The sequence below is a fragment of the Rhinopithecus roxellana genome, chromosome 20 (genome assembly GCF_007565055.1).
Source record: "Rhinopithecus roxellana isolate Shanxi Qingling chromosome 20, ASM756505v1, whole genome shotgun sequence".
NCBI classification, from domain to species: Eukaryota; Metazoa; Chordata; class Mammalia; order Primates; family Cercopithecidae; genus Rhinopithecus; species Rhinopithecus roxellana.
Window position 1 is genome coordinate 26,575,662 of NC_044568.1, and position 72,089 is coordinate 26,647,750.

At 45.5% G+C, this 72,089-nt stretch overlaps 1 long non-coding RNA gene across 1 annotated transcript; it reads right to left on the reverse strand.

The window, feature by feature from the left end:
* Positions 1 to 7,288: 7,288 nt before the first annotated feature.
* Positions 7,289 to 24,233, reverse strand: LOC104655351. Its single transcript, XR_746964.1, has 3 exons — positions 24,096 to 24,233; positions 19,532 to 19,588; positions 7,289 to 7,528 (listed from the first exon to the last, which is right to left on the reverse strand). It is a non-coding gene; the product is annotated as an uncharacterized LOC104655351 (long non-coding RNA).
* Positions 24,234 to 72,089: the final 47,856 nt, after the last annotated feature.

A 72,089-nucleotide genomic window follows, 5' to 3' on the forward strand; every position in this document is an offset into this window, starting at 1 on the left:
ACTTAATGACTGAAATAGAAAATGAGACCTTGATGAAATGAAATGTCAGTCTGGCCCCATTGTTCTCCCCAGTGGATGCCAACTGGCAGATTCTTGAACTTCCTCCCCAGAGAAGGTTTGGAGGAGCTGAGGCTGTTGAGACAGGGGAAGGTGTGTGGAGCTCAGGGGTGAAGTGTCATCTTTGACCCATGCACAGGCGTGGACCAGGCCTTATGGCTCCAGATGAGACCTCTGGTGTCTCCGCATCCCTGTTAGCAGTGGCTTCCTTGGAAGGTGGACCTCGCCCCATTTACTGCCATGGTTTGCTGTCAGGACTAGAAAGCTGGGCTGAAAAGGGTTCAGTCTTCCCGGACAGAGGTCATCAAGAGAATTATAGTTTCTTTTTTTTTTTTTTCTTTTTTTGAGATGGAGTCTCGCTCTGTCTCCCAGGCTGGAGAGCAGTGGGCAATCTCGGCTCACTGCAAGCTCCGCCTCCCCGGTTCAAGTGATTCTACTACTTCAGCCTCCTGAGTAGCTGGGACTACAGGCGCCCACCACCACACCCAGCTAATTTTTGTATTTTTAGTAGAGACGGAGTGTTGCCATGTTGGCCAGGCTGGTCTCGAATTTCTGACCTCAGATAATCCGCCTGCTTCAGCCACCCAAAGTGCTGGAATTACAGGCATGAGCCACTGCACCTGGCTGGGAATTCTAGTTTCTTACATCTGAAGAGCTCTTTAGAATCTGTGAAATATTTTTACAGCTGGGTCCCAGGTAACCTCACAGCATTCTTGGGAGGTAAGTAGGACTGGTTTCTTAGCTCCTTTGAGATAGGTGAGTAAATCGAGGAACAGGGTAGCAAAGTGACTCGGCCCTCACCAGATTGAGGACTCCAAGCCAGGTCTCTTCACTTGTGGTCTGGTGCACCTTCCCAGCCCACAGTGCACCAGGCTGGGCCCATCCAGGGACTCCAGCCTCAGTCCCTGGGGAAAGGAAAATGGGCCTGTCTCTCTTTACAATGGGCTTGTGCAACAGAGAAAGTCCTGGTCCTGATGTTTTGCAAGAAGTGGGTATGGCTCATTTGGTTTCTTGCCTGTCTCTACCACTAGAAAGTGAGAAGGTGAGTGGGAGAAGGGACATTGGTCTGTTTTGTTTACTGTGTTTCCCTAGTGCCTGAAAGAGTGCCTGGAACATATAGTATGTGCTCAATAAATATTTGATAAATGAATTAGTGGACGAACAAATGAATGAAGCAACCTATCTCAGGACTGAGTCTCCCCCACATCCAGAAACCACCTAATGGTCCTTCTCTGGATCCTCAAGACCCTTCTAGCTCTTTTCTGTCTGAGAGGTTCTATGCACAGGGACCAAGGATCCCTGCTTAGAGAGCAGAGTCGGCACCTGTCAGCATAGCCTGTCCTAGAAGGGGAACGCTCTGCTGCGGCCCATCCCATCTCGTACTTCCCAGATATTCTATTCTTCAACACTCACCAAAAATCAGCACAATATTGGTTTGTCTATTTTTTGGAATCAAATCAGTCAATGCAATTATTCTGCAAACATTATTGAAGCAGTACCTCTGTGGCAGGCCCTGCACTAGGCTCTGCAGGAGCTGCCGGGGACAGGCTGGGCCCCGTGTGCCAGGCCCCCTTGTGCAGGAGCTCTGAGGGCACAGAGGGAGACAGCCATGACCACTGCCAGCCTAGTCCCTTTACCCAGAGCTCCAGTTGTCTGTGTTGCATAACACTGTACCTTCAGTTTATTGGAGTAAAACAAAAATGACCATTTATTATCATTATCTTTCATGGCTCTGAGGTTGACTGGTGCAATTAGGTGGTTCTTGTCTGGGACCCTCATTTAATTATAGACAGGCAGTGGCTGGAGTCACCTTGAAGGCCTCTTAACTCTCACATCTGGTGGTTTAAGTTGGCTGTTGGCTAGAACCCATGAGGCTCTCCATGTGTCCTGTGCCTCCTCACAGCACGGTCGGTGGGTTTCAAGAATAATTATTTCAAGAGAGCCAGGTGGGAGCTGTATCACCTCGTGAGACCTAGGAAGTCACTTAAAGTCACCACTGCCCTGCTCTATTGGTTGAGGCAATCACAAAGACCCACTCAGGCACAAAGGGGAGGCACAGAGATTTCGTTTGATGGAGGAGTGGCAAGGCCTCACTGTAAAAAGAATCTGCAGGATGGAACAAAGTGTGTGGCCATTTAGGCCAATCCAGTCTGCCATTCCCAGAGGCCCTGGGGTGGAGGAGGAAACTTCATTCCTTTATTTTGTTTCTTTCTTCCTTCCTTTCCTTCCTTCCTTCTTATCTTCATTTCTTCTCTCCTTCCTTTCCTTCTTCCCTTCTCTCTCCCCTCCTTCCCTCCTTCCGTCCCGCCGCTCTTCCCTTCTTCCGCCCGCCGGCCGCTCTGTTTCCCCTCCTCTCCCTCCTACCCTTCTTATTCCCTCCTTTCTCCCCCATCCCTCCCTCCTTCGCTCCTTCCTCCCCTCCCTCTCTCCTTCCTTCCCTCCTTCACTCCTTCTTTCTTTTCTGCCTTTCCTCCTTTTTCCCTTCCTCCCTCCTTCCCTTCTTTCTTCTTTTTTTCCTTGCCCTTTCTCCCTCCTTTCTTCTTTCCTTACTCCTTCCTTCCTTTCTTCTTGCCTTCCTTCTCTCCTTCCTACCTCCCTCCTCACCGCCTATCCCTGCCCATGCTAAGGCCAGGCTGGGTGGAGAAGGGCTCTTGTTCACCCAGTTTCTTGAGATAGCTGCCAGGTCCATGTGGCTGCCAGGTCAGCTCTCAAGGCAGGAAACATGGAGACCTTGTCTCCTCAGCTGTCAAATCAGAGTAAGAGGAAGAGCACAGGCCTTGCCTTCCTGATGCGATTGTTGTCATGAGTGTAGGGGCCAGAAATGGCAAAATATTTAGAGTCTGGCAACCTGGGTGTGAATCCCCGCTCTTCCCATCCTAACTCTGTGCCTTCAGGACAAGAGCAACTCTAATACTGAGTATTTGTCAGGCCCGAGTCCCAGTGAAAGTTCTTCATGCGTATTTTCCTGCTTAAACCTTATGACAACCCAGCAGGTGGATATCATGGTGCCCTTTTTGTAGATTAAGAAACAGAGGCTCAGAGAGGCTGAAACACTTATCTCAGGTAACACAGCTAAGGGGCAGAGCCAGGCCCATCTTACCTGAAGTTTGAGCTGTGTTCTTCCCCCTCCCCACCGACCTACCCACGTGGACACGGGGCTTCCTCATCGAGGACTACCGGGCTTATTCACACCCACTGTCCAGGCTCGTTCTGAGAGAGATGGAGGGAAGTCACACCAGAAGAGGTCACAACAAATGTCAGCCAGGACAGCCCAGCTCTGTGCAGAGCAGAACCAAGGCCCCAGCGCCTTCAGAGCAGCCCATTTCCTGGTGTTCCTGCTGCTTGCCTCTCCCTTCCCCACCTTTCCCCTGTAGCCTCAGTTCCTTGGTCCTCTGGGCTTTCCAAAGCAGCAGGGCTGGCAGGCTCCTCACTGCCTCCAGGGGGAGAAATGGCCTGGAAAGGGCAACAGTATGAATGGCCATACTGAGACAATCATATTTGCCAAGCCCCTGACCCCCCAAAGTCCTCACCTTGGTCAGCTCTCAGGTCAGTGTCCTCTGCCAGTACTTCTAACCTGGCTCCCCCCTTCTTCACTGCTTGGCCTACTCCTGACACACTGACCTTCCTCTTTGCCAATCTTCAAACGTTTCAAGTTCTTCTCCTCTCAGGGATTTTATACTTAAACTTCTTTCTGCTCCACCCCACGCCCCCCAGCCATCCTTCACTTGGCTCTCTCTGCTTTTATATCACCTCCTCCGTGCAGCCCTCCCTGATCACCCTGCCTACAGTAGCCACTCTTATGCCAGCTGCTTCAATCTCTTTACCTTGCTTTACTTTCCTTCATGGCTCTTATTTTTATTCCCATCTAAAAGTGTATTTTTATTGTGTTTATGTCTTTCTCCTCCGACTGGAACTCTCGGGGCAGGGATAGTGTCTATTTTGTTCACTTCTGTATGTGCAGCATCAACAACACTGCCAGAACATGGTAGGACCCCCCCCCCCAAATATTGCTGAATATATAAGTGAATAAAAGAATGAAAATCTCCCTCTAGAAACTGACCGGGGCTGCATAAAGGAGTCAAGGACCACCGCAGTCAACGGGAGGAGAGGGCTCTCCAGGAAGTCACACAGTGGCAGGGGCAGGAGCAGGTAAGGAGTTGGTGGTGGGGGCAGTTCAGCAGCCCTGCCTGAGGACCCCCACAGAGCTGGAAGACCACCGGAGACTTCATCTATCTCTGATGCCGGAGTCATTCCTTGACCGTGGAAGACTCGTAGGAGTTAAGTAAGGAATTGGGAGTCACATCCCAGTTCTGCAACTTGCTAGCTTTGTGCCAGTGAGACAATGAATTAACTACTCCCAGTCTCAGTTTCTCCTTCTGTAAGATGGTGTGGAACACAAGGCAGTTTTTGTGAGGATCAAACAGCAGGTGCATGTCAAACTCTTAGACTCGGTGGATGTGCCTGTCACAGAGGCCAGGCTCATAGTCACTGCCTTAGTCCTCTAGGAAGCAGGATCTGAAACTCAAAGTCTCATCTTTACCTGAGGGGATGGCATTTGCTTATCAGAATATGTTTTTCTTTCCTTTCATATTTTACAAGAGTTTGTTTGTTTCAGGGGGAAAGCACAAGAGCTACCTCAGAATACCTGGGCAGGGACTCAACTCTGCTGCGTGGCCCTGGCCCCATCATTTTGCCTCTCCAAGTCTTGCCTTCCTCATTGCACTGAGATGAACAATGGTGCACCATCCCCTACACACACCACATTAAATTGCATATTAGCCCTTTATACTTAAAATTCTGCTTCTTTCACTAGATCTTAATTTTATATTTATTTCTACAAAATAAAAATTCACTTTTTGTAAATATTTCATGTATATGTCTATATATATTTTATAAATCATTATATCTACTTCTGGAATGTCAGATATTTACATATAGAGGGGCAGCAGGGTGTGAGGGTGAAGAGAGGGGACTATGGAATTAGAAGGTGTAAGCTCAGATCACTTCTAGACTTCTGGCATCAACAACAGTGCCAGAACATGGTAGTTACCCCAAAGAACCCCAAAATATTGCTGAATGTGAATGAATAAATGAATGAATGAATGAAAATGAATGAATGAAGTGGCTCTACTGTTTACTAGAGGTGACCTTTGACAGTTGTGTTACCTTCTGTCTACGTCAGGTTTCATCATCTGAAAATGAGAAGGTATGAGGACCTACCTTGTAGATTTGTTTTGAAGAGTAACTGACAAAAACCACATGAAGTTATGAATTGGGCTTCATATCAGCATTATTTGTAACAGCCAAAAGGTGGAAACAGCCCTAATGTCCATGAGTGAACAAAATGTGGAATATATGCACAACAGAATATTCTTCAGTATTCAGAAAGAAGGAAATTCTGACGTGTATTATTACATGGATAAATTTTGAAGACGTTACGCTAAATTAAATACACCGGTCATGAAAGGATAGGTATTGCAGTATTCCACTTATATGAGGTCTCTAGAGAAGTCAAATTCATAGAGACAGAAAGGAGGATGGGAGTTGCCAGGGGCTAGGAGGAAGGGGAATGAAAAGCTGTTGTTTAAAAGGTAAGGAGCTTCAGTTTTCAAGGTGAAAAAAGTTCTTTGGATGGATGATGGTGATGGTTGCACAACAGTACTAATGCACTTAATGCCACCTAACTGTACACTTAAAAGAGTTAAAATGGTAACTTTTATGCTATGTATATATATATGCACATAAAAACATACAAATAAAATATAAAACCTGTATAACATACTCACTTACTGTGGTGCCTGGCATAATAAATGCTAGGTTTAAAACTAAGTAAATGAAATAAGATACCTTTTGCAAGAATGAGTGATGTCAAAGAGTTTTATAACCTGTAATGTGCCATCAAAACACATCATGTTCCCATGATGCTTTACCTGCAAGGTGAATTCTAGTGGCAGTGGACTGCACCCAATGCGACAGTCAGTCACTTCTGGAAAGGCTTCCTTTCCCACCACTTCCCTGCACATCAGCTTCTTGGCCTCTCTGCTGATGGGCAGTGGATGCCCCTAGAAACTGATGCAGACAGGTGTTTGGGCATCTCACTGTTGACGGGAAACCAGAAGCAAATCACTCTCTAATTTGTTGGCCAACGAGTCCAGATCTTCATGATTCATGACTTGTTGGATGTTGTGTTTCAAAGCAAAGCTCAGCAGTGTGTGGTTTTGGTAGTGTGGGAGAGAGGGCTTGTCTGAGTGTGGGGAACGTAGGGAATGCAGCCCACCACCCAGTCCTCGGAAGACTCGCCAGTGTTACTGCTGATCCCAGTACTGAAGGCAGGTTTGCATTTCAAGTCCTGTGTCCACTCAGGAGGGAAAGTGGTCTGGGCTCTCTGGCCAACTTAAGGGAGACCAGAAGTTCTCTTATATTTAGAAGCTTCTACCCCTACTTGCCTCAAAAGAATGCTGCCACATCCACACTGGCACAGGGCTACTCAGGCTCAGGGAGTATCCCTGGGGTTTAATAACTTCCTTCTTTTCCTCTTAGGCACAGCCTAGGTCCAGGAGGCAGGAGACCTGGGTCTTGCCCTGCCACCTGCCATCAGCATCCCAGGAAACTTGCAGAGACACATCTAACTTCCCTGCACCTCAATCTCTGGTACTGGAAAACTGGGACTCATTGTTCAGATGCGAGGTGGGTTGAGGAAAGGAGAAGGTGCTGGTAATGAAGAGGGCCTTGGAATGAGAGTCGGGGTCACACTGGCTACAACTTCTCCCATTCTCTGCTTGAAGCTCCTTTATGATTGGAGAGGCTGGCAAGTGAGGGAGGCAAGACCATCAGCTCTGGAGTCCGATGGCCCAGATTTCAGATCCTAGTTCTACAACTTACTGACCTGTTTCAGTTTCCCCATCTGCAAAAGAGATTAAAAAACAAAACAAAACAAAACAAAACAAAACAAAAAACAACCATGCCTACCTTGTGTCATTACCATGAGGATTAGCTAAGTTGATTGTTGTTAAGCAATCAGCACAGTTCCTGGCACATAGTAAACCACAGGCAAGTGCCTGGTTTCCTTGTCCCTGTTGCATTTGACAGAGGACTTGCCTTAGTAGCGAGCTCTCTCTCCCCTGATCTGTGTGGCTCTGGGATGTGGTCTAATAGAAACAGATCTAAAGGTCTGGTGAGGATTGGGTGGAAAAGAAATTGTGAAACAATGATCAACACAGAAACTGCCCTGGAGATTTTCTAAAAGGTTCTCGCATTCCTTTAATTAACTTCCATGAGGGGAAGACAGAAATCAAATTAATAAGTCAGGAGAGAATGCTGACATTTAGGGAAAGAAATGAGCTTTGATGTCAAACAATCTTCAGATCAGATAGACTCTCGCTGTGTGGCTTTAGGAAAGTTGTTTAACCTCTCTGAATCTCAGTTTCTGTATCTAAAAAGTGTGCATAGTAATCCTTTCCATTCAGGGTTCCTGTGAGAATTAAAAGAGATGACGTAAGTGAATATCTAGCTCAGCCCTGCTGTCTTAAACACACCTACAAAATTTTGCAGCTCTCCCTATCAAGAGGTGGAGTTTATTTTCCCATCACTGAATATGGGTTGACCTTGTGAGTGGCGTTGATCAGAAGAATGCAGTGGAGGTGACCTTAAGGGACAATGCAGCTTTCACCGGGGCCGTCCTGAAGCACTGCCCAGAGACCTCAGATCAGGAAACTGGTCTAGCCTTCTGGAAGACAAGAGGCCCCAGGGAGGAGCACCAGGGTATCCAGTCAAGTGTCCCAGCACAGCTGCTAGACATGTGCCTGAGGTCATCTTGGGACCTTCCAGCTGAGACAAGCAGAAAATCACACAGCCAGCTTACAAAATTGTAAAGCAATTCTGGTTGGTTGAAGTCATCCAGTTTTGTGGGGAGGTTGTGTTATATAGCAAAGGCTACTTGAAACAGCCCTCAGTATAGACTGGTTGAATTGAATAACCGTAGAGGTGAAAATCCCTCGAAAAATACAGCACATGCTTTTAAGCACAAGCTGCTATTATTATTCATACGGACTAGTTATAATAAGAATACAATAAGAGATAACAATGTAACAATCATGGTTGTCTGATGACTTCTTATTTCCTGTCCCCTGGGAGAAGACCTACAGTCAGTTGGAACAGGTTTTGACAGGCTCAAATAAGCAGCAAACTTCTTTGCACACAAACATTTTAAATCTCTCTGTCTTTTCCTGTCTGTAATAGCTCTGCATCGCCTCACTGGGCCACCTGGGATGGTGCCACAACTCCTATTAATATTGCCATACGTGGCAGCATTGCACTCGAGTCCCACGCTCTCAGCTGCCTGTGTGTGGCACAGAGCCTATTTTTAGTGTTTTACATCTATAATTATGTATGTTTCACTGCCTCTCAAATGCATATTTGCTCTGGGGAGAGGTTGTGCTTATGTAATCTCAGCTATTTTTGATAGGACAAAATGTGTTATACCAACCTGCTAAGTCTCATTCAACCAGAGCAAACAGTCCAACAGTCTCTTCCTCACTCAAACTCCCATGTAAGCAGGGGTGATATTTGAGACATTTTGAGTACTGGTAAAACATTGTCACTGACAAATCAGAATAGAACCAGCCATTACATCACATTGGTGTTTATAGCTCTGTTTTTAAGGGCCAATTCAGACTACAAATCTATTCATGATTTTTACAAATTAACATTCCCTGCAAGGAAACCAATCAACTGGGAAGGGGAGCTCAGTGTGATGCTGGTGTTATCCGGATGACATCAGCCTTGCTGGCTGCCTGGATCAGTTTCCCAAGGTGTCATGTCCTTGGCCAAGAAGTTTTTCCAATACAGTTTTCTAGCTCGGAAGGAAGAAGAACTGGCAAAGTCAAGACCAGCTTGGTGGGCCTCAGTGATGGAGATCTGGGGCCCAGGCCTAGCAGATGAAGCAGGTAACCTGGGGAGGCCCCCACTGTGGACATGCTACAGAGATCCAGACACGGAGATGGGTGAGGGTCAAAGCAGCTGAGCAGCTGACAGTGGGAAGCAAGCAGATAAGGGCAGGATCCCAGGCCTTTTACTCATTCACTTACTCATTCAGTGGATATTGATGAAAGTGTCTACTGGGAGCCAGATACTGCCCTAGTTGCCAGGGAAACAGATAAAAACTTCTAGCTTACTTACAAGATATCTGTTTTTCTCTATGTATTAAAATGTTTAAGTAGAAAACTTAGAAAATACAGAAAAGAATAAAGAGGAAACCCCATCTTCTGGATTGTCATCTCTTGAAGACCATCCTTGTTAAGGTCTGGCTCATCTCCTTATTTGTACATGGTATATGTTTTTTAAACTCAGAATTGGGATTGTATCATATAAACTATTTTTCACTCAGTATTATATTTCCAGAAGCTTCTTACACCTCTAATAGTTTTTGTGAATATGACTTTCAGTGGCTGCAGAGAATTTTATTTTGGGGACTTGCTATAAATTATATAATGGCCCTCAATTCTCATCAATGTTGCCTCCAAATAAAAAATATTATATTTCCCCTAAAATTGTCATTTATGGCCGGCCTTGGTGGCTCATGCCTGTGATCCTAGCACTTTGGGAGACTGAGGTGGGCAGATCACCTGAGGTCAGGAGTTTGAGACCAGCCTGGCCAACATGGCGAAATCATCTCTACTAAAAATACAAAAGCCCAGCGTGATGGCACATGCCTGTAATCCCATCTACTCAGGAGGCTGAGGCAGGAGAATAGCTTGAACCCCGTGAGGTGGAAGTTGCAGTGAGCCGAGATCATACCACTGCACTCCAGCCTGGGCAACAGAGTAAGACTCCATCTTAAAAAAAAAAAAATTGACATTTATATGCCACAAAAACATGCCACCTAGTACCTTCATGAAAAATGACAATAGAGTGGTGGTCTCTTCTATTTGAGAAGTGTATCAGAACACAAGTGAGTGAAAGTTATAGTACTATATCAAATAACCTTAACTTGCTCTAGTTTGTACAAAAATTTTTAAACTTCCATATTTTTCATACATTATTTTCACTATTATAACTAGCAAAATGGTAATAATTGTCATTGGCAAGAGTACAGAGAAATGAACACTTATACATTTCTATTGAGAGTTCAAATTTCACTGTGTTGAAAGGTTTTTAAATGCTCAGACCCAGCATTCACCTAAGAATTTATGTTAATGAATTAATGTTATAGATGTGTACAAAGATTTATGAAAAACAGTATTTATATCAGCATTATTTTTGTGCTTAATACATAGTAACTTCTAAAAATGGAAGCTATAATTACCAGTACTAGCATCACCAATTCCTTTTCCAGCCCCATCTGGCTTTTAGAATAAGAATATTATAATTAATACATTTTTACATTGGGTTTCATCTCTTTCCAGAATTATTTTTTGACACTTGCATTGTTTTATAATCACGTTAACTGCAATTATTAAGAAATTAACTTGAAATTTTTGGTTCTCTGTTAAGCAATGTTTCTTTTATGTTGCTTTTCCTCATATCTGAATTATTTATTTTGCTTCATTTTTCAGCCACCTGGAGCGTTTCTTTGATGAATTTTGTTTTCAAGAAGTAACAGTCACAACTTATGTTGTTTATGAATCTGTCCGCATAAGATTATCTGCACACTTTCGGAGGGCTGTGACTGGGATTGCAGACACCACGCCAGGAGTGGAAGCACAAAAAAGATTACAAATATGTAAGAACGGCACCTTGGCTGCATATGGTCTTAGTTCTCAATCTCAATCCTCTGAAAATTTGTGGATTTTGATAACATTTTATCTTAGAATTTGCTAAGAAATATGACCTAGTGCAATTTCTTTCTTTCTTCTTTTGGAGGTAATTTGGGTACTTCTATCCCCCACCCCAGAGGACTAAATGATTATAGGATTTTAAATTTTGTTATCCTTGAAATGCAAACATTTTAGCCATGTATGCATCAAAGAACTTTTAGAGGGGATAGCAGATCTTTTCTTAGAAGGCCATACAGCTTTCTAAGTAGGTCATAGGGTCTGTAGTGGCCAGCATGCAATTCTGCTGTTGTAGCAGGAAAGCCGCCAGAAACAATGTATAAATGAGCAGGCATGGCTATGTTCCAATAAAACTTTATTTGCAAAAGCAGGTGAACAGCCTGCCGGGGCAGTTTGCCTCTAGATTCTACAGACACAAGTCTTGCTTCAACTCAGGGGAATTTTCTGTCACATCTTGAGTTATTTTTTCTCTTTCATTTGCTCTGTTGCCACCATTTAAAAATCTTACATAGAGAGTTGATCTGTAGCTTCCTTTGTAGCTTCCTCTCCCCTTTTTCTTTCTCTCTTTTCTTATTTTCTCCATTTCTTGTCTTCTTTTCACTGATTCCGGGAGGATTCTTTGAGCTCACTTCTAAATTCACAGATTCTGTTTTCTGTTCTATTCAATCTGCTCTGTATTGCCCTAACGACACTAGAAAATTTCCATGATTATGCTTTTCACTGGGAAACTGTCTTTCTGGATTTCAGGGATTTCCATTAAAAGAAACAATATTTCTAATCTTATGGGAAATACCAAAATTAGAGATCACTTTCACCCTTGTTTGTTGGTATAGTTTTACATCATGAGAGGGTATTTGTTTTGATTTCTCAAAATAAGCTCTGTTTTTTAAATCACAGAAACTTTTCCTACCTCTATTACATTTACTTTTATTGTACGTATTTGCAGAGGGAAAACCGTTGATCCACTGTTACAACTTGAGAATGATTCTGTTAGAAACTGATTTAAATATGTTACTCACAGAAGGGAAAAGGATTTGTTGGTCTATTCTGTAGGTATTTTTCTGGTTTGGAGGTTCAGTTGACTATGATGAACAGAAAGTGGGTAAGTGGGAAGGTGCAGCAGGAAGATGCACCATTTCCTGGCAGTTTCTTTTCACCCTGTGCAGGCACTGGGGCAGCAGCACCCACAGTCATCTGCAGGGCTGAGATTTGCTCACTCCACTGCTAGGGACCCTCTCCTGCTGGTCCTCATCTAGCCTTCCCAGTGAGGGCTCCATTTACTCTCCTACTGAGGCAGGAGACAGAACTCGACTCTGGAGGTGGGGCTTGGACACCAGACCTAATTGAGGACCAGCTAAAACAGGTGTGGGGCAGAAGCCCTTCCCCATAAGATGCACCCATCAGTGTGCCATGTCCGTTTTCCAGTGCCATGGCAACGCCCAGAAGTTACCCCCTGCCCTTTCCATGGCAACATTCGACAACCCAGAAGTTACCTCCCTCATTCTAGACATTTCTGCATGGACCACCCCTTATTTTGCATGTAATTAAAATTGGGTATAACTACGAGTACAGTGGCACTTCTAGGCTGCTACTCCGGGCACACAGCTTATAGGGCAGGCCTGGTCTGTCTTCTGCTGTTCACTGCTGCTTCAATAGAAGTGGCTGTTTAACACCACTGTCTTGCCCTTGAATTCTTTCCTGGGGGAGGCCAAGAACCTCCTGGGCTAAGCCTCAACCCGGGGGCTTGGCTGTCCTGCATCAATATGGCAGGAAGATTTATTATTGTCCCGAGCATGTACTTCTCTGCCATGACTGAACTACCAGCCCTAAATAGGGGGAGCAAATCCTTGCTTTCATTGAGTCTCCTTAGCAATAGCTGTTTTTCCCTTCCCACACAATTTATACCACGTAAAGCCTGGTGTGAGTGGTGCTCTTGGCTGTTTCCTATAAGGGATAGTGGAACAATTCCTCAAGTCCTTTAATCTGCTCCATACCAATGACCCTGTGGTCCACCATAGTAAATAACATGAACCCAAGATTGAGGGGCTTTTGCAACTCCTAGGGAATCCCCTCCACTTCTGCAGGGGCCCTTCCCGTGCCTGCATTAGACAGTAGCCTTCCTTCAACTGCTTTCCTTCTCCACCACATCCTTTAAAGAAAAGTACTCAAGTTTCTAGGTTATCCATGGCTTAGTTTCTCGTGCTGATAGAGATTTTCTTTCTTTCTTTTCATTTTTTTGTTTTTTAGTTTGGCCATAATAAGGTTTGGAGAGGCAAGGGAAGTAAACAGATAAACTTGAATCGCTCTCTGAAAATGGAAGCCACAGTTTCTTCTTGATTCCTTCTGACAACTTGAATTAACAGACTTGGAAACTTTTCTCTTGCGTCTTGCAGTAACTCATTTCAGTCAGGAGGCACTTGTGGTCCTCCTTGTTTGGAACAGTTCTGTCTTCTCATATGCCTGTGATTTTTCTTTGTTTGCTTCTATCCGTTAACCCATCGCTAGGAGTTCTGTCAGAGATGGTTTGGGTCCCTGTGTGAACAATTCAGGCCAGGATGGTGGGAGAATGGAATGGATTAAACTGGATGGAGTTGAGTTTGGCTGATTTGAAGATCTAGAAGCTGAAGGAAGAAGAGGGAGCTAGAATAGGCCAGGGTAAGGAGATCAGCCTGGAGGGGAGTGGTGGCAGGAAGTTTGGACTCCCTGCTCAAGGTTCCTTTTCTGTGTTTGGTATTTGCATTGGGAGTCTTTCTATCGTGAGCGCAAAGTCCAACTTAGAGGGAGTTAATTGAGGAAGGGAAACCGAGGCGTAGTTCTGGTTTCAAGTAGAGCTTAATTTAAAGTAAAAACAACATCCTTGAGAATCCAGTTTCTGTCACCTCCTTGTGCTTCCTGCTATGTTAGATTGATTCTACGGTTCACTGTAGTGGCCCCTAAAACTTCTGGGTGATAAAGCGGCTACAACAGCCCCAGCCTTACCCCTCCTCCTCCCCACCAGCTCAATTCCAACAGCATAGAGCTTGGATCTTTCCCTTGGTTTCCACTAAACATTTTTTAAAATTAATAACAGCTTTATCGAGATGTAATTTACATACCATACAATTCACCCACTTAAAGTAAAATTCAGTGGTTTTAGTATATTCACAGACTTATACAACCATCAACACAATCACTTTTAAAAAATTTTCGTCACCTCAAAAAGAAACCCCATTCCCATTAGTAGTCACTCCCCATCCCTCTTTCCCCCAGCCCTAGGTAACCACGAATCCACTCTCTGTCTCTATGGATTTGCCTGTTCTAGACATTTCATACAATAGGTGGTCTTTTGCATTGGGCTTCTTTTACTTTGTGTGATGTTTGAGAGGTTCACCTGTGTTGCAGCATGTGCCTGAATCTTATTTCTTTTCATGGCTGAATAATACTCCATTGTATGGATGCGTCACATTTTGTTTATGCATTCATTGGTTGAAAGATACTTGGTTTGTTTCCACCTTTTGTCTATTACAGTGCTACTGGAAACATTTGTGTGCATTATGTGAACATTTGGTTTCATTTCTCTAGGATATGTACTGAGGAGTGGAATTGCTGGGTGATATAGTTCACCTTTTGAGGAACTGGCTGTTTTCCAAAGCAGCTACACTATTTTACACTCACACCAGCAGTGTCTAAGCGTTCAATTTCTCCACTTCCTTGCCAGTCTTGTTCAGATCTCTCTATCTGGTGACAGCCATGTGCTTATGTTGTGAAGTCATATCTTATTGTGGACTCCCACTAAACTTTTGAGATTGGACCACCCTGAGTGCTGAGACCATTCCTGAATCAATCACTGTGTCAAGGTCCATTTTGTGCTGGATTGGCCAGACCTGGGTCAAGAACCTCATCCTGGAGATCCTTCCAGACCATGTGGACTCAGAATGAAGAGAAGGGTTGACTCCAAGTTCAAAATCAGAGTCATTGCTAGAGTAAGAGGAGCTGGAATGCTGGTAAGATGAGAATTCATGTCTACTAAAGCTCGGCTGCCAGTAGTCTGCTAGGGCTGCACCCTGACCCAGGCCTGGCTGTAAGTTGGCTTCAGGATTTAGTTCCAAGGAATTGCTGGTCTGGGTTTCCCCTTCACTGTGCCCCTGACACCATGGCCACTTATCTGTGGCACTGACCAGTTCTAGAGGCTTTAGCCTACTCTCACCTCCAGTTCTCACTGCAACAGGGCTGTTGGTGAGGATCTGCAAAGACAGTTTTGAAATTTCTATCAAACAGACCACTCCTTCCCATTCTAGAAATCATGAATTCTTCAATCTGGCCCATCTGCCGTGTATCTAACAGATGTTCCTCAGACCTCCTGGCCTATAAATACCACCCTTCGCTAATACCCAGTATGAATAAGTTTTTTCTTATTTTTATTTTTATTTTTATTTTTATATACAGTTGGTCATTTTCTGGGGAATCTGGGAGATAGATTGGTATGTGTTTATGTTGTTGTCTTTCTGCACTAGATAAGTAACTCCAGCGTGCTTCCTGGAAACAGCTTATGACTCAAGCTATCTATTTCAAGACTGGGTTAAAAATGATCCTACTTCTACTAAAAATACAAAAATTAGCCAGGCATGGTGGTGTGCTCTTGTAGTCCCAGCTACTCAGGAGGCTGAGGCAGAAAAATCACCTGGGTGACAGAGGGACTCTCTGTCAAAAAAAAAAAAAAAAAAAAAAAAAGATGATGCTACTTCAAAACACATCATGTCTCACTGGACACTCTCCACAAGGTCAATAATATAATAGAAGTCAGCTGTCACCTACTGAAGGTTTACTACATGGTGGGCACTGCGGAAAACACTTTCACGTATTACCTCATTTAATCATGAAATCCCCATGTTATTCTCACATTATAGGTAAGGAAACTGAAGCTCAGAGAGGTTAAGTGACCTGTCAAAAGTCACACAGTAAACCCTGAGAATTCACATGTAGTGCTAAGAATTTTTAAGTGACCCTGCCTACAACTGTGATCTTCCCATCACTTTATCTATCCAGACCCTCCTCCGATCCTGCAGAGCTTCCTTGTGAATATGAGAAACCCATCCTCCGCTCCTGGTTTGGCCATCATCAGGGTCTGCCTGGCCTCTGGAGTAATCTGCTCTCTGGCTCCCTGACCCCAGTCTTGCTTCCTCCCATCCATTCTTTGCCCTCCAGCCAGCATGAACTTTCTCCAGTGCAGCACTGATTGTATCACTGCCTGATTCAAAAGGCTTCAAAGCCAAGAGTTGGAAACTCCTCAGTGCAGGGCATGGCCAGGCTCCTGTGATACCGTCTCTCTTGCTGCCTCCACACCCTGTGCTCTGCTGCTCATGTGAACCATTTGCAAGTCCATCAACGCACCATGCTGCTTCTCACTTCTGTCTTTGCAACACTTGTCATTTTGTCTTCTTACCTCTGTCCCCACCCCTTACCCCTCACCAGTTTCTCTTCTCTGTGCTCTTCATCCTTCAAGGCCAAATCTATGTAGCAGCCAGTAGAAGAAGACACTTCTTCAAGACCACCACCACAGACATAGCCACCAGTCCTTTAGGCAGGGACGCAAAGGCCTCGTAGCTTCGAATCACACCAGCCTACCTGGTTGGCCTGCTTACTAGGTTGTCCTCAGTGTCAGAATAGGAAGACTGCTGTGGTCATCTGGTCAACCTGAAACCCTTTTCTTAACAGAGTTCAAAGCTTAATCCATATTCCATATGGCCCAGCTCATGTTCCCTGGACCATTTCAACAACTCAGGCATAAGGAGCCTTGGCCAGTTTTTCCATCTGCAAATTGAAAGGGAATGTTTCCCCCAGATAATCTCCAAGGCCCCTTTCTACTCTAAATTTCAAGATTGCAAGTACTATCTTATCTCAGAGTCTACACTCAGCTAAACATGGTCTCACATTTCCCCGTCTCTCTCTGTCTCCTTGCCCCTTGTTCCTTGGTTACTTTGGGGGTACAGCCTGCTCCTGGAAAGTCGTCTGGGCTGTAAGGAGTGGGTACTGCACTTCCATTATTCATGAGTCCCAGGGATGGCAGTCCTGCAGACTGAGGATTTGAGCCGCGGGTCCCCAGCAGGCTGCATGTCCTACTTGAGCAGGAATAAAAGGCCAGGTTGGATGCCTGCAGAAAGGGTAAACAAACCCATACATTTTCTACAACAAAAAAAGAAAGAAAGAACGAAAAGAAATATTGATTATGTGGCATTGAAGTGCCTGGGGCTTTAACAGACATTCAAAATTGGACGCATTGCTCAAGATCAATAGTAGGTTTTATGCTTCTGACCTAAAAAGTACCAGCTCTATGTAATTTAAACACTGACAGCCATGAGAATATCTCCTAGCATCTGGCCTGCTTTCCTCAGGTACCCCGGACACATCTGCTGGCTTCTCTGCAGCCATTTTACTTTTATTTATTTTTTTTTTACTGGAAGATGACAGTAGATAAATAAAAGGATTCTTTCCAGAAATGTGGGATCAACTGCTTCTGATATCATTGCCTGAAATGGTAACCTCAGACAGCAGTGTTGCATGGCTGAAGACAGGAAGGTCAGCTTATAGACAGGAGGCAGGGAACAGGGGTGGGTTTCTGAGGTTGGAAATGAAGGACAGGAGAGATGAGTGCTTCCTGGCCAACCTCCCAGGCCTGGTGCTGTGCTAGGTGCACACAGGTTCTCCCCTTGTCTTTGTGCCAGCCCACGGGATGGGAGGTGCCCGGTTTACAGAGGAAAAAGCACAATAGCTTTCTTGATTGAGTGGGGATTTGGCTGCAGCTAATGGGGGCGGGGGGCGCAGATGATTTCTAGGGGGACAATTGGGTCTAAGAATTTTTATACGTGCATATGCATGTGTATGCAGACACACAGTCACACATACTTCTTGTTGGCTGGGGGACAAACAGAAGCAGAAGAGGACTGTCACTGTTGTGGCAATGGGCTCTGATGGCCTGAGATTCCATCCTGGCTCCATGGATCATCAGCTGTGACCTGAGACCAGTTACTTAGCTTGCCTTTCTCTCAGTTTCTTCATATGTAAAATGGGAGTGATAATCATAATTAATCATAATAATATCTACAGATTAGAGTTCTTGGGAAGATTAAAAGGGTCACTACAGGTAAAGTTCAGCACGGAACAAGCACACGATAAATGTTAGCGAACTTTAGTAAGCAGCAGGCAGGCAGGTTTGGCAGAGAATGTGGCTGTTTCAGGTTGCCAGGATGCAGGTTGAGATGTTGATTTCAACAGTGAGTCCAGTTCAGCAGGGGTCGAGGTGGGCCAACACCCACCCAACATCCCAGGCACATGCACACAGCTAAAGCATGGCACCAGCCTTTCAGGAGGTAGGTTCCTACCTGTGGCTCCAGCTGCCCTCACAATATCTCAGGCAGTGCCCTCGGGTCCTCACTGGAGGGGGCACCTTAACTGGGTGAGCCTGCAGCTTTTCTGGGTGCCTGATTCTCTTAACCCCACCCAGAGACGATCTGTGCCCCTTCTGTGCTGGCTTTGTTTAGGGGCACAGAGTGCATTTGTTGGGCAGAGGTGTAGAAAGGTTTTTTTCCCCCCTTAATTTTGTGGCAGGATAAGACAGTTAATCTGTTTTGACATGCTATCTAAATGGCCCTCAGATCAGTATACGGAAGAAGCCATCCATAAGTCATGTCTTTTATACACATGTACTGGTGTGTACAACAGGGAGAGTTATATTGGCTGTGAGAGGCAGACTAATAATGGCCGTTATTATGGCGAATTCAGGGTCGCCACATTCACTCCACATATCAAATCCTCTTTCAATGAGGCCAGCTCCATCAGCTGTCAGATTCTATTAAATATATCCCTCAGACCCACTGACCAGCTGACAGGAGAGAAACTCAAAACCACACACCCCCCATTAGCATCATAAAATGTGAAGTCAGCTGGAAGGGATGATAACAGAACTGAAAACAGAAGAGATGAAAATCTGCAATGCCCTTGTGTCCTCCTAAACAGAAACCCCAAGAGGTACAAACACACCCATAAAATACCAAGGTAAAAACAACGGCAACAACAACAACAAAAACATGACAAAGATCATCCTGTTGTATGCTTCATAACACAGAATGGTTCTTTTACCTTTTGTTAATGTGAGATTTGCATAAATGTTTCATGAGGTTAATACAATGCATAAACCAAAACGTTTATTAGGCAACATCTGTGCTGTTTTCCCAGATAATGCAATGTTTCTTCCGAGTCAATGAAATATAACCCATCATAAGGTTTGGTTGTTAAAATACTTGTGCAAAGGCTGTGATCGTATTTTACGCTTTTGCAGATGCTCTGGTTCTACCAGAGAATTTCTTAATCAGACAAGAGCTCAAGATGGCTGGCACCTTAAAAGAAGGTGTAGAGGTTCCCTTGGAGACAGAGCAAGAGAGGAGAAGAAAGATTTCTGTGAGCTGACTAGATTTGCTTCTCTATTTCTTCAATCTAACTTTCTAAATTTGGATTTGTTTGCAGAGATATTCACTTAATACTTGAAGGAAAAAACAATTAGATCTGTACTTAGAATCTACCAAGAAGCAGAGAGTGGGTCAAAATGCCCAATGGCTTTGTGCAGCTACAATCCTATCATGATATTGGTTCCATATGGGACTCTTTAAAGCAAAAAACACAAAAAGTTATGAGACCAATAATTTTTAATGAAACTTGGCTTAGCTCACAAGCAAGTCCAGCAGATGAAACAGCAGCCCAAGCTGGAAACATGATTTTTCTTCTTCCTGGCGGGGATGAAAGAAAGCATCGTTTCAATTAAGAAAGAACCTAATGGAGATATGTTTTGTATTATCGATTTTATGCAAGTAGACATTTAGACATTCTCTCTCCACATCTTTAAGGGAGTCCCTCTCTTTCTCTGATGGCTGTGTGAGATCATTTTAAATGTGGGAGCTTTCCTGACCCTACTTTTTGGGTTGGACTTTTGATGGAAAATTTTAGTAAAAAATTGTTGAAACCTCTTGTCTCCATCAATTTGGGGCAGATTTCGGAGGTAGAGAAAGTTACCAGAAAACGAGGATGGCGGTCTATCTATCTGTCTATTATCTATCTATCTATCTATCTATCTATCTATCTATCTATCTATCTTTCTATTATCTCTCTATCTCACTGTAGCATGCAATTTCCCAGTAGTGACATTTTGGCTAGATAATTCTTTGTTGTAGGGGGCTGCCCTGTGAATGGTATGATGTTCAGCAGTTTCCCTTGCCTCTACCCACTAGATGCCAGTAGCATCCTTCCCCCAGTTTGTGACAACCCCAAAAGTCTCCAGTTATTGCCAAATGTCACCTGGAGGGTAACACTGCCCACCAGTTGAGTGTTTTAGTATTTTTCATGAAATGCTTGGACATTTGTTTACTGCCACATCTGGGTGTCTTCTGTAGGACTATTTGCTTAAGGACAAGCGTGACTTTTTATTTAGGTAACATCTGAGTCTGCCCGTATCTAATGGTCTAGCTGTGTCTGGGTTGGAAAAACTCCATATGTTAGAACACAGAGGAAGAACACGGGTTGTAAATGGTGGCCCGTGCTGCCCATGCAACTGTGGAATGAAATGAGCTACAGAAGGATCCTCTTGCCCAGGTTCCTGCCTTCAAATGAAACAACTAGGCTCAAAGAGAGTGGGTTCAGCCATCACAAGTGTCCAACTGGGGTGGGGGATCTTCCCAGCACCTCCACCTTGTCTCTGCCTTGCACATCACTCCATTTTATATTTCCCGGAGCTCTTACTGCTATTTGAAATGATCTTGCTTATTTATGTGTATACATTTGCCTCTATTTTCAATTGACTGTCTCCCCTACTAGAATGCAAACTCCATGAGAATAAGGACTTTGCTTGCTTCAAGTGGCAATGTAGCCCTTTATCCAAACTTGGAGGCTTTGGTATCAGACCCAACATCTGCTGCTTATTAGTTACCCTGGTTTTGGGCAGCCATTTAGCTTCACTAAGCTATATTTTCCTTCTCTGTAAAATAATAATATTAATAACAAGATTGGCTCCTATGTGATGGAATTAAATGAGATCATACTTAACATGTAATACGTGCTCCACAAGTATAAGCTCTTACTGCTCAGCCACCATGATTATACCTAACACAGTGGTGCCTGGCATGGAAAGAAACACAGTCAATGTTAGTGAAGTAAACAAATGAATGAATGAATGAACAAATTCTCTTTTGTCTGTCTCTAGTTTTATTTTATTTTTTTAAGACAGAGTCTCGCTCTTGTCACCCAGACTGGAGTGCAGTGGCCGGATCTTGGCTCACCACAACCTCTGCCTCCCAGGTTCAAGCGATTCTCCTGCCTCAGCCTCCCCAGTAGGTGGGATTACAGGCACCCACCACCACGCCTGGCTTTTTTTTTTCTTTTTTTTTGTATTGTTAGTAGAGACAGGGTTTCATCATGTTGGCCAGGCTGGTCTCAAACTCCTGAACTCGGGTGATCCACCTGCCTCAGCCTCCTAAAGTTCTAGGATTACAGGTGTGAGCCACCACGCCCAGCCTCTAATTTTAAATTTCTCTTGTCACAGATGATAATTTGCTATCAAATCCCCTTTTCTATTTTCACTGGAACTGGAATGCCATGGTCTAATAGAATGTTTGTTTCTAAGCAAGTAATTATAGCAATCATATATAAATAAAATATATAGGGAGCAATATATACCCAATTTTTTTCTTGGTAACATCCCAATTGGTGGTATGTCTTCTCTTAGGAAGTATCATTCTCTGCAAAGGACTTCATTATTTTCTGAAATTCAATTTCATGCTGAGCCAGACAGTCTTCTTTTTCTCATGGGTTTGTGGGGAATCTGTCAATATCCCAAACTAGGGGAAAGTTGGTGAGGGACAGTTGCAAGTGGAGTCCTTGGGTGAGAGGCAGTGCAGCTCTGGAAGGGAGAGGAGTGCTCGGGTGAGAGGCAGTGCAGTTCTGGAACAGAGAAGAGTGCGTGGGTGAGAGGCAGTGCAGTTCTGGAACGGAGAGGAGTGCTCAGGTGAGAGGCAATGTAGCTCTGGAAGGGTGAGGAATGCTTGGGTGAGAGGCAGTGCAGCTCTGGAAGGGAGACACTGTGCTTGGGTGAGAGGCAGTGCAGCTCTGGAAGGGAGAGGAGTGCTTGGGTGAGAGGCAGTGCAGCTCTGGAAGGGAGATGCAGTGTTTTGGGTGCATGTGACATCGCTCAGTCTCCTCCTGCATCCAAGTGGCAAATCACCATGTGTGAGAAATATTCTCAATCAGAGAAGAAAAAGAGATGTAATTATGTCATTTATAATGAATTCTGAAGGAAACAAAGAATTTAAGAAGGAAAACTCTGGAGACGACCAGAGATCCGAAGCCTTTCGGATCATCTGAGCTGCCCTGGAGAAGACGCATAGCTGATCAAACATTCGTGCTGATCATAGGAGGCCGTCCCAGCCCCTGAGAATGCTCTGGAGGAAGCAGAAAAACTCAGGAGCCCCAGCAAACACAGTCCAGCTTTTATTAAAGAAATTATACGCTCCTCTCGGCTTCCACTCACATCGATAATATCAACTTTTGGACAAACGCATCTCTCTGGGGAACAGGTTCTGAGACTGGCTCTTAATCTTCTTTCTTTGAAGTATCCAAGGGCTTAAAGGCATGTGTCAATATCTGGGGTCTCTGGCCTTTGTAGGAGGGGGTTTGAAAGGGTCCTGCTGTGGAGGAGAGTGAGACCACCAGCATCCACATCCCCCTTTCCAGGCTGACTGTTTCCATCCGGCCAGCCTTCAGCCTCCAGACCACCACCTGCCCACACTGCAGTGAGAACTCCCCGAGGATCCTGGTGTCTCATAAAGAGGTGGTCATCATGCACCTCTTGTTTTAACACGGGCCATTCTCAGGGGGTTCCACTTTCAAGAACAAAATATTTCTAAAAGAATTTGATTATGGCACTTAGTATATCATATGATATGGAATACCATTAACTAACTCTTTTGAAATTTATGATGAGAATTGAGTTTACAAATATCTTTGTATATTGTCGTCTTGGCCAGCATTTCCCAAGTGTGCTGCTAAAGTAACAGCCAACACCTAGTTCCTGTGTGTTCTCTCACAGGCCCTGTGCTAAGCACACGCTTCATCAGACGCACTCTTCACACCAGCCCCAGGAGATAAGTATTTTTATGCTCATTTTATTGAATCCAGATCCCATATTTTAACCTAAGTTTTTGTGGTCAAGTGAGTTTGTAAAAGTCAGAGTTAACCAAGAATAATGGATTTTGTTACTATAAGAATTCTCAGCTTTTTAATATGTTTATATTCATTAGAAATCTCCAAGAGGGAGAATAAGATATGTAAACAATCCAGATCCCATATTTTAACCTAAGTTTTTGTGGTCAAGTGAGTTTGTAAAAGTCAGAGTTAACCAAGAATAATGGATTTTGTTACTATAAGAATTCTCAGCTTTTTAATATGTTTATATCCATTAGAAATCTCCAAGAGGGAGAATAAGATATGTAAACTTTTCCAAACAAACTTTACCATGGAACACTTTTTTCCCCTAGTGTTATTTCCAAGGGTGAGTTTTCTGCAGGAACCTTGCTAGGGAGGGTTATGTTCCTAAAGAGACACAGACTCTACTTTCTGGATTAGTCACAAGGCTACAAAGTGGATCATTGAATGACTTTTTTAATGAATTCTTATGTTTCTACAAACTACTTTCAAAATTGCAATATCAGAATTGAAAACTTGATATAGAGCGAGGGTTATACCATGCTGGATATCAAAAGTCATGGGAATACTTTGGCAGAATTTTCACTGCTTATAAAAACTCTCACCAAGCTCCTTCATTTTACCCTCTAGGCGATTTCCTAACTTACAAGATTTTTGCCAGGACTGGAAGAGATTCTTTTAGCAGAACCTCTACAACTTACCTGAGAGCAGGGGCTAAACAGTCCATAGACTAAATCTGGCCCGCTGCCTGCTTTGTAAATAAAGTTTTATCGGAAAACATCCATACACATTCCTTTACATACCGTCTAAGCTGCTTTCCCACTATAAGGGCAGAGTTGAGTACTGTAACAGAGACTGTACAGACCACAGAGCCTAAAATACTTACTATGTGGCCTTTTTCAGAAAAAGTTTGTCAATTCTTGCCTTAGAGCAACATATTTACAATGATTATAGAGCCTGGCTACAAAGCAAAACTTCTTCAGTAGAAGCCACTGCCTAATATACCAGAAATTCAATTTGAGGCAAGCTATTGCCATGGTTTACCCATTCTTTAAGTTCAGAGATCCTATGTAAAGCATGTTTTCTGCAGAAAGAAAAAGGAAAGAGACTCCAGCATCGATTGAGCTGTGATTAGGTATCTGGAATGGTGCATATACTGTCCCATTTGTAACAATTTAGATAAGCAGATGGTGACCTCATTTTATGCAGAAGAATATTAATTCAATGAGATGAAGTCATTTGATCAAGGCTATACAGTAAAGAATTTGCATCTCAAACTCTGACTCAAAGATGGGTGCTGATTCTATAGAATGGTTAAGAGTGAAAGATCTGGAATTACCTGGCCAAGATTCCAATTCTAGCTCTGTCACAAACTAGCTTTGTGACTTGTGCAAGTGACATAACTGTGTGCCTCAATTTCCTCACCTGTGAAATGGGAAGGAGAAATACTATTTTACTAGGGTTTTGAGAACTAAATGAGTTAACTCGTGATAGCTGGTATATTAACACTGAGCACGTATTCGTTGTTAATGTTAAATGGGGAAAGCCATCAAAGGATGGAGGATGACATCTAAACTTCTGGCTTGAACAAATTCTGAGTTGGGATGGTATATTCACCTTATCAAATATTTAAGTGAACCTCTTGAGAGCAGGGAGTATTTTCTTGTGTCTTCCGTACAGCCCCTGTCCCCTCAAGTGCCTTGGACAACATATTCCACTGATGCTTACTAGTTAGTTGAAGGTGGAATTTGGGAAAGGGGACTATCAGGAAAGTTAAATTTTCTTCTAATTTTTAATTTTTATAAATTTAGGGGGTAAAAGTGCAGTTTTCTTACACACATATATTGCATAGTGAAGTCTGGACTTTCAGTGTGCCCATCACCTGAATAGTGAACGTTGTACCCAATGGGTAATTTTTCAACTTTCACCCCCTTCACACAGTGTCCCACCTTTTAGAGTCTCCAGCATCTGTTATTCCACTCTGTGTGTCTGTGTGTACCCATTGCTTCGCTCCCACTTAAAAGTGAGAACATGTGGCATTTGACTTTCTGTTTCTGAGTTATTGCACTTCAGCTAATGTTCTCCAGTTCCATCTATGCTGTTGCAAAAGACATGATTCCACTCCTTTTTATGGCTGAATAGTATTCCTATATATATATATATTCTATATATATATCCTACATATATATCTTATATTATATATATGTCACATAGGAAAGTGGAATCTTGAGCTCCTAAAACTGTTGGCAGAATGAGCTAATGTGGGGAGCTTGGTTAGCACTAGTGACTGATTTTTGCTTCAGCTTCAGAGGACTGTGCCTTTGTCTAATATTTCAGTGATCCACCATCCCAAACTTAGTGCCTTAAAACAACAATCATTTATCATCTCTCCAAGTTTCTGTGAGTTGATTGAACACTGTGGGGTGGTTCTTCTGTTCCAGGTGTTGCTGATTAGAGCTGGAATCATCTGGGGACTCAGTTCTGCTGGAGAAATCAAGAGGGCTGTTTGACATGGTTGCAGTTGATACTGGCTGTGGGCTTGGAGTCCATTCAAGGCTGTTGAGCAGAGCACCTTGATTTACCCCCATGTGGCCTCTCCTTTGACTTGGACATCTCACAGTGTAACCACTGGGTTCCAAGGGAAGAAAGTTTAACTGTCTTTCTTAAAGTCTGCACTTGGAAGTCCCAAGACAATTTTTGTGCCCAAATTCAAGGAGAGAGGAAATGGACTGCCTTTGGATGACAAAGAATTAGTGGTCATCTTTAAGCCACCATAATCAAACTCCTAGACCCGTGTCTGACCTTGCCCTGGAGCTGGTCAGCTGCAGCCAGCATCTTCCTCGCAGATAAGTCACTCCCATTATTCTGTTTGTGAGGTTACCCAGGTCTTAACTTTCAGTGGGCATCTCAGTGTATGACCACTGCAGTCTGTTCATAAGGCCTGAAGGAAGGTATTATCACGCTCCCTCATTGCCCTTTCATTGAGCTTCCTAAAGCAGTTTCAACCCTGCCCACACCTCTGCCTCCTCAGATCTTCATCCTCTACACATAAATAACTCTCACTTGCCCTTTCTATCTCAATTTAGGAGCCACCTCCTCCAGGAAGCACTCCCCTATCTCAGTGTTCTCAATGCATCATGATTTAAACCTCCCTTACTTGGCTCTGCCCATCCAGTCATTGCATTTCTCCTTCAAGTTATCACAGGCTGCTCACTTCTTGCTCATCTCCATTAGACAAAAGGGTTCACAAAGGGTGGGATCATGCTTAATTCTCCATTGCGTTCTCAGAGCCTCACGTGGTGCCTGGGATCCAGTTGGTGCTTAATAAATGAAATCTCCCCACTATTTCCTACTCTCCTACTCCCAGAATCCCAGGCTAAAGATTGACAATTGGAAGAGGGGAAGCCAAGGAGAAGTTAGTAGGGAAGGCCTGAGAGCCCAGGGGGAAGGGAACTGAGAGACGCTAAGAGCACAGTGCAGGTAGGGGACCATTTTGCTGGGCCAAGAATTCTGGTATCATTCACTCAAAGTCAGGCACTTGTGTCCCAATGGTTTCCTGAGCTATGGTAAAGACTTAAACCCCAGTAAATGCTTTATTCACATCCAAGAACACATTACACCTTGGTGTGGCTCAAAGACCCTGCCTACAATGGAGAAGGGGGCATGCTGAGAAGGTCACATCTTTGGGCTCCCCCTGAAAATATTCTTCCAAAGCAAACACATGTGAGTTTATAAAGGCAGGTTCATAAAAGAGAAATCAGAGGGGAAGTTGTGGATCTAATAATGCCCCAATCCCTTATACTTTCCCACAGGCATCTGGGGCCTGACCCCCCAGTCAGATTGAGCCACCCACCCAGATGATAGCTGGCCTCTAAGCTGAGGGGCCTGGGGAGGCTTCAGTGACCCCTCTGCTGTAAATGTTGCCTCGGCTGGCCTATAACTCTGGGGCTGTGGAGGTGAGTTTTTATTCATAATAAGTAGCACCTGGCTGAGCAGGGGCCTCTCCCACCCCCAACATTCCAGGTCATACAGACAGAGCCCAGGCTGTGGTCTTCTGGGGACAGGTTTCAAAGCAGCTCCACTATAGCCCTCCCCTGGGTACTAAACAAAACTGCTCCTCTGTTCACCCTTTTTCCTGCCTAAGAGCCATGTCCCACATCCCAGCTCACAGCATCGACCTCTTCCTTACTTATTCTGCACAAAATGCAATTGTATATTTCCTGCACCCTTTGCTTCTGGTATCCCAGAGCAGAGAAAAGGATCTGAACTAAAACTGTAGGGGCAGAAAAAACAAAATCAGCTATCATCCTTAGCTTCCCCGGGCACGGCATTCACATGCCAACATTTGTCACACGCAAATGAACGTGCTGTTCTCAACATGATAAATTTCACATCAGTCCTGCTGACTTGGGTTTACTAATTGCCAGATAGCATTTTCTTTGTTAAGCTTCACTGTGATCATCACACTTTTTGTTGAACTGACAGTAGAAATATTCCACAGCCAACAACCCAAATGTAGCCCAATGCACGAGGACCCTGATCTTTCATGATGGGGGTACATGCAGGTACAAGTGTCATTGTTCAGGCCTCCAAGCCTCCAGTCTCTGAAACTGATGTCTGTGCAGGGCTTCCTGGGGCTGCCATAATGCACAACTTCAGGAAGATGCCATTCACACCGTGCTCCTGTGCCCAATGTCCCTGGAAGTGAGTGGAGTACAACTTGTTCATGCTACACAGTGGCCCTGGAAAACTCCATTCTGAATCTGGGGATGTGTCTGGGCAAAATGCAGGGAAACTAGTGAAGTTGTTTACTAAAGGCAATTGGAGCAGGGCCCAGGGAGAGAGCACCCATATTCAGAAAGCTGTTCTACGTTGTGCTTTTTAAATTCTGAACTGCCTGCCTCCCTCCCCAAGGCCCTTTGATGGAGGTATCATTAGTTTTACTGGTCAAGTCCAGCTGTCAAATGATACCCAGAGAAAGAGAGGCAGCCTGGATACTAAGGGATGATTAGAATACAACTGGGGTTTGGGGAGAGTAAGGGGAAACCCTGTGGAACTTGGGGGTCCGTTCCCTGTGAGGGCAGTGACAGAGTGAGCCACAGGGAGGTCTCCTCACCTAATCTGCATGCTCCCTTCCAGCAATGAGATGCAGCCTTCTTATCAGCTGAAGAATTCAGCCAGCCGGTCAGGGTCGCATACCACACAGTGACTGGGCTTGGCTCGGCTGTCTAGCCAAGAACAGGCTGGTCTTTGTTCCTGTGTGACTGGGGGTGCTACTTAGGGATGGAGAATCTAGGGTGGGTGCAATTATGAGATTTTTTTAAGGTATAGAAATTGTATCTCCCATCTTGGACCATGGGAAAATAAACTGAAGGAGTATGATGTTGAAAGAGGAGAAAGTGGGGTCATTTTCATTGCTGGAAATTCCTCTTCCCAAAAGTGAACCCTGAGTTCACCTGCCTTCCTATTGTTGCAAGAGCCACCACTGGGGTCAAAACAGTGCACTTAACTTTCAAATCTGGTTCACCTTCTCCTGAAGTCATATCCCCTAAGGACTCATAATTCCAAAGTCTTAAAGTTTAAAGAATTCTTATAGGTCATCCATTCATCCAGCCATCAATCCATCCATCTATTCATCCATCCATCCATCCATCCAAGCATCTACCCACCCACTCATTCACCCATCCATCCACCACCCCTTTTACCCACCCATCTACCCATCCATCTGTCCACCTATCTATACATCCACTCATCCATACAACCACCTATCTACCCATCAATCCATCCACCCACCCATTCATCCATCTAACCATCCATCCATCCATCCATCCGTCCATCCATCCATCCACCCATCCATCCATCCAACAACCATTTATTGAGAACATACTATGTGCCACCCAGTGGTGAACAAGAGAAACAATGATGCTGCTGTCATAGAGCTGACATGCTACTGGGGGAAATGGACAGTAAATAAGTAACCAAACAAATAAGCAAAACAAGTATCAGATCATGGTAGATACCCAAAGACAGAAAACCAACGAGACATGAGAAAATTAGTGGAGAGGCCTAGTGTGATGAGGAAAGGCCTCTCCAGAGAGGCAACATTTAAGCTGAAAGCTAAAGGACAAGAATAAGCCAACCATACAAAATAAAAATGAAAACAAAACAAAACAAACAAATGAACAAAAAATGGGAGAAGAACATTCCAGGCAGAGAGAACAGCAAGTGTTAGTTAAGAGGATTCTCTCAAGTGGTCACAAGCTTAGCAGGTTTGAGGGGCAGAAAGAAGCCCAGCATGGCTGGAGCAGGGGGAACTTTGCAAGAATCTTTTGTTCAAATGAAAATAACACAAAATCTAATATAAAATAAATCAGAGCAGAGGGATTCAGATAAAGTCTGGTTAAAACCACTGATAAGATTCACCTCTGCCAGAAACTAAGATCTCTCCTATAATATTCAGCATTTGTTTGAACTCTTTGGTGATGCCAAACCATTACCTCCAAAATCAAAGTTTATGGGCAGCTCAGGAGTGCATAAGTCTCAAGGGAGCAGGGCTTATGGCAGGCAGGGCTTTCCTTGAAGTAACATCTTCCCAAACAAAATTTCTGCATATTTGCTGAAGGGTTGACACTCCGTCGGCCAAATAACATCAGGCTGTGGCTTCCGCCTCCCAGCCAGCTGTAGGCTTATCCAGCTGGTTCTCGCTGAGCAGTGCACAGGACATATTTCAGACCAGGAGACTTTGAAGTATGTGTTCTCTTAAGGCTTAACAATGTCAAGCTTCATAACCCAAGAACTGGCTTGCTAGCTTCCTACTTTAAATTGCTCATAATTTGAAACATGCAAACATTTCCACTTTATCAAGCAGGGCTACTAAACATATTATTGCTGGAACCTGCATGTTTTATGGTCTCCATACAACCAGGGAGCTGAGTTTTATTAAAATAGACTGTTAAGAGGCCCAATTCATTATGGAATCTTTCAAGCCCCAGAATGAAAGAGTTTTGTTTATTCTAAGGGCAGAAAAAAAGGGTGGGGAAGAGAGTAAGGATGACTCTGTGTGTGTGTGTGTGTCTGTGCGTGTGTGCACGTGAGTGTGTATGGCAGGAGAAGAGGTGGGAAAAAGGTAGAGACCACCAACAGTCTCAGCCCTGGCCCTCACTGCCCCTTCCACCCCACTTCTTGTACCAGCTGCCTGACTGAGGCCGAACATTGTTTGTGAGTCTGTTACTTATGGTAGAGCTGGGTCTGGCTTCAAGACAACTGGAATTTAGCAAATAAGGGTGATCCTCTAGAAGGAAAAAAAGAAGCTCAAGGGATCCCCTGAGAGTGAGCACACCAAGGATTTAAAACACGGAATCTGTTGGACAAACATGAACCGGGCACAAAACTTTTAAAAAGGATATTGATGGTGCAAACAGGCCAGGCTACATCTTTCCATTCAGTATATTCCTGGGATGAGGGCAGTGTTTAATGATTTTAAGGATAAGACCATGTAATAAAGGCATTCCTATGTATTCAGGCAACCTTCATTACTTGCTGGAGCAGAGATATGGAACTTCTTGTAGCATGTTGCTCCTAGCCTACTATATCTCATTGGCATGCTAGTCCCCATGTTCTCCTGATTACAGAGGTAAGGTCTTGAGACTATGTGGGATAGTGAAGAGGTATCCACCTGTCCCCATATCCAAGTTAAGCCTGCAGTTAGATTCTAGCCCCAGACTAGTGTCTGTCTGGCAGCAATTGCATGAGAGACCCCAAGTGAGACCAGCAGAAGAGCCACCCAGCTGAGCACAGTCAACCCATAGAAATAGGAGAGATAATAAATAGTTGATGTTGTTTTAAGTCACTAAGGTCTGGGTTGATTGATTATGTAACAATAAGTAGTCAAAACACCACAGTTCACTCCCTTCTTTTACTTGGAGGATTTGGGAAAAAAAGCAGTTCTCAGAGGGTAGACAAAGGTGTCTTCCAGTCATTCTGATTATAGTGATGATAATAATAATAATGATAGCTGTCATTTATTTAGCACCTAGAATGCACCAGACTCTATTTCCAAGTGTTTGATTTTATATGTCACCTGAGTCACATTCTACTATTGTCTCCACTTTACAGTTAAGAAAACTGAAGCTCAGAGTCTGAGTCCACAGTCCTGGCTAACTCTACAGTCCAACTGTTGCAGCCAGGCCTAAAACCCTGTGACACTGCTGTCAGCACAAGGTCCTGCACATGGGAAGTGCTCAGCAATGTTAGCTGGCACGAATTACACCAGCAAGTCCTCTGGACTCTCCCTTCATCCCACCTTTACTAAGTATTGCCTGGTTTCCAGGAACTGTGCTGGATTCTAGCAGTGTCTCCAAAGTCTGGCATGAAACCCACTGGCCTCCTTCTGAAGAGGCTGTCACAGGCCTCGTCTGGGCATCCTTTAATCTCTGCAACCACAGTGCCCGATGCAATGGTTGATCCTGCATTAGTGAACAGTGTTTAGGAAGTGGGTTTATGAGTAAATTACATATGAATAAACAAGGGATGGGTGGGTGGCTGGATAGATGGACAGATGGATGGATGTAAAAATAAAGTATATTATGGTGCACATACATTTTAAGCCTCCTCTGGAGTATCTCTCATAGTGCCTTTAATTTTATAGTGTCAATCTCATCTCTCTATGATTTTTTTCTCTATTTTTTTTATTTGGTCTGGGTCCAGGGCAAATAGGGTAGGGGAGTAGGATCTGGCCATGCTGGAGGTTGGAAAGGTGTTAACAAGCTATAAATGACCTTCCCTGGCCTATTCAGGCATAAGTAATGTCCCCAAATTGCCTACAGTCAAAACTGCCAATTCCAAGCTGATTGCAATGAATCAGGCTCCCCCTATACGCAATAATGTGATCAATTTCTCATTTCGCTGAATAAATAAGCTGGAAGATGGGGAACTGTCTCTGACCCACCGTTAACCTTCTGCCTCATTATTCATATCAGACCTATGACATACATGTAAGAAATCCCTGGTTCAATTTTAGCTAATTATTTGTTAGGAATGAAGCCTCTGTGAAGTGTTACTGAGGGTGCAAGTATCCAGGGACCTCCAGGCAGAGAAAATCAGACTGAGAAAGCCTTTGTCTAGAAAGAGGAAGGCTGGGAAGCAGCTTCCTTTTCTTTCCCCAGCCATAAGCTTAGTGTTGGTGTGTTCACATGTTTGTGCACATTTATTTGCTTCCAACTGTGATGCCCTGGGAATTTATGACAACATTGACTATTGTTATCTTACACCTTTTTATTGTAATTAGTGCAGATCACCCTCACAGATCAATTCCTTCATTGGGAATAAATGCTGCAATAGTCTTTCCCCTCCCCCTGCCCCACGCAATGTCCCCCTGGTGTGGACACTGAGAGACTGGAGCTTTGGGAAACATTAACAATGTTCATTTAATTGGCTGGTTGCCTCTAGAGAGATTTCTGGCGATGTGCAGAATTATGTTTGTGCTTACTGGGAGGGGTGAAGCCCATTCAGTGGCTTTGGCAGGTGCTGCCTGCAGAAGTGCCAGACTCTGTTGACCTGGTCCAGGGGACAATGGTGGCTTCCTTCCCTGGAACAGGACACTGGTGGTGGGACCCTGGACCTGCCCCCAGAGGCAGCATGGATAGAAGGTTACGACTTGTTTGCCCTTGCCAGAGCTCTATCTGAAATCAGCTTGGTAACTCCCCTGAAATTTCCCAAGACTAGCAGAACACATGCTATTCTTAGGAGTGTTTGTGTTTCCTTAAGAGAATAAAAGCCTCTGTCACACAGTGGCTGCTGTATCACCTTTGTAATGCTCTAGTCCTTTTCCATTTTCAGAGCTCCTGAGAATTTCCCCCAAGCACTCTCACCTCATGAGACTTATTCAATGAGCAGGTCCATTTATTTTATTCAACATATACATTCTAACACGTGTCAGGCACTGGGTTTGACTTTGAGGGTAGAGTATGGAGAAATAGCATTATCAGGTAGTTTTGTCCTGGTGGAACTTTCAGTATAGTGGGGAGACATAATATTTAAGATAGCATTGTGATGAGCAGTGAGTTAGGGGACATCCATGGAGGTGTAGGGCACAGAGGAGGTGGTGGATTTGGGGAACAGAGGGACTGACCTGATGGCCATTCTAAAGGATGAAAAGCTGTGATTTAGGTGAAGAAAAAGATGGGGGTTGGGTTGTAACTCTGAAGGCTGTGCCATTGCATGTGGGATGGGTCTCTTGAAGACAGCATACTGTTGGATCTTGCTTCTTAATCCAACTTGCCACTCTGTGCCTTTTAATTGGGGCATTTAGCCCATTTACATTAAAGGTTAATATTGATATCTGTGGATTCGATCTTGTCATTGTGCTGTTAGCTGATTATTATGCAGACTTGTTTGTGTGGTTGCTCTGAAGGATAAAAAGCTGTGCTCCATGAGAAGAGGTAGAAAGTGGGTGGGATGGTGGGGAAGAGGAATGTCTACTAGAAGCAGCAGCACATGAGATGTCTTGGAGGGAAGAGGGAAAACAGTGGGCTGGAAGAAGAGTTTGACTGCAAAGAGGTAAAGAAAAGGTCAAAGAGGTGAGCAGGGCCAAGTCATGAAGTGTTTCATCACTTCCTGATGTAATGTTCCAATGCTAACAGCAGTTGTGGCCTCCATGAATAATGACTCTAGGTCTCAGAGTCTAGGATAATAGACTCCAATCAGGACTGTCTCAGACAAACCAGTGTATGGGGTCACTACATTCAAAAATCATGTCCAGGAGCTTTGATTTCTAGGATTTTATCCCAAGGTCTCTTGAAAGCAGATGAGAAGATCAGCTTTACACCTTAGGAAGATCTCAGTCTCCTGTGGTTGGTGGTTTGGACGGGGGCAAAAATGATGGAGAGGGATAGGAGGACCCTGTGTCTTCCATGAGGTAGGCTGGGGCATACAGTAGATAGAATTTGCTCCATTTTGCAGATGCAAAGACTGAGATCCAAGGGGACAAAGGGGTTTTCCAATCAATAGCAATCATTGAGTGATCAGTTTCACCCAGTCAGTAGAAATGAAAGTTCCAACTGTGGACCCAGTTTTGCTGTTTTACACAGTGGAAACCTATTTTCTGTTTGGGCATGAGAGCAGCCCCAAACTTAATGTTCAGTATATGAAGCCCAAGGATGGTGGGCTGGGGGGGTGGGTGAGGAATTTGTCACCTTTAAAACAGAATGGTCCCCTGGGGACCAAAACCTGTGAATCTCAAAGGAACTAAGAAATCTGTATTCTGCAACACAGTAATGTGACATTTTAGATGAACAAGAACAAAAATATCCTCTTTCCCCTGGAATGTGGATGACTGAGCCAGGGTTCCTCAAGTTGTTACGAACCACAGGCCTAGTCAGAGACCTCTGAAGCATGTGTCAAGCATCCTCTCCCTCAGGGCTTTGTGTGTGCCTTTCCTCTGCCAGGAACAGCCTTTCCCTAAAGCATCACATGGTCTCTTAAAGCATCATTCAGGTCTCTGCTCAGATGTGGCCTTCTCCAGGAGACCTTTCCTGCCCATCCTGTCCAAGGTTGCTTTACTCTCTTTACCTATGATTATTTTTCCTACCTAACACTAGGTATTCTAATTTTGTAATCTGTTTCCCAACAGATTGATATGAACGTCCCAAGGACAGGAACTCTGTCTCACTCACTCTGCATCTCCAGTGCTTGTATACAGTTGGTATTTAATAAATATATGAATTGTATAGATCAATATTGAAGTCACTGCTTCCATGAAGGATTCTTAGAGGGGCGTCTCCAAGATGCTGAGAAGGGTCAGTCACATGAGGACAGACACAGGCCCTCAGCTGCCCTGGTGGTGAACTCAGCACACCAACCTCAGACCAGAGGCTCCCTCTCTTCCTGGTCCTTCTGCATCCTTCAGACCAAGAAAGAGTCAGGCATAGTGCACGAGTCCAATAGAGGTTTGTTTGAAGGATGATGACTGAACAACTTGAATGAATGACCACATTAAATCTCCTCTGAGGTCAGGACCAGAAGCAGACCCCAGCCGGAGGGAATTGTGGAACCATGAGGAATAATAGCATTATCATGACCAGAGCTGCCATTTATTGATTGCTTATTATGTGCCAGACACAGTCTAATCATTTCACATTCATGATCTCATTTAATCCTCAGAAACCCTCATTAATTGCTACTATTATTATCCCCATTTTACATATGAGCAAAGCAAGACCCAGTGACATTAAATAACCAGCCGAAGAGGATACAGCAAGGGCATAGCACAGTCAAGATTGGAATCCAGGACACTCACTTCCAGAGCCGGCTCTGGGCTGTCTTATGGGCAGGGAGTGCAGGGGCAAGTGCTCAAATCCTGGCTAAAGGCAGGTCATATTTACTCAGTGTGCACAGTGGGAAGGCCTCCATACATACCTATCTGCAAAGAAGAGGGAGAAGAAGAAACGCTCACCTTGGGGTGTCTGACAGGGGAGGCCTGCCCTGTGTCCTCCAGCCCTTTGGGAGATTTCAGCTGGGCAAGAGAAACCATTCCTCCATTTGATTTGCTTTTGGTTTTTGTTTTTTTAGAGATGAGATCTTGCTCCGTCTTCTAGGCTGGAGTACATGGGTGCAACCATAGCTCACTGCAGCCTCAAACTCCTGGGCTCAAGTGATCTTCCAGCATCAGCCTCCCAAGTAGCTGGGACAACAGGTGTGCACCACCATGCCCAGTTAATTTTTGTATTTTTAAATTTTTGTAGAGACCATAAAACTCACTATGTTGCTCAGGCTGGTCTCCAACTCCTGGACTCAAACAATCCTCCTGCCTCAGCCTCCCAAACTGTGGGGTTTGCAGGAGTGAGCCTCCTCATCCAGCCATCCTTACATTTGTATTAATAACTATGGAACAGCAAGCTCCTTAAGAAAAAAATACAAATGGGTTTAGACTTCATTCGTTAGTTTGATCATTCATTAATTCAGCCATTTGATTGAGTTCCTACTATGTGCCAGGCACTGTTTTAGGGGCCAGGGTTTTAGCAGGGATCCTATTAAGCAGATAGGATTCCCACCCGCCTAGAACTTACTGTCTCGTGGGAAAGATAATAACAATACAAAGGGGCAAGCATGGAGCTGGAGACAGTCCAGGAGCAGGCAGAGCAAAGAGCACCTGGGCTGAGGCTCCTCGAGAGGCACCCTCTGGAAGTGAAGGGAGAGCAGGAGTGGGCCAGGCAAAGGGGCCTGGGGGAGGGGCACAGAGAGCAGCAGCCTCACAATGGCAGTGCAGGTGGGAGGAGCGAGGTCTCTATTTTGAAGAAAGGGATAAAGCTTAAGCTCAGACTTAGGAAGGAGATCACTTGCCTAAATATGCCCAGTCAAGACAGGGAGTGTGGATGAAACCCTGCTGAAGAAGCTGCTTCAGGCTGGACACAGTGGCTCACACCTGTTATCCCACAGCTTTGGGAGGCCAAGATGGGAGGATCACTTGAGGCCAGAAATTCAAGACTAACCTGGGCAACATAGCAAGACCCACTCTTCATAATAAAAATTTTAAAAATTAACTGGGCATGCTGCACATGCCATCTACTCGGGAGGCTGAGGTTGGAGGATTGCTTAAGCCCAGAAGTTCAAGGCTGCAGTGAGTAATGATTGCACCATTGTACGCCAGCCTGGGTGTCTCTGTCTCAAATAAACAACAAAAAGGAACCTGCTCCAAGCTGATATTGAGGCTCTAAGTCCACCCAGAGCAGATGCCTTTTTTGAGCTCATACCCTATCTCCTGTGAGCCAGCAGTGGCTCACATCAGATAGCTTTATAAACATGCCCCTGGCGTGTTTCTTCTACTCTCCAGAAGTAGCTGGGCTCTGCAGGGGGCCAAAGCAAATATTTTCTGAGCCTGGATGGTGTGGCTCCAAGGTAGGGACAATTTATGGTCAGGTGACTGACTTAGGGACACATGGCAGCCTTCCATCCTCAAACCAGAGCAGGGTGGGAAAAGCCTCCTAACTCTTCTATTGGAAGAGTTGACCCAGGGCCACTTCTTTATCCCATCTTTAAGGTCCCTTTCATAAAGTCATCTTCAGATGTGTTTCAAATTCACCACAAACTCTATTTTTAAATTGTTCTTGCTTTTTCCATTTCTTAGGATTTCTCCAAAAATTAATGATAACTATTCACTAATGGGTTTCTATTGTTGAGATCCAGGTCCTGTCCCTGAGGGGTCCAGGCCAAAGATAGGTCCTCCTAGGGCTGAGCCATAGCCTGGACAGGAAGTGAACACTGATGAAGTTTATACAGAGAAAAAGGAAAGCCTCTCTCTCCACCATTCAGGGCCCCCACTGTCTGCTCTGACCCGGAGCCAGGGATTGGTTAGTGACCAGTATCTCAGTGGCTGTTTTCCATGACAACTTTTTCTGTTTGAGCTCATTCATCAATTTCTTTGCAACAAAATCAGTTTGTGGAAAACTTGCATGAGTCCCTGAAATCTGGGGGTAAAGGTGGGGCTCGGAGATACAAGACAGGTTTTTCCTGGGACGATGGGAAAATTCCCAGCTCCCTCCAGGCCTCTCTTCCGGTCTCCAGCCATAGCCTCACATTTTCCATGGCCTTATCAGTTTCTGATAGGCAAAGACTAATCCAGCATTCAAGGGAGAGGAAACCCTGGGAAAAACAAAGCCCAGCAGGCCCCCTCACCACACACACGGAAACCCACATAGAACTTCCTGGAAACACAACACCATCAAGGTTGGTCACATCTCCTCTTTTGCTGCACGTGTGGACTCTGGAATAAGGAGGAAGCCAGGCTGAACAGGAAGTTCTCAGTGATAGAAGGCCTCAGATAGCCTGAGAAGCCTGGGTCAGGCCTCTGAAATGGGGGAGGGAGAAGGGACTCCTTGAGAAGGTCTTTTTTTTTTTTTTTTCTGAAGACGGGTCTCACTGTCACCCAGGCTGGAGTACAGTGGCCTGATCATAGCTCACTGTGGACTCTAACTCCTGGACTCAAGAGATCCAACCTCCCAAGGAGCTGAGACTATAGGCACACACCACCACACCTGGCTATTTTATTTTTTGTAGAGATGGAGTTTCACTATGTTGCTCAGGGTGGTCCTGAGCTCCTGACCTCAAGCAATCTTCTCACCTTGGCCTCCCAAAGTGCCAGGATTGCAAGCTGAACCACTGTGTACAGCCTCCCTGGGAGGGTCTTTTGGCAGCTTTGTATAGTTAGTCCATTTGGGCCACTCACCAAATATTTCTGGTTTTCTCTCTTCCTGGGCTCCATGTAAGATCCTTAACACTTCCTGGCCCCTGTGTGAGTGAGTGAGACCAGTGCTAGCCAATGAGTTGCTAGTGAAAGTGACATACAGACCTGCATTGCTTAATAATGTGGATACATTCTAAAAAATGTGTCATTAGGTGATTTTGCTGTTGCTGAAATACCAAAGAGTGCACTTATGTAAACCTAGATGTAACAGCCCACTACACATCTAGGCTGTGTGGTATAGTCCATTATTCCTAGGCTACAAACCTGTACAGCTTGTGACTGTACTGAATACTGTAAGCAATTGTAACCCAGTGTTAAGTATTTGTATATCTAAATATATTCAAACAGAAAAGCTGTAGTGAAAAAAAATGGTAGTATAATCTTATGGGACCACTGTCATATAACCAAAACATTTGTCATTGACCAAAACAATGCTATAAAATGCACAGCTATCTGTCCAATATGTTAGCCACTGGCCACATGTAGCCATTAAGCACTCAAAACGTGTCCAGTCTAAACTGAGGTGTTCTGTAAGTGCACGATACACAGAGGATTTCAAAAACTCCATACGAGAAATGAATATAAAATATTTCATTAATAATTGTTGTATTCATATTATAATGATAGTATTGTCATAGTAATAACAATTTGGATATACTGGGGTAAGTAAAATATAGTATTCACTTTAATTTCAGCTGTTTCTTTTTAGTATGTCTTATGTGGCTATTAGGAAATTTTAAATTACATTTATGGTCCAAACTATATTGATCCAGAACAATGCTTGGCCTATAGTAGTTATTCCATAAGTACTGAACTGAGACAGGTAGAGCGTCCTGGCTTACAGAAGAGCATGTCCAGAATTATCCTAGGGAACTGCACTAAGAAGAAAAGAAAACATCTTAATATGGGCAAAATTGCAGAAATGATTTCAATATGAAAAAGGAAATACTTCTCATTTTGATTGTGCATTGCATTAGTCCGTTATCACATTGCTAATAAAGACATACCTGAGACTGGGTAATTTATAAAGAAAGAGGTTTAATTGATTCTGCAAGGCTGGGGAGGCCTCAGGAAAGTTGCAGTCCTGACAGAAGGGGAAGCAAATACGTACTTCTTCACAGGGTGGCAACACGGAGAAGAATGAACAAAGTTGGGGAAAGCCCCTTATAAAACCATCAGCTCTTGTGAGAAGTCACTCACCATCACAAGAACAGCATGGAGGTAACTGCCCCTGTGATTCAATTACCTCCTACTGGGCCCCTCCCATAACACATGGGTATTATGGAAACTACAATTCAAGATGAGATTTGCGTGGGGACACAGCCAAACCATATCATGCATGGAGATGAGCGACTATGCATTTCTTCTCTGATCTCCTGTCCCTGTCTACTCTCCCCCAGTCATGATGATGACTGTTTCTCAGGCCTCAGGGATGTCGTTTTCTTTGGTCACGTCTGTCCTCCCACTAAAGAAGGCCCCATATCTCCTGTGGTCCCTATTTTATTCCTGGCATCTATCATGGTACCCAGCTTAAATTAGGTATTCAACGAATGTTTGTGCAAATAATAAATTATTCCTCTAGAGGATCTTAAGACCTTTGGACTCTTACTCTCTTTATTTATCTCCAACTTTTGCAGTATTTTATAAGAGCAAGAGCTTAAGATTCAAGTTGTGCATGCTTAAGCAAGAATACAGCCTCTTAAGCCTTGCTGTTTCCATCTGTTAAATGGTAATATTACTACTTCTCTTTTTTTTTTTTTTTTTTTGAGACTGAGTCTCGCTCTGTCGCCCAGGCTGAGTGCAGTGGCACGATCTTGGCTCACTGCAAGCTCGGCCTCCCAGGTTCATGCCATTCTTCTGCCTCAGCCTCCCAAATAGCTGGGACTACAGGCACCCGCCACCACGCCCGGCTAATTTTTTGTATTTTTAGTAGAGATGGGGTTTCACCGTGTTAGCCAGGATGGTCTTGATCTCTTGACCTCGTGATCCGCCCGCCTCAGCCTCCCAAAGTGCTGGGATTACAGGCGTGAGCCACCGCGCCCGGCCTCACTACTTCTCTTAACATTTACTTCACAGAGCTATTGTGGGGCCAGTTATTGAAAGTAAAGAGTGAATGAAGAAGGTAAGAATTGGGAATGTGTTAACTCAGCAGTCTTGGGCCACAATCCCAGTGATCCAAAATCCTAGATCCCATGATCCAAAATGTTGAAATCTCGAAATTCAAATCCTAAAAATATAATTCTGAAAAAAGTTTTTTAAAAATTAATTAAAGACATTAATTTACCTTTTCGAAAAGAAATTTATTTCAAAACATACAAAAACATGACAGAACAGTTCATGGGCCACTTTATGCAATAAAATAGGCAATAAAATATTTTTGCAAGCAAAAACAGTCAGGTATACTAATGACAGTCACTTGGGTTAAGAGCTATGAAGAGACAAACCATATTCACAAATAGGTCAAAAACCAAAATGTATAAAGGCATATTTCTATGGTTGGTAATTGTGTGCACCCGCTTTGTAACTGTGGTCATCTGAAATACTATGAAGCACAACCTAAATCTTTTAATAAGATTAGTCAAAATTTGCAATGGGCACATAAGCAGTTGCCCAAAAATTGAGATCTCAAGAAATTTATCTCTCCACAAATGCACATGTACAAATCAGACATCTCTTTATTTATTGAGGAAGTTTCAGTGTTTTTGCCTACACCCCAAATGCTTACACACAAAGTCAACATTGTGATGATGCACTTTCATGAATTCAGATTTGCCAAAAAAAAAAAAAGCATAAAACAAAATGAGAACCTCTAAAAGTCGTTACATAATTTATACCTTCAGTATTGGAAATGATGAGCAGATGAAGTACATAGCATAGTAAATTGTAACAAATAAAGCTGACAATTTAAAATAATGAGAAAAAAACACTATCAAAAACTAAAAAGAAAACTTGACATATGAAAAAGTGAATTACAGGGATAGATTACCGGCAATTGCATGGAGGTAGTCCACAAAAGTTGGCGAGCCTCATGATCACGAACTATATTTTGAAGGCTTGCATCATGATGCATAGCTGTTTATGTTCTTTTAGGACATGGCTTCTCTCAGGGAATATGTTCAAATTCATTTTGTACATGGCACTGCTCTTTTTGAAATTCTTATATGATTTAATATACACCAACATGTGCACTCCCTATTAAATTTTCCCATGTTCAGCCATGCTTCTATGTTGTTTGGGGTATGTGGAGATTTATTCAACATGCACTTATACACAGACCACAGATTTGGTGGAAACAATACTGGTGATCTAACAGCAGCACAGTTTTGTAAGTTTCTTCTTATCCTACCATGCACATAATTATTTTTGAAGCCATGAGTAACTGTGCTGCCTCCTTCAGGCAAATGTGACTTTAATTCCTTAAAATCTCCTGGAATTTCATCAGCTGGAAGGAATGCCAACGCAGACAAATGACGCATTTTTAAACTGAAGTTTTCCTGGTTGCCCTATCGAGTGGCCATCTGAATTTTCTGCCAAATGCATTGGACTGAATGGGAAAAACAAGCTATTGGTGATACCTTGAAATTCGCTTTTGGGAGCCTTGCTCGCACCTAATTCCAAATCTGTCATGGTTTGGGGATTTAACTGAAATCCATTTGCTTCTGCAAAGTCTACCAAATCTTCAAATAAGCATTTATAAAGTACTCCACTTTTGCAAGTCATTAATAAATAAATGAGCAACTTTATTAGAATTTTTAATTTTAGAATTTCCTGATCCAACAGGGGTATAAATTGGATCATTGTTGATTTAAAAAAATAGTTGGGAAAGTGTAATCCATTAGCCAAAGTGAAGCGTGCACTAGTTTCTTTATGTTGGCTTTAATGGTAAATATAAGAAGTCTATCTTCTTCGACGGTCAAATCCCTAAGCAAGAATAGTTCATCCTTTAAAACACTGGAAGAACCTCTGTGTCAGCAAGTGTTTTTGGTTCAGGAGGTTGTTGAGCTTATTGAATTGTTTTTTGTTGTCGTTCTTTGTTTTTTAAAAAATTTTTCGTGTGTACCTAGTGGGTGTACATATTGTCAAATTGTTTTTATTCTCTGATGAAGGGTGCTTTTTGAAAGCAAACATGGAGATGTGTGTGAAGAGGCAGAAGTCGTACATGACTGAACAATTTGGCAAGGGAGATTTCATGCATTTTTCACCTGTGGTTTCACTTATTCTATCTTTGAAACACTGAGACATTGAGGGCAGATCTTCCCACCTCGTCCACTCAGATTCACACAGTAATCTCTGGAAACACTCTCAGAGACACATCCAAAATAATACCTTTACCAGATATTCCTTAATCTAGTCAAGTGGATATGTAAAATTAAGTCCACAAGCCCACCTCTTGTCAACTTGGCCTCCATTTACATCTTCTTGAACTGTACTTAATTTCCAAATAAAGACAATAACTAGGTGACAGTTCCACCTAACATAATGCAACAGACATGATGCAGCTATCCTGCGTACAACAACAAAAAAGTGCCCATCCCTTCCCCAGAATTTGACATTCAGGATTTCAACTTTCAGGATTGTGATTTTCGGGATTTTAGACTTCAGAGATTTTGATCTTTTGGGATTTCACCACTGGTATTATGGCGTTTGGGATTGTGTCTTTCAAGATTATGATCCTACCCCATAGAAAGATAGATTTGTTGCAGCGGGAGATTGCCTAACTTGTTACAGAACACTTGAATTCAATTCTGGGTTCCATTCCTTTGGGCCTCAGTTTCCCCAACTGCAAAGTGGGGGAGGGCTGGTCTCTGTTCTGCCCATTTTGGAGAGTCATTGAAAGAAAGGCCATAAAGATGGATGTAAAATCACTTTATGAACTGTGATACCCTTTACACATGCAAATGGTTATTGATTATCCTTAGAGCATCTGTCAGCAAAACAGGCTGCTTTGTGAAGCCGTGTCAATTGGCCAAACAATGATTTGGAGAAAGACTGGGTCTTGAAAACCAGGTAACATCTAGACAGTTGAGTCTGAGACAAGGAAAATCTCCAGGCAATGTTGAAACCACAGGAGTTTCTCTGCGGCTGGCTATAGAGCAGGGCTGGGTGTGAAGCATTGGTCCTGAGCGGATGGAAGCTCAGTCTCCTGCTTGCCAGCCTCTTCCTTGGGGCACTGCCGTGTCCTCAGAATGCCTAGGTCTGAGCCCCTCTGCCTCCTACAGCTCCATGTTCTAGACTAGAAACTGTGCCCTGCAGATGTTGGCTTCCTCACGGGGGCCCAGGCATGTTTCAGTTTGAGGGAATGATGGGTCTAACGCTGGAGTAGAGGGCCCTCTCAGAAATGGCTGACACTGCTCTCTGGACATCAAACAGCTATTAGAAATAATATTTCGAAGAGTTAAGTGTAAATGAATGGGAAACACATGGATTAAATTTCCATGAAATACATATGGATGTAAAACTGAAAGAAAGGCTTTCAGGCACTACGTGCTGGGACTCATTCTACCGAGAACATAATAAAATAAAACAAAATGCTAACCTCGGAGGCAGAGGACATATCCCAGAAGGATTCTCTTCCTCCAGGACCTGACAGCACCCTCCAGGTCTGATAAGGTAGAGGGTGAAGAAGAAATGAAGCCAAGAGAGAGAAAGTGCAGTGCCCGACAGGACAGGTGGGGAAACTGTCCTGGGATGTGGCTGCTAACTCCTTAGGGCTCCTTAACTCCCTATCACCTTAGAATGGAGGGCATTCATAGGAAAGCTTCTCAAAGCTCTGGCTGCAGAACTGCTGGTAACTGACTGTTTAAAAAGCCAGCAGCCAGTCCCCGGGCCCTGCTCAGTGAGTTGCAGAGCTGATTGTGTGATGCATCAGAAGAAATACAAGCTAAATAATGTTTAACTGACAGAGCAGATTGTTTACTTTCAAATAATTGCACTAAATTGCAGTGCTTAAAAAGTACTTAGACTTTGCGACTTGGCCTGCTCCAATGGGGCTGGGGGAGGCTGGGTCTGGGGGAGGGGTGGAAGACCCTTGGGATGGGCAGAGGAAGGAATCAACTGCGGGGAAGATCCCAGGGGTGGGCTGGTGGGTTGGCCATGAGCCCACGCCCTTCTCGGCTCTGCTGCATCTCATTAGTCAGCCTGCAGCCCACCTGAGCCCTGGTTTCTCTTTGCACCTTGTAAGCATCTTCTCTTCCTGAACAGAGTGGTTTGTCCTCAGTGAATGGAACCCTCATAGCCCTGGAGGGTTCTTGGTACCCACGCAGTGGAGTTAACCGTTCTGAACATTTGCACTTTCAGCAGAAGCAGCATTCCCACCAGGACAGGGGAGCCAAGATCCTGAGCAGGAACCCAGGGTCCCCAGGAGCTGGGTTTTCACAGGTCTTTAAAACACTGAATTATTTATGCACTGGTTGGGTCACAACTGCTGCCTGCCCTCGTGAGTGCCCCATGCCTTTCTGCCAGTCCTGATCCCTTCTCTGGGACTCCCAAGATGACTCCACATCCAGAAACTGAGGAATCGACCCCTGGTGCTGAAGGGATCCTTCAGGATCCTGCTGCAGCTCATGGGTGTCCATTCCAACTAGCTGATGCCCACATGGCGATGGTTATTCCATGCTGTGATGTGATTTTCACAACTGCCCATGGCCAGGTTTATGGCTGTGAGTCTTGTGTAAGCCAACAGGATGGGGACACCTGATGGTAGAAGATATGCCCAGATTCTAGGATGGTGCTTGTCAGAACCCTGACCCACGCCACCCTTCCCCCATCCCTGCCACCTCCATCCCAGGCTCAACTCCTAAAAACATTTGGCATTACAGGCATAATATCTAAGCTTTATAACATGCTTCCCAAGGGCCTGTGAAAATATCTGAGAACTGAAAAAAAAATATTTTGACTCTAAAATATGAAAAGAAAACCACTAAATTAAAAATTAATATATGTTTAAATGTCTACAAAACAATACAATACGTCAACTACTCAACTGCAAGCCAAGTCAATTTGGGTCTACTTATATAAAAATTATGTTTAATGTGGACTGTGGGTGCATTTTAATTTGTTTGATAGGATGGAAGCAGGGCTTTCTAAAGTCAGAGCTCCTGAGGTTACCAAGGGTCAGAAAGGGCCATAAGCCCAGAACCGAGGAGGCAGTTCCAGGCTTCGTTCCTCATGCCTTCTGCAGCCTCGGATCTGCTAACCACCCTCTTCTTGAATTGCTTTTGTGCCTTGTTTGTTTGACATAACAGGACACCTTCTATTCCTCCCCCTTGGACCATTCATCTCTAGTTGTCCTGCTGGGGTTCTTTTTGATATTTGATATTTAACCATGAGTGTTTGCTCAAGCTCAGCATCGGTCCTCTATTCGTCTGCCCTCACACTCTCCCACCATGCCAGATCATCTGTTCTAGCCATGTCCACTATCACCTCCGTGTGGCCCACTTCCAAATGTGTGTCCCCAGCTCCTGCCTCTGACAGAACTCCAGGACCCTGTCTTCAAGTGAAGATTGAATGTTTCCTGTCAGGTGACTGGTACTTGCCTCCAACTCAACACGCCCTCTGCTGTATTGTCAGGTATCAGTGAGGACAAAAACAAATCAAGCCCATGGGTAAGGACCAACAGCATGAATAATATAACCACTCAGCCAACAAGTCCCTCCTAGGGTGCTTTTTATGCATTATTTTATTTGGTTTTCATTCTGGAGTATAGAAGGGTATTATTATACAAACTTTACATGATTTTTTTCTTTTGTTTCTTTTTGTTTGCTTGTTTGTTTTTAAGAGACGAGATCTCACTCTGTTGCCCAAGCTGGTCTCGAACTCCTGGGCTCAAGCAATCTTTCTGTCTTGGCCTCCCAAAGTGCTGGGATCACAGGCATGAGATACCGCTGCCGGCCTTATCCGCATTTTAGGTATAAAGAAATGGAGACCAGAAAAGTTAAGAAACTTGCCCAAGTTCACACAGCAATTAGCCATCCTTTTCCCCCTACCTGACAATTTCCCTTTTCTGAGTGTCCGTGGAAGAGAAGAATGTGGAGAAGGCGTAGGCAATGAGCTCCTTCCTTCTGTCCCCCTGCACGTGTCTGTCAAGAAGCTTAGTCCCCCGAGGGGAGATGTAAGGGCGCTAATGTCCAGGGGAGGGACATGCCTGCAGCCTCACAGCAGACTGATAACCACAGCCATGGGCTCACTTGACCTGGGAGGGTCCTTTTCTTTTTTCCTTCTCTCTTCTCCGCAGTTCTTTCTTCATCTCTCTCTTTTCAACCTCACTACTTCCTGTAAAATCTGATGTTAATCATCTCTGTGGGATTGGGCCCATGAAGCCCTCTCTGTGGGACAAGCAGGTCTACTGGCCATTCTGTGGGGTCACCTATGGGCATGCCCAGGTAATGGAAGGGATGTCTCAGAACAGAGTCTATCAACTTCACTTCCGGGATGGAAATTGCATTTGTGTTTCTGAGAAAAAGATGGAGCAAAAAAGACCCCTCCCATCACCCCCAATGAAATGAGTAAATGCCATCAACGAAGTGAGTACACAAATCTTTCTGATCTGAGATAGTTTGTATTACCTGAGTTTCTCCTAAAATCCTAAATGAGTGCAATTGCCAGCTTCTAAATTTAGGCGTTTGTGGGCGCCTGTTGGCAGAAAGAAGAAAGACTGGCTTCAGTGCTGTGGTTTGCCTTGAAACCCAGTCAAGCCCCAAATTCTAAACACAAAGCAGCTGTTTGCCCAGAATCCGAGCCGGGATGTGTCGTATCGATGGCTCTTCCCCCCGCCTCCTCCACCCCTTCTCCTTTCTCCTCTCCCTTTCTTCATTACTGAAGTGCCAAAAAAGCTCGATGTGAATGAACATTGGGATGGGTGCGAATTCAAGCCCGCACTATCTGCCATAGACAATCAGGGATTCTGGGGCGGGCCTGTGGGCCAGCCATCCGGGCAGACCTGCCCTGCGCCACTGTTTACAGAAGAAAGGAAAAAATAGAAATCGATCTATGGCGTTGGTACAGGGGCCGGGTCAGGCAGGGCAGAGTATTCAGTTGCCACTCTTTCAGCCCCACGAAATGCCAGCTGATCTCTATCGGGCCCAAACTGGGGTATCTTTAAGGTAAATCTCCTGTTCCACACTCAGAGCCAGGTCTCTACTTTCCGATGCCTGGGCAGAGCGGTCCAGCACTGAATCCGCCCTGATCGGGTGACGTCTCGGGTATGGTAGCAAGGCGGGCATGCTGACATAAACCTTCCTTGCTGCTGGTCTGTGGCTGTCTCTGGAGGAAGGTACTGTCCCCACCCAGGGCTGGCCCCAACAGTTTCCATAAAGCTGAGTCATATTCCTGATGACAAAGATACATGGAGTTGGCCTTTCTCTTTTGAAATGTCCAGTTCTTTAATTTATTAAAAATCAATAACAGGGGAATATGTATAGATATCTACCTGAATTCTAAAGACAAGAGGTATATTGGCCGAGTGGCTACTCACCAGGTGCTGTGGGTGGCATTTTGTATCCATTATCCTCATACAGGGATGGACATACTGTTTTCCATTTTACAGATGAGAAGGCTGAGGTGCAGAGAGGTTAAACAGCTTTTCCAAAAAAATGCAGCTAAAGTGACAAAGCCAGGAATTGAACAAAAGTCCACTTGTTTCTAAAGCCTATTTCTGTCGCCCACAGCCAACCATCTCCCACCAATAGCAAAAGTTTTTTATATTAATCTGCATTTTATTTCTAGATGTCTAAATCTCCCAGTGAATGCCCCCTTGAGCCTCAGTTTCTCCATCTGTAAAATTAAGCAGTTGGACAAAGGCAGCTGTGGCATTTTCTTCCCTAGCTCTGATATTTCTGTAATTCTGTGTCTATGAATACATTCAGAGGCTTCCAAGCAATAAATCAAGTTGTTTAAAAATTACAAATAAGCAGGGAAACCAGGACTCACAGTGGCTGGGGCCTTTAAGCCGTGGTCTATGAAAATAAAGAGCGACTTGAGAGGCTTACTGTTGGCAGGGGAGGTGACCAGCTGAACTCGGCTCTTGTGCAGAATGTTGCCACCCTCCCTAAAATGGCTGGGTGGATGGAGCCCGCTCTGCAGGTTGGGCCTCGGTTCGAGGTGTGCCCCCATCGGGCCATGGGCCAGGGAGAAATGGGACTTCCTGTGGGATGGCGGGAGGGAGCTCAGGGGCCACGTGTGGGTGTCAGACCATGCAGCGGGCAGATTTGGCAGGACCCATGGTGTTTTCTTTGTGCAGAGAGCTCTTGGGAGCCAGTTTTCCAATCCTTTGCTCCGGTCTATGACCCCTACCTTCCCTCTCCTGCCCCCCTTTTCCCGCTCCCAACGAGTGTGGCGGGAACCTGGCCAATGACTGAGAGAAAATGAAGACATTTCTCAAATGGCATGTTCCAGTGGGTGAGCGCTGGCAGGCAGAGGCTGCAGGGAAGTGGAGCCGGTTCCCTGTCCATCCCCTAAATATCCTAAGTACGTTTCCTCCTTGGCCGCAAAACCACAGCAATGTCTCCTTGCCTTCCCCTCCTCCCTTGGACCCCGGGTCTGCAAGGAGCTCAGCCCACCGCAAGGTCCCAGAGGCGCCGCCACTGCCAAGGGAGGGGCCTCGGCCAGCCTGGCGCTCGGCGGGCCTCCAGGCTTGTGCCGGCCTTCCGTAGCATGTCCTCCCCAGGCATCCAGCCGCCATGGCCAGAGCCACTTTCCAGGGGCAAGTGAGTCTACATGAGGAAGGCCCTCTAGGCCCATGTTGCTCCTTCCTTCTTCTCCTGTTCCTTAGTGAGAACTCTGGGCACTGGTGGGCATGGAGCAGAACTCCTGGGCACTCACTCCCAGGTCCAGACCCATTTCTGACATTGACCCTTTGCATCACCCTCGGAAAGCCACGTCTCTCTCTAGGCCTCTGCTGTATCATGAAAATGTTGGGGAAGATGAGTGGCTTTGGAACTTTCTTTCCAGAGTTTGATGGAAAGAACAAGAGAAAGGCAGCCAACCAGAGGTTCCAGGCCCTCAGCCCTCAGGGCAGCTCCATTTTCCACCTGCTTTCAGACATGTTTATATGTTTTCACCTATTTTATACATTCACTCAACCAACATTCTTTGCATACCCTGCGCTATACATGTCAAGACCACCACTGATGTCACAGGTCCCTGTCTCCATGGGGATTTCCAATGCAACCAAGGATAGAATTTGTGCCAGCAGAAGTGACCGTCAACTGGAACTGAGGAAAGGTCTGCAAGGCCCTTCATAGACTCGGAGGAGATGAGTCTTGGGCTGAGTGACTCTTTATCCCTATCCTCCCACTTAGGGTTTTCCTTGAGTCCTGGAGTCAGAAAGGTCTTCTATGGTCTTTCCTTTGAATTGGTTTCTCTTCTTCCACTCTCTCAAGATAACCCTTCAAATGCCGGTACTGCCAGGGTTCTGGTGTTTTCCTTTTTTTTTTTTTTTTTTTTTGAGACAGAGTCTCGCTCTGTCGCCCAGGCTGGAGTGCAGTGGCCGGATCTCAGCTCACTGCAAGCTCCGCCTCCCGGGTTCAGGCCATTCTCCTGCCTCAGCCTCCTGAGTAGCTGGGACTACAGGCGCCCGCCACCGCGCCCGGCTAATTTTTTGTATTTTTAGTAGAGATGGGGTTTCACTGTGGTCTCGATCCCCTGACCTTGTGATCCGCCCACCTCGGCCTCCCAAAGTGCTGGGATTACAGGCGTGAGCCACCGCGCCCGGCCTCTGGTGTTTTCCTTGGTGCTTTGCTGACTCCATCTTGGTGGCCTCAATACCTCTAATGGCTTCCAATCCCTGAAGTCAGCATTTTCAGCCCAGTCCACTGTCACTGTCCAAGGTCTAGACCTGCAGTTCTCCTCACCTCCAGGCAGCTTCCCAATGTGACTTCCTGTACCTCTCATTCAGCCAGGCACCAGAGTAACCGTCACCATGCTCCCAAATCAGCCCTTCCTCTGATGTCTCCATCCTGGTTCTTGGCACCACTATGACCCAGAATTACCCAGGCTCAAATCTTAGACTTGAGCTTCGCTGTGCCTTGAGTCGTCCCCACACTCCTGCCTGGCACTAACTCAGTATCTCCTTGCTATATTGCTTCCTTCTTTTCTCTTCTCCCTAGTTCGGGACCTTGTGGCCATTGCCTGGATCCTTGAAGTAGCCACCATGGAACTTTCCTTCACTTCCTTAGGGGAAAACTTGCTGCTTCTGCTAAGCTGAACTTTGGCTTCATTTCCGAGATCAGATACCAATTTTATTTCCCTGCTTCTAGGTCTTGGCCTCTGAGTACATTGGAACCCAGATGTGGCAAACGAAAAATAGTAACAACAGTATTTCCTGTCTTGTATACTCTTCTAGAACCTTGCCACTCCCACTTAAGGGATGAAGGCTTAAGGATCCTCCCTTTGAGCCTGCGGAGAGGGGATTACTTTTGTGACTGACTCCATTAGATCACTTTCAAGGCTAGGCCATAAAAGGCAATACCACTTTCGCCTGACATTCTCTCTTGGGACATACACCTTTGAGACCCAGAGCTGCCATAAGAGAGGTCCAGTGACACCAAAACCACCGTGCCGCAAAGACCAGATGGAGAGAGAGAAAGAAAGGCCTGAGACCATGAGATAATAATAAATAATTATTATTGTTCAAGCCGCTAATTTTAAGGTGGTTCATCACACAGAAGAAAGTTACTAGAACATCAAGCTTTGGAGCCCGAAAGCCCTGGCTTTGCAGCCTAGCTCCAAGACAAGCTGCCCCAGCCAGGTCCCTTACTTTCTGAACTATCAGAGTCTCCTCATCTGTAAAATGGAAGTAGACATACTCACCTAGCAGGCTTGCTGTGGGGCTCACAGATGCCAGGGAAGGTGCTGGCACAGCAACTCTCACATTGCTGTTCCTGATGAGTGATAGTTTGCAGTATCATCTCCTCTAACTATTGCCTCTGAGATGCTCCTAACCTCAGTCTCCATTTAGCCAAATTCCACATTGCTCAAACCCTTCCCTTTCAGGGATTTCCTTCCTGTCTTTCTGGCTACAAAACAATAATCTCAACTCAGAACTTGATACCGTCTGCCTGACACTTTTCACACCCTTTTTTATCTTGTGGATATTTGCATATTGGTGTAAGATTTAAATATACCTTACTAGCTAGCCAGGGAAATACTATGGGTAGGGGCTGTGGGTCATCTCAGTCATCCTACATCCCCTTGGACACTGGACACTTCCTTATTCAAACATAACCAAGTGCAACAAATATTAGTTGACCAGGATAAATAGATAATAGAGCATATCCTTTCAGAAGATCCTACTCATTTCTGTCCTGAAATCCATATGCTAGAGTCTTAGCTGCTTCAGCCTGGGGCCTTTCAACACCCGTGCAGCCTGTATCTGGGTCTTGCTGGGACCTTCCACCCGCACTCCATGGATTATCTAACAGGAAGCCACAACGTGCCCATGATCAACACCAGCCAGTCACTCAGCACCTGCTGCCTCGAACAAGCAGAATGTGAATAATGAGAGAGACGCAGGTGTTCCCTGAAGTGTGACTGACCCAAGGGTAAGTTTGGAGGATGAACCAGGCAGGCCCCAGGAAAACTCTCATCTCAGCAAAGTGAGTAGATTTGCCCATAGCATGAAAAGATATTGGCCAAGAAGGAGATGCAGCTCGGAGGATGAGGACCCTGGAGCCCTGAAGCTCCCTCCTCACTTGCACTATCCCTCTATTAGAGGGACAAGACTGCAATGTTATCTGCAAACATCAACACCATGCTGGGTTAAGCACAGACACAGTCCCCACTTCTCCCCACTGAGCTTGCTTCATTCATGTAATTATTCATTCTGCAAACATTTACTTCTGGCCCACTATGTGCCAGAGATGTGATTGGAACAAAATGGTGATCAAGGTACAGGCCCTTCCCTGAAGGCGCTCCTGTTATAAGGCATGCATGGGTATGTACATGGGTGGGGTGCAAATAACTGAACAGGTAATTGGCCCTACGTAGAGGCTATGGATGCACCTTGGAATTCAGGGAAGGTTTGCAGAGACAGTGGCTCCTAAGCTGAGTCATGAACAGCTAGCCATGCAGAAGGATGATTGGAGTACTGTGTGGGGAATTGGAGGCATTCCAGGCCACAAGGACAGAAGGCACAGAGGCCTGGAGGTGAATGAGGATGCAGTACATTGATGCGACTCATGTCATCAAGCAATGCTGATTAAGAGAGGGTGTGAGAGGCAGGTGGCAAGAGAGCAGGATGGGGAGGTGCTTGGGGCCCAAATCACCTGGGGCCTCGTGGGTCGTTCACCAGCTTGACTTCATCTTTGAGCCACTCATGGGCCTTTGACCTGTGGGTCAGTTCTGCATTTTAGAAACAGCCCATCAACAGCACGGTAATGGATCTGAGGGGCCATGACTGGTGCAAGTCCACAATTAGGAGGTAATTGTGGTCACCCAGGCAAGCATTTGGTGTAGTCCAGACTAGGGGGATGGCAGAAGGCAAAAGAGGGACAAATGGATGGCCCCAGACAGATAGAAGAGACAGAAAACACGTGGAAAGTTGAATTACAAACAGTGCAAGGAAGTATAATAGCAAATTCAAAGGAGCAGGGCACACGGCATTCCCAAGGAGGAGAGGTTCTCAGTCTTTAGCTGTGAGCACCAGCTTCCCTTTGATCCCTGTTTCTAACCAGGTGAGTGTTGATCAGGAGACACACAGAAGCAAGGTCACTAGGAGAAGCGAGAGGCCTGGGTCACCTCCTACCCACCCAGGCCCCTGGTGCTCCTGCCGCCATGATGGGGACTTGGCCAACACCCATTCCTCAAGGGAGCAGAGCCTGCCTGGCCCTCTGGACTCCAGGATGCCAGGACTCTGAGTTGCAGGAGGGAGCAGTGTGGAGTGGAGGAAATGACCTTCTAATACTTCTAGTACTTCTGGTACTACCATGCGCCCCATGCCCAAGGCTTAGCATCCAGAAATGAGAGGAAAACAAATCAGAGGGCTCAGATGGACACTAAGAAGGATTCTAAGGTTTGCAGTCAATCTGTCAGGAGGCCTTGCCACCTGAAGACCCAAGAACGCTCTGAGTCCTTGCTCAACAGTGGGCCTCAGTGTGTCTGTGGGTCCTGGCTGGGCTGGATGGCACTTGTTCGCAGAACCACTGCCTTCCCTCTGCCAAATGGATTCCAGGAAGTGGGTAGAAGGTTTGGTTAATGGCTGCTTACTTGTCCATAGAGAGTGGTCAGAGTCCTGGGACAGTATTAGTCTAAGTGAGCAAACATGAGTGTTTAGCTATACGCATGCATGTGTTGCATCTAAGCATGTCTCTGGGATATATTGTGGATGTACTTGTGTGTGTTGTTTACACATACGTGTGTGTACCCGTGTGTGATCACTGGAGTGTGTTTGAGTTTACCTTTCTTTCTGTGCTTGTGTATACAAATAAGTACAGTAAATGCTTGAGTGTGTGCATGGTGTGCAGCTGTATGCTCCTGTGAGTGACTGTATCAGTTAGCTTGTGCTGTGTAACGAGTCATCCTGAAGCTTAGCAACGAACATTTATAGTTTCTCATAATTCTGTAGGTTGCCTAGGAGGTTCTTCCAGGCCAGACCAGCTTAGGTAAACTCTGTTCAGTGTGTCTGTGGCAGCTGGTGGCTCAGCTGGAGAGGGTAAGAGGTCTCTACTGTGACATCATTCATCTATCTGGTGGTGGCAGTTGATGCAACATCAGAAACTGACTTGGCCACATGGTCTCACCCTCCAGCTAGCTAGCCAGGGCTTATTTATATGACAGTTTTAAGGTTCTAAGCACAGCAAGAGCAAGTCTTCATGTATAAACACTTCAATCTCTGATTGCATTACATTTGCTATTGTCCCACTGCCCAAATCAAGTCACGTAGGTAAGCCCAGAGTCAGCAGGGCTGGGGGAAATTACCAAAGACATGGATGCAGGAAGAGGATGTACTGTTCCTATTTTTGCAATAGATTTACCAAGAGTACCTGTGTGTGTGCACTTGTAGGGGTGTACCCATGTGTACCCCTCTATGGACACGCATACCTGTTTATGTACCTGTACGTGCATGCATGTGTGTGGATATGAGTATGTGTGTGGTTGCCCCAAAGAGCAGCTGTTGGAAACGGTGTGTAAGCACACCTGGGTGTGCCTCTGTGTGTACATGCACGTGTGTCTATGTGGATGTATCTGGATGTGCATTCATGTGTATAAATATGCACATGGCGTGCATGCATGATTGCTCAAGAGAGCACAGCAGAAATATGTATGTGAGCACATGAGTGTCCCTCTGTGTACATGGACACACATTCCTGCATGTCATGGATGTGGGCATGGTGTGCATATGTGACTGCCTGATTGAGCAGGTGCAGGAGCCTGTGAGCACACACATTGTGCCCCTATATATATATGCATCTGGGAAAGGAGCCAGAGCTCAGGCTAGGTCACAGCCTGGGTCTAGACTATTATGTTGGCATTTCCCCAGGTGGTGAAGTTAATGAAGGTCACTAGTGGTCTCCACTCTATACCTGCTGCCACCCAGCTCTACCTGCTGCCACCCAGCTCTACCTGCTGCCACCCAGCTCCACCTGCTGCCACCCAGCTCCACCTGCTGCCACTGTTCAGCAACACCTTTCCTTCATCATTGTCCACTTCAGCTCTCCCTGTCCCTTGACACCTTTACCCTCCTCCAAGAAGCTTTCCCAAGTGGAATTACATCCCAGGGATGTGGGCATTACCATTATGCTCTTTTGCAGATGTTAAAAATGAGGCTCAGATAGGCTAAGTGACTTGCCTAAGTCCACACAGCTAGTAAGTGGGAGGCCCAGTCTATCTGACCCCAACGCCCAGGCTAGGAACCACTCTGCATGCAGACAACAGGAGCTGAATGATGCTGGTTCCAGAATCACAGTGGTAGAGCCAACGGCAAGTGGGTGGTCCATGCTCTGGGCCCCAGCCTGGGCCCCCAGGGCTCCCAAGACACTTGCCTGAGTTGCTGGTTATGTTAGCTCTAACCACTGTCTCCGGTGCAGGGGACACTGTTGTTCATGTGTGTGCCTCCCCCTTTTGCCCGAGAGCCCCTGAAGGAAAGGATCCATATCATGTGCAGTCCCATGGCCTCCCTGCCCACCTTCCATACATGGTGCCTTATATACAGTAGGTGCTCCATCCACACTGCTTAGAAAGGAGTTCAGTCTGCTGCTTCTCTGGCTGTGGGAGCCAATGAAAAAGGAGGCTGGTGGCCTCTTCCCTGGCTGGAAACAACTTCTCCCCAGTGACCCCAAGTCCTACCTCCACCCACCTTTATGCAGGTCCTATTTCCTAACCCCCAGGTGGTGAAGTTAGTGACCACGTTAGTGAAGTCAGTGATTATGCAATAGGCACTCACGTAAGTGTGGTAAAAACAGTATTAATTTTAATCCCCAAAATAAGATGAGTAGCTGCTGTGATGTGAGCATTTACCACTATATTTTATCCATTCTCAGATGATTTTTGTTTGTTTGTTTCCATTTTAACATTCTGAAATTGGGTCCTCCTTACAAATGATGATGTCTTCAACTATCAGCCAAGTGACTGTCACGATGCAGCTGTCACTGCTTGGGCAAGCTTGGTTATTGCGGTTCCCACTGTTGTCACCTCACTGGCTTTCCCTGCGGTGGTGTTGTCCCCACACTAAATGTAATTCCCATTTTATGTGTCTTCACAACCATCGGTCTATGATTCAGCGATGAAATGACAAGTGACTGTGCACACAGAAAGGCACAGTTAAGGACACCAAGCCATGTGTGCAGAATTCAGGAGGCAGACGTTCATTGTTGAAGAAATGACCACAGTGTGTTATTATTACTTTTTTTTTTTGCAAAGCTACAACAAAGTGCATTATGGCACATAAGACAGGAAGATATCCCAAGGAGATAAAGTTGTGGGGTTGTTTTGTTTTGTTTTGCTTTTTTGTGGTTGTTGTTGTTGTTGTTGTTTGAGACTGAGTCTCTCTCAGTCGCCCAGACTGGAGTGCCATGGCATGATCTCGGCTCACTGCAAGCTCTGCCTCCCAGGTTCTCACCGTTCTCCTGCCTCAGCCTCCCGAGTAGCTCAGACTACAGGTGCCCACCACTACACCCAGCTAATTTTTTGTATTTTTAGTAGAGACGGGGTTTCACCATGTTAGCCAGGATGGTCTCGATCTCCTGACCTCATGATCCACCTGCCTTGGCCGCCCAAAGTGCTGGATTACAGGCACGAGCCACCACACCCAGCCAACTTAAGTTTTTTATGTTACTGAGATACACTCCAAAGGATTGTCTATCACTCACCAAGAATAAACTGTAGACAGGAGAAATTGCCAAATACATAGAAATACATTAAACACATTTCAAAGCAAAAAGAGACTGGTTTGACCCTTTGCTGTCTCACATTATTGTTAAGATATTGCACCAGAGCTTAACAGATATTTTTCTTTCTTAGTGGTACATAAAACAATGGTATGTCCTGCAATTGATAGTCTTAGATTAGATGTCAAATGACACATGTTCAACACTAAACATGCTTATCTCATTTAAGCCTCTCCAAACCCTGGGATATGGGCGTTACTATTATCCCCTTTTACAGAGGTTAAAACTGAGGCTCAGAGAGGTTCAAGGACTTGCCTAAGGTCACACAGCTATTATGAGGGAGGACTATTCTATTTGACCTCAGAGTCCAGGCTGGGAACCATTCTGCATGCCAGGAGTTGAATGATGCTGGTTCCAGAGTCACAGTGGGAGAGCTGTGCATCTTTTACCCCAACAGCGATTGGGTGGTTCATGCTCTGGGCCCCAGCCTGGCTACAGGGGAGTCAGAAGTCCTCATGGATCACATTCACTCTAATCAGCTTCAGCAGGGCCCCACAAGCCCAGATTGTGTGTCCCAGGGGCTGAAAAGTTTTCCTCAGTCCTCCTCTGTGTCTCACCTGTGGATAGTAATCAGGCAGCCAAGTTGACCCTTCATGTTCTGAATAACTCCTTCCTTATATATGTACCAACCTATTAGCACAAAGGCACTATCTAATCTTCGAATGTCAGTGATTTGCAGACTACTGTCCTAATCTTTGCTATATCTGTATGTCCTCTGCTATTGTTTACTTAATTGTTTTTATTTCTAAATCAGCCTACTTTTCATATATCTGCATCAGTCAGGATATGCCTGATTATGCTGCAGTAACAAGCATCTCCACAAATCTTGGCAGCTGATAATAATGCAGGATTCTAGTCTAAGGTGTATTTCCTGTCCACAAAGGAAAAGGTCGTGTGGAGGAGGTGATCTGTGAACCTAAGAAGTAGCACCTAAGCCAAAAGGAAAAAACGAAGACACTCCAGGCAAAAGGAAGTCGGGTTCTTCTTGAACCCATAATTGTCTCACCTGTCTAATGGGTGTTAGCAATTATTTCTCCCTTGCTTCCTTCCAATTGCCCTTCAAGAATCCAATGAGAGTGCGTAGTCACTTGAAAAGATTGATCTTTAGCTGCTGCAGGTGATTGCGTTGGTGTTCCGACCATACCCTGTGGGCCTTCCCCTTTCTTCTTGCCTTGATCAACTCCCAACTGCGAGTACCTAGATCATTCCACTTGAAAGCTTTTCCGAACATTGGGAAGGCTGCTCTGGCTGTGTGCATGGCAGCCTGGAGGGTCTGGGGCCTTGCTACCCTGTGGCAGTCACCCTCTGTCAATGACTGATGGGATGTGGTGTACATTTCCCCAGCTCCCTGGAGTCTTGGTGGGATAACTCTAAGATGATGCTCTGCCTTGTTTTCTGGAGTTCTCAGGGCACTAAGCTCCTGTATAACACAGGAGGTAAATAATGCACACTGCATATGTTACTGACTCGCAGCCTTGTTCCTGCACTTCCTAAATTAACCACTTGCTCTCAGTTCCTTGTCTTGGGCTTTGCTTTTGGAGAAACCCAAACTAAGAGGGCTATAAGACCCCAATTCATAGAATAGATGGAAGAGGCATTACTCAACTTCAAGTGGAGTGTGATGCCCAGCTTCGATTCCTGCTATTGCTTTGCAAGTGATGATTTGCTAGATATTAGCTCCAAAGTCCAAGTCTGCTACAAACAGCATCAGGGGTTGCTGGGGACGGTGTCTGCAGGAGCAGGGATGGTGCTCACTGAAGCTCTCCTGAAGGCGTGGGCTGGATCACCTTTACAGCGTGCCCCTACTTCAGTGTCAAGGAAGACTTTTTTTTTTCTTTTCTGTTTCTTCTTCCACATCTTTTCTTTTTCTTCTTCTGTTTTTTGAGACAGAGTCTCACTCTGTCACCCAGGCTGGAGTGCAGTGGTGCAATCTCGGCTCACTGCAACCTCAGCCTCCCAGGTTCAAGCAATTCTCCTGCCTCAGTCTCCCAAGTAGCTGGGATTACAGGCGTCTGCCACCACCCTCAGCTAATTTTTGTGTTTTTAGTAGAGACAGGGTTTCACCATGTTGGTTAGGCTGGTTTCAAACTCCTGACTTCAAGTGATCTGTCTGCCTCAGCCTCCCGAAGTGCAGGATTACAGGTGTGATGGTCCCACCTCTTGTCTTGCCACTCTCTACCCCTCATCATCTCTGCATCAGCATCTGAACAGTATTCAGTTCCCAAGACTGTTCACTGCTCTTAACACCTGTGTCTTAGCATGTGTTGACCCCTCACCATGCTCCTCTATTCCCTCCTCTTACCTGCTTTGCCCAGCCAACTCCTACTCATCCCCCATTTCTTAGCTGGAGTGTCACTTCCTCCAGGAGGCCTCCCTGCTTTGCCCACTTACAAATTCTTGCAGTTCCCCCTTGACAACTCGTGTCACCCACGTGTTATGTGTCTGCTAGGTCACTGGCTCCATGCCTGCAGACTGTGCATTTTCTCTATGCCGTCCAGGGCCCAGCACCAGCCCTAGCCTACAGCAGAATCCATTGGGCACTGTGGAGCAAATGGGTGTTAGCGGGCCACCACCACCCCCCACCCCCACCCCACAGAACCACAGAGACAGGGGCCCAAGGGTTGAGTTATCAAGACAGAGGTAGGGGAAAGAAAACAAGATCCCCCTTTGATTGAGCCAATGAAGTCACTGGTGAGAGAGTAAGCACAAGGAGCTATAAATAGCCCTGGAAATCATGCATATTACATTAGGGGTGTTGGTGACAGCTTAAGTATATTTCCATAAGGTTCCATTATATTTATGTATTAGTTAATGGATACTTAAAATATTATGTTACCGTAATGCTCATGTTTTATTAGCAAACTATCACATCAAATGGAGTTGCTAAGTGTGATAGAAAATTGGCTCTGCATCTAGATTTCTGTAGTTTCACACTGAATTTTTGATTTCTAATTCCCCACCCATCCGCCGTTGGTGAGAGCTGATACTCTCTGGAACACATGTGATCTCTACCTTCCATCTGACCAGGAGGCTTGGAAGTGCAAAGGGAGGGCCCCAGCCCCTTGCTACAGAGAGAGAGATTTAGCCTAGGCATTTTTTGGGATGGATTCAAACTGTTATTAATCTGCTGTGTGACACTGGGGAAGTTACTTACCCTCTCTGTGCCTTGGTTATCCTTTCTGTTAAATGAAGAGTTGGACTCGAGGTTCTCTGGATATTTCAGAGGTCTCCAGAGAAACAAACCAATACAATGTGTTTGTGGAGAAAGAAAGGTTTAGATTAAGGAATTGGCTCATGAAGTTGAGAGGGCTGGCAAGTCTGAAATCTGCAGGGCAGGCTGGTAGACTGGAGACCCAGGGAACAGCTGATGTACTGGAGTCTGAAGACAGTCTGAGGCAGGATTCCTTCCTCTGTAAAGAACCTCAATATCTTCTCTTGAGGCCTTCAACTGATTGGATGAGGCCCACCTGTATTACAAAGGTGTACCTGCTTAACTCAAAGTCTACTGATTTAAATGTGAATCACATCTGAAAGATACCCTCACACTTTTGTCTACCCTCTAGACAAAAGTTTTGACCCCAGACTGGATATCATGGCCTGGCCAAGTTGACACATAAAGTTAATCATTATGGTTTCTAATGTGCTTAGGGTTCTGTGGGTCAAATTCTGGATTATCTGCAAGGAAACTTCAAGATCTGTTGTCTTATACATCCTTGGGTACCCCAGGGCTTCCCATGAGGTGCGAGGGATCTTGACCTAAGGAGTCTTCAACTCTTCCTTCCTCTTATGGTGGCACAGACCCAGAGGAGGGTTTCAAGCTTTGCTTCTCACTGCCAAAGGGCAGCCTCTGAAAAACACCTGCTTAAAAGGCTGTAATTTTTTTCCAGCCTTTGTTCAAGGATACAAAGAATCTGAATGGGAAGAGGTGGGGAAAACGCACTCTGGGTGGAGAGACTGGTGCAGGCAGAAGCTGCGTGGGGAGAAACTGCCAGGGTAGGGCAAAACAGGAGAGCTGGTCCTGGAAGCACCATGCCAGGCTCTTTAGTTGCATCTTTATGGCCACCCTGGGGCCCTTGGGGTCCCATAAGATGTGATCATGGGGATGGTGATTTCCTCCTGGTCACAGGTAAGTCAAAGGCTGGTGCGGAGCATGCTTAGGGCTTCCCACCTCCCAGCCGGGACATCCCAGGTCCCAGGCCCTTGGTGTCCGTGAAAAATAGGATGACAAAAATGCCAGAGTGGTAAGAAAATGGACTTTGATGAACAGGATTCCAGTCCTGACCTCACCGCTTGCTAGCCACCCCACATCTGCCTCAGTTTCCCTACCTGCACAAGGGGAAAAATAACAGATCCAGCCTATCTTACAGGGCTAGGAGAAGGATTTGATAAATTCATACATCGAAGTAAAGAAAACTGCAGCGAAAACTCAAGTGGGAGATCAAGAACGTCTACTGGCTCAGTGACCTGGGACAATTCCTGAAGCTTTCTGGTCCTTAATCTGAAAAATGGGGATCCTAACAGTGCAGACTTCAGGGTTGCCCGTTCATCAAAGGTTGAGGAAGTGCTGGTTATGGGGCCAGGCACCGGCTAGATAGCTAGAAAGGCAAACGTGATTCACGTAACAGGCAAGCTCTCTGTCCTCATGGACCTGACATTCTACTGGCAAGTGTTTGCTGCCGGTGGTGGTATTATTAACAACACACCAAAGCAAAGACATATTTTAACTTATCTATCTATTATTATTTATTAATTTATTTATTTATTTATTTATTTATTTATTTTAGAGACAGGGTCTCGCTCTGTTGTCCAGGCCAGAGTGCAGTGGCGTGATCAGGCTCACTGCATCTCCTTGGGTTCAAACGATCCTCCCACCTCAGGCTTCCAAGTAGCTGAGGCTACAGGAATGCCCACCGTGCTTGGCTAATTTCTAATTTTTTTTTGTAGCAACTGGGTCTCATGATGTTGCCTGGGCTGGCCTCAAATGCCTGGACTCAAGCCATCCAACCACCTGAGCCTCTTAAAGCACCAGGATTATAGACGTGAGCCACCACACGCTGCCCAAAACATATTTTAAAATATGCAATAAGAGGTATGGGGAAAAATAAATCAAGACTATGAGCTGAGGGATGCCCAGAGGTTAGTTCACTTTTCTTTTTTTTTTTTTTTTTTTGAGACGGAGTCTTGCTCTGTTGCCCAGGCTGGAGTGCAGTGGCTGGATCTCAGCTCACTGCAAGCTCCGACTCCTGGGTTTACTCCATTCTCCTGCCTCAGCCTCCTGAGTAGCTGGGACTACAGGCACCCGCCACCTCGCCTGGCTAGGTTTTTGTATTTTTTAGTAGAGATGGGGTTTCACCGTGTTAGCCAGGATGGTCTCGATCTCCTGACCTCATGATCCACCCGTCTCGGCCTCCCAAAGTGCTGGGATTACAGGCTTGAGCCACCGCGCCCAGCCTAGTTCACTTTTCAATAGTCAGGGAAGACCTCATTGAGAAAGTGACATTAGAACAAAGACCTTCGAAGAGTTGACAGCATCAAGCCAGGGTCAAGTCAACGATGGCTGAATCCTGCCATGACCATTTTTTCCATCACTGATGGCTGCCTTCTCAAAGGACACATTGAGTGGCTGCAACAGAGACACTACATCCCACAAAGCCTAAAATATTTACCATCCGACCCTTTGTAAAAAAGTTTACCAACTACTAGCACAAAGCACTGCATAGATTATCTGAACCCTAGTAGAGCTTAATAAAATCATTTTTACTGTTATTATTTTTAGACGACAGTTAAATGATGCTGTCACTGGAGGTATCAGGGAATGTGGAATCAGATGTGGCCCCTTTCCCTGCACCTAGCCAGAGTTCCATGTCCCTAATCCTGTTCTTAGAATGTATAGCATCTTATCTTATTTTTATTTTTTGAGACGGAGTCTTGCTCTGCCACTCTGCTGGAGTGCAGGGTGGCACGATCTCGGCTCACTGCAACCTCTGCCTCCCAGTCCAAGCAATTCTCATGCCTCAGCCTCTTGAGTAGCTGGGACTATAGACCTGGGCCACCACACCTGGCTAATTCTTGTACTTTCAGTAGAGACGGGGTTTTACCATGTTGGTCAGGCTGGTCTCGAACTCCTGGCCTCAAGTGATCTGCCTGTCTCGGTCTCCCAAAGCGCTGGGATTACAGGTGTGAGCCATGGACCCAGGCCTTAGAATGTATAGAATCTTGTCATGGGAGAGGGTACTCCAGGCCGGGCGAGAAAACAGCATGAGAAAAAGTGCAGTGGCAGGAAATGACAGATTGGGTTTGGAGAACCATAAGTGGCACAAGGAAACAGGACTGCTATTTCCACCTCCAAAAATACCCCTGCCCTGCCTGTGGCCAGCAGCAAGGCCCCGGGCCGGGACCCCCGGCTGTCAGCAGGCTGCTCTGCTGGAGGCTGTGGGCTGGAGGCTCTGGGAGCGACATTAGCCGCCTGATTGAGTTATGACAGCTCCTAGCGCCCAACGGGAAGCCGGGCAAGGCCGTCCTAGCGGGGGCCTGCAGACAAATGATGATAAAGTGCTCACTTTAAGGAACCATCTCCATAATATTTCATGCTCGCGGCAGGGGGAGGGGGCGGGCAGGCTGCCCTGGTGGCACAGCTAACTACTCCATCAATTGATTTGATTCACGGCAGCAGCTACTCCCAGTCATAATATTTCAAATAAATGGGGCCGTGGATAGAAATAATATCTGCATCAATATTAACCCTGAAAGAACTAATAGACATAAGCTATAATTTCCTGGACACCCTAATAACACATTTTGACCGTTGCAGGCATGGGACAATTTTTCTTTCTCTTTTCTCTTCTCCACTCCTCTGTCTGCCTCTCTCCTTAGACTCTGGCAGATAGGCTTTGTGCAATCCCAGCCTAAGGTTTGGGGACTTGAAGTCCTGTCCCACCTCCCGCCAGCCGTAGCACCCGGCTGAAGAGGAAAAAGGGAAGTCTGAACTTTCATGGTCCGTTTATTCTGAGTTTGTACAGTTCCCTGCACCGGGGAGAGTAGGATTATCTGGGGAAGGAGAACTTGTCTGGCAGGCTTGTTAGAAAAGATTCTCATCAGGCCAGGCGCAGTGGCTCACGCCTGTAATCCTAGCACTTTGGGAGTCTGATGCGGGCAGATCATGAGGTCAGGAGATAGAGACCATCCTGGACAACATGGTGAAACCCTGTCTCTACTAAAAGTACAAAAATTAGCTGGGCATGGTGGTGCACGCCTGTAGTCCCAGCTACTCAGGAGGCTGAGGCAGGAGAATTGCTTGAACCCAGGAGGCAGAGGTTGCAGTGAGCCGAGATTGCGCCACTGCACTCCAGCCTAGTGACAGAGCAAGACTCTGTCTCAAAAAAAAGAAGAAAAGAAATGACGCTCATCTGCCTCCTTCTGTCATTCACTCATGAAACAGACATGTACTGTGCACCTAGCATCTACTACATGTTGGGCACTTTACTAGGTGTGCAGGATCCATCAGTAAACAAAAGAGAAGAAAACTGTCCTGTGGAGTTCATAGTTATCAAAGGTGAGAGGGTCCAGGAAAGACAAAATTGATAGCCCCAAACTTGTGAGTAATAATTACACAGTTTGTTAGCAAGCTTGACGCCCAGTCCCCCAGTCCCAGAGTTGGCCCATTTGCAGACTGGGTTTGTCAGAGGGGTGAAGGATGGGAAAGACACTGGGGATGTCGTGGGCCTGTTCTTTCCCACAGTGGTTAAGAACTGGCTGCCTGAGAGCTGAAATCAGCCCTTGGGGGGTGTTTCATCTGTCCTGCATAATACTTTCTGAAAATTCATGGATAACATTTTTAAAGCAAGAGATTTTGCTTAAAAATCTGATTTCCACCTTCTCTTTAGAAATGGGAAGGTTCGGCATCACCCACATTTGCTCATGGCAGCAATTGACTGGAGTGGGTCAGTGTCTGCCCCTTCAGATGAGACTTGGGTTCTGCAGTTGGCCACCGTCCTCACCACTCTCTACTGTCCCTGGTGCACCAAGCCCAGCCTGCCCTGAGGTGTCCATGTGGTCATTATGGGCATCTGCCCTGTGGCCTCTGCTTGTCTCCTTAGAGCTGGTTTCTGAATTTCTCTGTCCCTGCCCAAGTTGCTCTCCTTGTGGCTCCCCTGCTTCTAGTCACACCCTTTGCATGACAGCCTTTCCTCCTTTTGCGTCTACTGCCTCTTTTCCTGCCATTTTGTGGCTCTATTACCACGATGCTCGAGGCGCTGCATCACTTAGTGAGAATAGACACGTTTAGCAGCGGGGCTGGAAACCAGACCTCTTCCCTTTGCAAGTTTGAGGCACCCAGCCACTCCCTTCCTCTGTTGTCCAGCCCAATTTTAGCCTTGAAATCTTGTTTCCCTCTTTAAAAAAATGAAATTATGCCTATGGAAGTGCTCTGTGAAGGTGACCCCAATGTTACACGCTTATCAGTGCTCAGGCCTGGGTGAAGATTCAAAGTGGTTTCCTAGCTGAGCCGACCACACCTTTGTTGCTTTTTTTTTCTCTCTCTCTCTCTCTCTCTAAGAGGGAAAGGAAACTAATGCTAGGGACCCAGTGGCCAATAACAGGCTCAGGAGAGCCAAAGTGGGAAAGGGGCCTGGGAGAGTCTCCATGGGGCTGAATGTGTTCCTGAGAAGTGAGGGTGAGGAGCACCTGGCAGGGGTGCTGGCCCCAGATGTGATCCTCATATCTATAAGATGGGGCCAGCAGTCAAGCACCAACCTGCAGATGGTGGAGTGCCCAGCAGCAGCACCCCACAGGAAGCTGGTGATGGGCCACTCCCACCTTCCTTTCTGTCTCTCAGAGTGCACACTATCTACTCCTTTGCTAAAGAGAGGAAGATCTATGTATCAGATGCTGCTTGTGTGACACTTCAAAACGCCTCGGTCTCACCTCCCTCTCTAGACACTACTGCAGCACCCAGTTCTATGCAGGCTGCAATCACTTGGCACAGGTGCCATCTGGCAGCACCACACCTGGCGCCATGCCCCATTGGTCTCACTTCCTGCTGAAGTTTCTTTCCCACCATCTCATGGGATATGTAGCACTCACACATGCACAATCTGGATGTTCATGTCCTTGACCAAAGAGCATTAACATCGAGGGGTCTTTGCTTCCCCCTTCCATCCTGTGGTCGGCACTTCTGATATGCATGTCCTAAGGTTTGCCAGAACGCCAGGGGCTCAAGTTCAGTCATCCATACTGGTGACCCACAGCATAAAGCAGCTCTGCATGGGCCTTCCTGCCTTCTCTGTTTATTGCCGCTTGTCTTGCACACTTGCTCTCTGGTGTCACTTCCTTAATGAACTTCTTGATTAGAAGCCTTTGTCTCAGGCTCTGCTTTGGGGGAAACTTCACCTGCTTAGAGAACCTCCAAAAGACACACCTGAGATTCCAAGTTGGAATTATTGGATGGTGAAAGAACCATCCAATAATTTGGTAAATGCTTGCTGACTCTGACACCGGGACCAGCACATGCTGAGTCTCAGAGATGCACCAACAGACAAGGGAATGAATGGGTTACAGATCCTGGCCTTGGCCTTGAGTAGCTCACAGTGCAGCGAGGAAAGGATTCATGATCCAACAGACACTTTGAAGGCTAAGAAATGCCAGAATCAGAAGAAGCAGAGTGGGTACCCAATCCACTCTGCCCAGAATAGGTGACACCTGAGCTGAGATCTGTCACTAGACCAGAACAAAATCCAAATCAGCTCTTCAGTTTTCAAAGTCCACCCTAGGAGGGCAGAAATCGGATACATGCAATGAATATAACTTACTGTGTCATCCCTTCTAGAATATACTAGAATTTGCTGATCTGCCCTCAAGAAAGCTCTCCCTAGAGTCTAACCAGAGCCTGTCTGCTCCAATTTGTCCATTTTCTCCTGCTCAAGCCTTGGAGATGGAGAGCAGCAGGTTCCCAGACCTAAAAGAATAAAATGCAATCCCCTGACAGCCCCTCACAGCCAAGAGAGGTTCTGTGCTGACACTGAGCTACTGCTTTTCTCCTCTCTCTGCCACCATTTCTTCCACTCTTGTTTCCACCTGGTTCTATTCTCCTTGCTGGCCCAGACTTGGCACAGCATTGGAAAAGGACTTGGTCCCGAGGGAATCAGGACTGCAGGGGATGTGTCCCTTACGGGGAAAACCCTCAGTGTCCCAAAATAGATCACAGGTCCACCTGCCCCCGTCACTACCTCCCTGCTCTCAAAATGCAGTCCCTTAGGTTCAGTGGCACTCAGAGGGGGTCTAGGCATGTTCTGACATCCCTAGGAATCCTCTCTCCAATTCTCAAAGCACTGTTGTTGGTTTTACTCTGCTTTAACTTCTGAAAAGAGCCATGAGCATAAAAATGAGCCACATAGACCTTTACAGGTGAAAGGGCAGAAACAGTCAAAATAGGTGCTGTCTTTCTTAACTGCACAAATATTTGGAAAGGGCCAGCTTAGGCTCACCTCTGACCTGGGAAGTGGGGAAGAGACCAAGTGGATGTTCCTCTAAATGGCTCCCCTTGGCCCCAGACATGGTTAGGATTTTCTGTGCTAAGGCATCTCCTGTGTTTTCATGGGGCCATCGTGCCTTGTCTCCAGGACCTGCTGGGGGAGGGATATCTGCTTTACTTTTCTGAACTCTTGTTCTTACTCATTCTGGGAAATGTGGGTGCCAACTCCCTTAAGGGATGTGGGATTTGGCTCTTGGTTTCTGCTGAGAGCCAGCATTTCCTGGGACTGAAATCGGGCCAAGACCTCTGTGTGGCACAGCTAATCTCCTTCCTGTCCAGTTCTCAGACCCCCTAGGTGGTGGGGTCAGCAGGGTCAACTTCCTCCCTCTCTTGGCCCTAGGGGAACTTGGCCGAGGACAAACCAAAGTCCGATGGCAGCTGGCCCAGCCAGCGTCAACCTGCTCCTTGGTGCAGATTCCCTGAGGAAGGAAGTCTGCTTCTGGGAATAGTGTAGCTGGGATATTTGGTTGGCAGCCCAGAGACCTGCGTTTTAATCCTAGCTCTACTATGACCTTGCTGTGTGATCTTGGGCAAGTCACTATCTCTTTCTGGGTCTCAACAGCTCCATATGTAAAATGAACATGCCAAGACATCTCTCATGTTCCAAGACACTAACTGTGATTGCAGGAGAGAGGAGAGAGAGAGAGAGAGAGAGAGAGAGAGAGAGAGAGAGAGAAGGAGAGAGAAAATGTATAGGTAAGCACAAGCTTTGGGGAGGAGCCTTCTGCAGCTCAGCAGCCTGGAGCATCCTTCTGAGCAAAGCAATGGATTCGGAATTCAAAGATCACGAAGGTTCTTTATTGCTAAGGGGGGAAAGGTCCGAATATTGCTTAGCAAATTACCATCTGCTAGGGGCACCATTATGCCTTGACACAACCATTGGTCAGCAAATTGGTCACATTATTGGTTAGTAAATTTGAGGCTGCAGAATTATTTATTGGCAAATTAGAGATGGCAGAATTATTGGTTGGAGAGGCCAGAATTGCAGCGATTGGTTAGCAAATTAGAGATGCCTGTTTTGGTCTGTGAATAAATCACGGCTGGTCAGGGTATTGGAGGCCAAATTAGAGGTGGCCGGGTTATTTATGGCCAAGCCAGGAAAGCAAAAAGTGCATTTGCCAGGCAGAAAGGGGGTCAGCCCTCAGTGTGTGGAGCTATTCTGTGAATGCACCTCCAGGTCGAAGTACTGTGGGCTGGATACTTGTCCTGCAACTTCCAACTCCCATCTGCATCCCCTTGTTTCCAAAGAGAATTTAAAAGATGTTTGCAGTGCTGGGGCTGGTCAGCAGAATAGAGGCTAAAAGTCCAGCCCAAGAAAAGATTTGATCAGAGTTGCTGGCTGGAAAGGAAGCTGGGTCCAGCTTAGGAACATGCCCTTCGAAGACAAGATTTCTCACTGTCCTTTGGCCCAGCCTAGGATGGGGTGCCATGGGGCATGAGAAGTCCCTGGCCTCAGGAGCCCAGGATCAAGTTGAAACCCTTCTTCTTTAGGGCTTGTCCAGACACCAGTTGTCTGGGAAGGCCACTTCTTCTCTGGAAGTTTCCAGTGGTCTCACTCTTTTCTGAACTTTTCCTGTCTGTGTCACTAACTACTCAGTTATATTCACCCTGCTTTCTAGTGGATTTTGCCTCTTGTTGAATTTTTCATAGCTCCTCTGCCAGATGAGAAGCTTTTTGAGGGCAGAACTCTTGCCTTATTTCACTCATGGGGCCTGGCACAGGACTTGGCATGTGTATGTACACATGTTGGACACATGTATGTGTGTATAAATGGAAAGATGGATGAGGAATGGGTGGATGATGGATGGACGGATGGATAGATGGATGATAGATGGGTGGGTGATGGATGGATAATGAGCAGATGAATAGATGAATGAATGAGAAGTGGGTGGATGAGTGGATGGATGAATGGATGGATGGATAGTGTTTTTAAAGGTTGCATAAAAGGGTAGATGATGGTTTTTGATGTTGTTTTTAGAAAGCCAGGGATCCCAAAGTGGAGTAACTTGGAGTTTCAGAGTTAGAAGAGATTTGAAGCCACGTAACTCACTCCCTCATATTCCCTAGGCCAAGTTTTTAAATAAAAAATTAAGAGAAATCATTGTCATGCTCACACATCTGAGACCATAAGGGAAAATAAGCCAAGGTCTTCCAGTTAATGATCCCCTCTCATCCTCCATCTTCATAAGATAACAAATTCTACAGAGAGTCCTGAAACCATCTCAGAACTGAATGAGGATAATGGCGTCACAGGGAGCTTAGGCCTCCATGGTCATTATAAGCTGAGTTTTATCTTTCTAAAGTGGCGGGACACTCACCTCATCACTTATTCTCACCTCATCCTGGAGAGCAATGTGGTGGGAAGACTTCTCTTCATGTTATAGATGAGGAAACTGCAGGTCAGAGGGAAGGAGTAACTTGCCCAAAGGCCCACAGGGCTAGAATCCAGTTCTCCTGGACCCTGCCCCTGGCAACCCACCACCAGGCAACTGGCCTGCCCCTCTTCCCCCTTCCCAGTCCTCAATGCTGGCGTGCACACTCTGATGTTAGTATTCATCTCATTACTTGCATTGCAATTTCCTTATTTTGTCTTTTTTTTTCTCTCTCCCCAACTAGATTATAAACATCTGATGGCAAGGACCATGTCAAGCATCTGTCCCCAGTGAATAGATTCATGTCAGCACAGTCTCGGTGTTAGCTGAGTAATGAAAACTAAAAGATGATACAATTGTGTCCTACCAACTCAACACAAATACCTCACCTTTGCCGTTTTTAACTTTTCAAAGTTATCTAGTTATCTCATGTATTCCCCCGAAAGGCACTCTGGTGTCATGCAACACTGGTTATTCTGTTAGCCCTCCTCCTGGACTTGTTCTCTGCTCTGTTCTCGGCCTTGAGGTTAATTGTTGGGGACCACATATCCAGCCTCCTTACCCTCTGGCTTCTGGTCAGGCTTGGCTGATAAAGCAGGAGATGAGCAGGTGAGCAGAGAGAGAAGGTGGATAATTTCTCCCTGGGTCCCTCCTTGCTTTATTGTTGTGTCTCTGCTAGGAGCTGAAACGTTGCATGGTGACACCTCCCACCAGGTGGCCCTTCCTCCAATTCTAGTTCTCACAGGGAAGCACTACTTTCTCTTCTCCCCTTCAGCCCTAGGGGTGACAACACAGCAAAGCTCTGGGTATGGAGAGCAGTCCAGCACATCCCTTGCTGACTCATTTCACCCTGCAGACACCTCTGCCAGTCTCTTGGTCAAAGTCAGTTCATTTGCACCATTGGCTGGTGGACAGGCAAGCCCTGGAAACTGATGCCAACATTTGACTTCCTCCTCCCAAGACTCAGCTCTGACAACAGAGGTGTTGATCACATCCCACCCACTTCTTTCCATCTTAGTCTTAACAACCCTTCTCTCTTGGGAGAATGTGCTTCTATTTCTCAGCTTCCTCCACCCTTAACAACCACCAGCAGCCACTCATCTATGTGTTGTGATTGGGTCATGATAAACCTCAGCCTGTGACCTCCAGCTGGGGATGTCCTCCTCTGTCCTGTTTCTTATCTCTTAGATGGGGAAAGCATCACTGTCATGAGGAGTAAATGAAACAGTGTTTAAGTTTAGTGTCTACTGCATGGAAGGCACTCAATAAATGGGAGATGTGTTACCACTTTAGTGATAACCATCCCCTTAGTGTTGAACATTTCAGTTATTTCACCTTTTCAGTACCACAAAGAATGCTCCGATGAACATCTTTGTAGATAAAACAATTTTCATGTTTAGTACAGATTGAGTACCTCTTTTTTTTTTTTTTTTTTTTTTGAGAGAGAGTCTTGTTCTCTGTTGCCCGAGTTAGAGTGCAGTGGTGTGATCTCAGCTTACTGCAACTTCTGCCTCCTGGGTTCAAGAAGTTCTCCTGCCTCAACCTCCCGAGTAGCTGGGATTACAGGTGCCCAACACCACTCCTGACTAATTTTTGTACTTTTAGTAGAGACGGAGTTTTGCAATGTTGTCCAGATTGGCCTTGAACTCCTGACCTCAAGTGATCTGCCCACCTTGGCCTCCCAAAGTGCTGGGATTACAGGTGTGAGCCACTGCGCCCTGCCCAGGTTAAGTACCTCTAATATGAAAATTCAAAATCCGAAATGCTCCAAACTTTGAATCATTTAGAGTGCCAACATGATGCTCAAAGGAAATGCTCAGTGGAGCCCTTCAGGTTACAAATATGAGATCCTCAACTGGTAAGTGTAATGCCAGTATTTGAAAATCAATCAATCAAACAAACAAACAAAAAAACCTGGAATCCAAATCATTTTTGGTCCCAAGCATTTCAGGTAAGGGATACTCAACCTGTGTTATTTCCTTAGGACTGATTCTTGGCTCCAGTTAAACTGGTAGGCTGAGTCGAAAGGTATGATGTTGGTAATTTTGCAAATACAACCAAATCAGTCTTTCAAAACTGCCTCACTGAATGGGTTTGCTTATTTGTTGACCAAGCCTCGCTCAGTGGTGCAATCTCAGCTCACTTCAACCTCCACCTCCCGGGTTCAAGGGACTCTCCTGCCTCAGCCTCCTGAGTAGCTGGGATTGCATGCCCAGCGAATTTTTGTACTTTTAGTACAGATGGGGTTTCACCATGTTGGCCAGGCTGTTCTCGAACTCCTGGCCTCAAGGGATCTGCCCGCCTCGGCCTCCTAAAGTGATAGGATAACAGGCCTGAGCCACCGTGCCTGGCCTGAATGGGTTTTTTTTTTTTTTTTTTTTTTTTTTTTTTTTTTTTTTTGAGGCAGAGTCTCGCTCTGTTGCCCGGACTGGAGTGCAGTGGCCAGATCTCAGCTCACTGCAAGCTCCGCCTCCCGGGTTTACGCCATTCTCCTGCCTCAGCCTCCCGAGTAGCTGGGAC